This window comes from Argentina silus (assembly GCF_951799395.1).
Source record: "Argentina silus genome assembly, chromosome: 5".
NCBI lineage: Eukaryota > Metazoa > Chordata > Actinopteri > Argentiniformes > Argentinidae > Argentina > Argentina silus.
The window spans coordinates 3,093,620-3,151,119 of record NC_139659.1 but is presented as its reverse complement, the minus strand read 5'-3'; the positions used below and the strand labels follow the sequence as shown (position 1 = coordinate 3,151,119).

The 57,500-nt window shown below is 42.5% G+C and overlaps 3 protein-coding genes across 5 annotated transcripts; all 3 read left to right on the top strand.

Moving 5' to 3' along the window:
• Positions 1-700: 700 nt before the first annotated feature.
• Positions 701-10,314, top strand: pip5kl1 (phosphatidylinositol-4-phosphate 5-kinase-like 1; the record flags this gene model as incomplete). The annotated part of the gene is made up of 9 exons (XM_083670821.1): positions 701-916; positions 5,061-5,111; positions 5,497-5,651; positions 6,835-6,959; positions 7,614-7,648; positions 8,762-8,817; positions 8,912-9,024; positions 9,361-9,523; positions 9,816-10,314. 9 exons carry the CDS (start codon positions 701-703, stop codon positions 10,276-10,278), a joined length of 1,377 nt encoding a protein of 458 aa, XP_083526947.1. The 3' UTR covers positions 10,279-10,314.
• A 5,728-nt stretch (positions 10,315-16,042) lies between these two features.
• sh3glb2b (SH3-domain GRB2-like endophilin B2b) lies at positions 16,043-40,374 on the top strand. 3 transcript variants are annotated; one of them, XM_083670823.1, is made up of 10 exons: positions 16,043-16,132; positions 20,916-21,057; positions 23,066-23,194; positions 24,920-25,053; positions 25,167-25,259; positions 28,284-28,346; positions 32,434-32,523; positions 33,242-33,342; positions 34,320-34,569; positions 38,745-40,374. In XM_083670823.1, the coding sequence occupies exons 1-10, from the start codon at positions 16,070-16,072 to the stop codon at positions 38,850-38,852; spliced, it is 1,173 nt and encodes a 390-aa protein (XP_083526949.1). In that variant the 5' UTR covers positions 16,043-16,069; the 3' UTR covers positions 38,853-40,374. The 3 variants fall into 3 exon arrangements, with proteins under 3 accessions (XP_083526949.1, XP_083526951.1, XP_083526950.1); XM_083670825.1 differs by lacking the exon at positions 38,745-40,374 and adding an exon at positions 35,990-36,056; XM_083670824.1 differs by lacking the exon at positions 28,284-28,346.
• Positions 40,375-43,099: 2,725 nt separating this feature from the next.
• LOC310805238 (tumor necrosis factor ligand superfamily member 15) lies at positions 43,100-45,526 on the top strand. The gene is made up of 4 exons (XM_083670827.1): positions 43,100-43,250; positions 43,345-43,384; positions 43,515-43,550; positions 44,706-45,526. Exons 1-4 carry the CDS (start codon positions 43,110-43,112, stop codon positions 45,182-45,184), a joined length of 696 nt encoding a protein of 231 aa, XP_083526953.1. The 5' UTR covers positions 43,100-43,109; the 3' UTR covers positions 45,185-45,526.
• Positions 45,527-57,500: the final 11,974 nt, after the last annotated feature.

Here is a 57,500-nt window from a genome sequence, read left to right as displayed (position 1 = left end):
AGGATTCGATCTTGAAAAGCTTTAAAAACCAAACTATATAACCTTATTGGTTATTTTTTGAGATGGTTCAAGCAGATAATTGTTGCTCCAAATCAAGGCCTCTTAATCTGAGGTGCATTGAGAGCAGACAGCAACATCCAGGGACTTGAAAAGACGTGTCCCTCTCTTCTGGCTGTTGTCAAGGAGACGGCTGGTTGAGCCATGATCATTAGGTGATATTTACATACCGCACATGAGGGAGTGGGGAGGCTACACTTCCTGCTCGTCCTAACCACCTGTCCACCACTTGAAATACATGTTTTTGGTGGTAGAACTGTACAAGGCAAAAAAAAGCTTCCGTTCTCTCAGGCCCATAAAGCCACAATGTTTTTGCGCTTCACAGTTCTGTCAAGGAAACGACTGTTGTGGTAACACTCTGTTTTGCACAGCAACACACTGCCACCTATGTATATTAATAGGAGATAATAGATAGTACTTGTATTTCCTTTGTACAGTGAATACAATCAGAGCTGAGACCTCCAGTAGTCTATACAATGCTAACCGTGCTGGTGCTGGAGCACTCATTCACTCTTTAAAAAGGTGTGTGTGTGTGTGTGTTTGTGTGTGTGTGTGTGTGTGTGTGTGCGTGCGTGCGCGTGTGCGTGTGTCTGTGTTTCTGTCTCTGTCTCTGCCTTGCTCTGTGTGTGCGTGTGTATCCCAGATGGAGATGTCTGGGCCAGGGGGGGGGCCGGGGGGGCCGGGGGCTCCCCAGCGCTCCCGGACGGTGAAGAGGCGGATGTGGGGGGGCCTGAGGCAGCAGTGGAAGCTCCTGGGCCTGTTTGAGATCGACCCGCAGCACGAGTTCTACAGCCTGACCTGCATGATGAAGGAGGGCCTCCTGGCGGCTGTGCAGAACACCATTGACAACCCTCCACCGGTGAGTCTGAACGTGGGCCAGACATTACTCACTTATGAAGCTACGAAATTCCCCTCATTGGTAATTGGCCTGTACTTTTGGAAATGATCAGGATATACACAGCCTATTGCACACTTTTAGGGCAACACTTAAGGGGGGGGAGGAGAGGTGGCAGATTCCCAACAACGTTACACCCTGCTCCTTTAAGTATATTAAGTTTACTTGAAATACGTTACATTGACCCCTCCTAATTCATATTTAAGTATGGCTATAATAGATTATCTCAGAAGTACTTTCAACACACTTACAATGCAATCTTAGTCATCCCAAATGCGCGAAAGGTCTGGTGGACCAACACGTCACACTTGGCCTTCATTAAGCCAATAGAAAGAGTGATGAAAACGGACGGCGCATAAAGCCATTGGCTTTACTTTGTGTCAATCATCTCCCAGTACTCCCCCCCCCCCCCCCCCCTTGCTTGCGCATCACACGTTTCTGATTCAGAGCTACGCCTCACAGCCATGTGATTCACTGAAATCAAACAATAACAAATACTTTACTCAGTAAATTCACTCCCACTAAGGCCAGGTTTGAGTCGTTGTTATTCCAGGCTCATGTCCGCTGTGCACAATGGCCTGGGGACAAGGTTATACTCAAAGCAACTGTCAAATAGTATTAAGTATATTAAAAGTGTGTTAGGAATGTGTCACTACCATATTTCTGTGTATACAAAAAAAAAGATTCCATAAAAATCTGTGGTATTTATGTCATTTTTAATTCAACCTTTATGTATTTTTTTTACGTTTTTTATTTTTTTGAGTGGGACAGTCGCACTCTTCAATTTCTCATCTTTTGTTGGATAGAGACAGTGGAGAGAAACAGGAAAGAAGGGACGAGAGGACATGTCAGCAGGGTATGGACCTGATTTGAACCCTTGCCGACATGGGCATACGTGTGTACTTTAACTAAGGCCAGGTTTGAGTCATTGTTATTCCAGGCTCATGTCCGCCGTGCACAAACGCCTGGGGACAAGGTTATACTCAAAGCGACTGTCAAATAGTATTAAGTATATTAGAAGTGTGTTTTATTAGAAGGAATGAGGCCCTAGCAACCCATGGGCATACGTGTGCTCTGTAGGCCGCGGTGCTAGACCACTGGACCCGGTTGAGGGGGACATGACATACTTAACATTCAACTCTGTAACTCTTGCAGCAGGTCAACTGCCAAGCGAGGCCCATGGGCTTCTGACCTGCACTGTACATATGTGCTGTACAAATTGAAACAACCCTGTTAACTTAGGAACATTTGTAGTAAGGTTTGTGCGCTTGTTGGTTTTAGTTTGATTCTAACTGTGTTGCTGTATTCAGTGCTCATGTTCATGTGTTTTGGTGGAGTGTTTGGTCAGGCACTAATCAATGACCAATTGTTGTAATTGGATGTCATGTTTTCTATTTCAAACTACAACTACAACCAGGATGAATTCCCTTAAAATAGCAACAAATGTAATTAATTGTCATTAGTCATTATTAAATTGGAACGTTTTAAATTAAGGTTTCTCTGTACTTTCACTGGCATTTTCTTATTATTTAAAATAATTGAAAAAACATTTCAAAGAATACGGTAATTTTCTGTAAAATGATCTGGTAGTGTACGCAAATCAGGTGTTGTGGGCTACATACATCCTGTGTACTCTCTGATGGAAACAAACGTACCAGATAGAGGCAGAGACATTGGACGTATATTCAGTCTCTTTCATAGAGGTGGGTACACATGTTGTTTTTGGAGGAGGAGGAGGAGGAGGAGGAAGAGCACATGGCCATAGAGATTACTTTAACACCTCTCAAGTGTAAAATCCTCACAGGAGGACCATAGTTGTTTGTGGTTGAGGAATAGCAACAGCTACAAAACCCTACCCTCGCTTCTTATTACCAATCATAGATGGTGGTGGGCTTGTAAGTTTTCTCCGCAAATACGTCATTTTGTTCACACGAATCCAGGCTAAGACTCAGTTCCAAACTGAAAACCTGTTCCCTTCCCTTCTCCCCTAGTTGTCTTACCTCTGTGGATTTGAGGAGAAAACATGGCATTAGGTTCACTCACCTTCCATTGGAAGGCAAGATTGACATGCTAGAATTTCGCTCACACCTATTCCCAGAAAGGGCAGAGGGCAAGGGAGTAAGTGTCTGGTTTGGAATGGTGCCTATTGCTGAGCCAGGGGAGAGAGATGGACTTTGGCTTAGCTTGTGCTTGGTTTAGCATGCACAGAGAGGCTGTTTTCTCTCAGTGCTCCCGAGGCAGGCAGGGGTTGTCTGACAAACACCATCATTGTTGTCCCTACAGAGGAGGAGGGGAACAAAACACATGCCTATGTCAGAGCCAGAGCCAATAGGGACTTGGTCTCTGTAGGAAGAACTTGGCCTCTGTAGGAAGAACTTGGTCTCTGTAGGAAGAACTTGGCCTCTGTAGGAAGAACTTGGTCTCTGTAGGAAGAACTTGGCCTCTGTAGGAGGGAGTGATAGTTGCCTGGTCCCAGATTGCACTCCTTTCTGGCTGTCGTTGTCATTGGGTAAAGCACACAGATCTGGGACCAGGCCAGACAGAAATAAAAATAGAGACACTTTAGTTCCATGAGTAAACAACCCCTTTGCTGTGGTACTCTCTCTCAACATTTCCTTCCTACAAGTTGCACAAGAAGCCCATTTGGGTTGAGTAATAAAAGGGATATTTCAGAAATAATACCACATGCAATCTGGCCTTCTTTGTTTTTTATTTGTACATTCTTCTTTTGCCTTTAAAGTGTGCAGTAGTCTGTGTAGATTAGTGGGAGAACATCCACATTTTAGGTATTTCAATTTCAGAGTGGTAAATACTTTTTTAAGGCACTGCAAAATATATAAAATAAAGAAATGAGATCTTATCTTTACAAACAAATATGTCCAAAACTCTTCAATGTTTCTGGTGTCAAGAGATAAAACAGGACAGTTTCAGAATGTTTGATTGATTTCAGCCATTACAATATTCTACCATGAAGCTTATGATCATGTTTCTCAATAATAAAATAGTACAAGAAACCTAATTTACCGCAGTTTGTCAAGCAATAGACAATTTCATGTTGCTGATTTGAAAATGATAGTTTTAGAGACAGCATTGTAGCAGGTAGACAAAGAACAAAGATTATTATCTCTTCAAAGTGGACATTAGCAAAGTAGGAGTTAAAGGGAGTTAAGTAGGCTGTGTAGATCAGTGTTGAAAAATCTTGAATCAGTGTATTTCATTTTCAGACAATGTATTGAACATTCCCCAAATTCCGGTTAAATACCCAAGCATCAAGATATAAAATGATGTTTCCCTGAAATTGAACCGGGAATATTCGCTTTCTTTGCAACCCATATTATTGCACAAATTCTGACAATCCCTCATCCGTTTCTAAATGTTTTTTCCCTATTTTGTACCTACTGAGTGTATCTCGGGTGTCTGACTCACATAAGTCATAAGTCAATGGTAATGCAGGTATGCAGTATCCTTTATACATTGGCATTTTGTGGTGATGCTCCCATAATTAATGACAGGTCACAAGGGAGTTACTCACACGCACACACACACACACACACACACACGTGATGCCAGATAACCCCAGTCCTATTGAAATGTAGCCTGCTGACTCAGCAGTTTGATACATGAATGTCCCGGCTGTTGTTTCTTACTCACTGATTCCCTCAACTAGACTTACAATACACGCAGACACACACACACACACACACACGCAGACACACACACACACACACACACACACACGCAGACACACACACACACACACACACACACACACACACGCAGACACACACACACACACACACACACACACACACGCAGACACACACACACACACACACACACAGACACACACACACACACGCAGACACACACACACACACACACAATTCCAATGCCACCAATCTAAATAGGTTGCCATATTTAGATGTCATGAATAAAAAAAGATGTTGTCTTTGGAGTGTTGTAACTGGAGAGGATTTGGCAACCGCTGGAGCTCTATCTGACGCTCACTTAACAACTTTTCATTTTCTCAGTATTTTTTTGAGGAGAGGTTCAAGCCTCTCAGATTGGAATTAATTAATTAATTAATACTGTTTTTGTTTTGTTTTAGGATGAATTGTCTGAAGATGATTTCAGATTGGAAGTCACTCAAATACATAAGGTGAATTGATAGTTTTCAGAAATGTCATTCAGTTGCAGCCACTTCCACACGGAAGAGAAATGATTGTATTTAAGTCTTAGCTTTACTCTGTGAACCACGGGGGGGGGGGGGGGGGCATGCCTGTCATGTGTACAGGTGCAAGGCATAGCAAGCCCCCCCCCCCCTTTTTTAATGTAATAATATTAATAGCCTTCTAGCCAAACGTCCAAGAACACTGCTGTCCGCAAAAATAAGCCATTGTACAATTTCTAAAAAATGTTCTTAAATGTACATCACTAGTTGTCATTTTAGCCTGCGAGGGAACAGTATTTTTGCTTTTCCAACTCTCTCTCTCTCTATTTCTCTCTGTCTCTCTTTCGCTCTCCCTCTTTCTGTGTCTCTGAAGGACTTCAGAATGGAGACGTTTGCGGGGCCGGTGTTCGCCAGCCTGCGGCGCTCCCTGGGGATGACAGAGAAGGAGTATCAACACGCCCTCTCCTCCGACGGCTTCTACCTGCAGTTCATCAGCAACTCCAAGAGCAAGGCTGACTTCTTCCTCACGTGAGTCAGCAGAGATCTTTTCTGGGCACAGCTGCTTAATGGATGATGTACCGGAACTGCTGATGGCAGCAGCAGGATGTATTCTTTTAAAATATGTTTTTAGGGCATTTCTGCTTCATTGGGACAGAGACAGTAGAGGTTGGCAGGAAGGATGGGTGAGAGAGAGGAGCGATGACATGCAAGATAGGTCGAGGGTCGGAATCGAAGCAGGAACCTTGTGGTTACGTGGTAAGCGCACTAAGCGCCCTGGCAGGATGTATTCTGAAGTGTACAGAAACTTGTCTGCTCGAGCACAAGCTAATGCCTCCAAATTCCAACCCCAACCCCGAGACCTTTTCTCCCCCACTACCCCCCTGAACAAGTTCTCTCCTGCTAAGAAAATATATTTAAATAAATAAATAAAAAAAATAAAAAAAATAGCCTACTGGCATTACAACTGCCGATGGCCCCTGGTGTGAGCATTGATTACTTTGTCTTATGATGATTGTTGGATAGATGATTCACTGACTTAAACAAATGTATTGTCGTAAGTCGCTTTGGATAAAGGAGTCTGCTAAATGCCATAAATGTAAATGTAAATGTATTCGCCATGTCTTTAACCTTTAATCCTGAAGGAGCATGGAAGGAAGCCATAGTAATTCCACTACCTAATAGTCAAGCAAAACCTCTTATATCACAACGCCTCTCCTCTTTCTAGAGATCCAATGTAACTGTACTGTATATAAGAATATTAATATGTATAAATAATAGAAGTATTTTTGTTTTGTTTTGTCTGTCTTCCGTACCCCAGGAAGAGTAGCGACTGCATATACAGCAGCTAATGGGGATCCTAATAATCTAAACATACTGTACTGTATGTACACACACACACACACACACACACACACACACACACACACACACACACACACACACACACTCAAACACACACACACACACACACACACACACACACACACACACACACACACACACACACACACACACACACACACACACACACACACACACACACACACTCAAACACACACACACACACACACACTCAAACACACACACACACACACACACACACACACACACACACACACACACACACACCCACACATGCACGCACACCCACACACATGTTTGAACTCATCACCAGTGTTCATCTGTGCTACTGTTTCCTGTGTTTATCCAGGAATGATAAGCGTTTCTTCCTGAAGACCCAGAACAAAAGAGAGGTCCAGTTCCTCCTCTCCAACCTGCAGATCTACATGGAGCACCTGGAGAAATATCCCCATTCTCTACTTGTCAAGTTCCTGGGTAGGATACATGCATGCAATCAAGCGTGGACGCACCGACGTACTGACTGTGGTCACGGTTGTTGTTTGTTGTCGTTCTTGCTCCGCTGGCTGTTGTGCTGTGTGTTGTGAAAGGCTTTGGGTGTTGAAACCCAGGTCCAGCATAAACGTTGTGTGGTTAGGTGAGGCTCAATTGTAAACAAACACTGTATAGCTTCAAAACATGGTTAAAAGTATCATTTTGATCTCATGGATGGATGGTCAGTCCCAGCATCCATCGCTTCGTCTATGCATTTAAGATTAGTTACATTTCTCCAGCCCCATCCCTCAGCTGTTTACCAAAAAAGTGGCGGAGAGCATTTTTGTTGTTTGAATTACAGATTGCAACTTAAAGTTGCATGGATGCAGCTGATTGCTGACATCGATATGTTTTAATCTACAAGCTTTTTAAAGTTGATACTGCTCTTTCATATTGTAAGCTAAACACTCCAAACATCCTATAAATCTTAAGGTTGACCTTGCTTAAGTTGCATGGGATGCAGCTTTTTGATAATATACCCTAACCCTTTTTTAAGCTATCAGTATTTAAAGTCATTGACCTGAATTTGAAGCACTCTCACAATAGCTTTCCATAAGACTTTGCATAACACTCTGTTTACATTTTGTTTTTCACAAGGTGTCCACAGGATCAAAATTCCTCACAAGCGAAAGGTATTTAAGTCCATTTTACACACAAAACCTGCTTTTACATCAGATTTGGAACTCAGGCGTTCTCCTAATCTCCTATCCTGGGAACCCAATAATTGCCTGGTTTAGCCCAGTTTATATAGAACAACCTCAGTACCGGGTCTGCAAGGCACATGCATACTGCCTGGAGAATGTTTTGGACTTTTTTTAAGCTGTAGTTTCAAACCCCAGCAGCAAGAGGTCAACATAGTACCTTGTCAAGCCATGTGTTCAACAATCAGCCAATAGGATCAACATACCTTAACCAGCTTACATTTACATTAAGTCATTTAGCAGACGCTTTTATCCAAAGCAACTTACGTTTGTCTAAGTAAGTGAATCGACTATACGTCAGTCATTGTGAGTAAAACCATCCATAAGAACAAGTGCCATCGGCAGTCACAGTGCTAGAGAAAGGAAATCTTTTTTTTTTTTTTTTTTTAAAAGCCTGTATGCATTAGTATTGTCTGTGCACTCTGCTGCAACAGGGTCTCTTCATTGACCTCTGCTGGAAAGGAGTAGTAGGACACCAGAGTTGATCTTGTTTACTGAGGTCGTGAAGATGAGTATAATGATCGAGTCACAGGTGAACGATGTCACAGGTCAGGTGGTCTTAAGCATGCAGCCATCTTGTTGGGACCTTGAATAGTTTCTGTTGTTTTACGCCTGGTGAAGGTGTGGCCATAATCTCCATTTATGGACTGTTCTGTGTTCCCCGTTTTCACAGAGGAAAACCAGAGAGTTACCAGGGCCTGACCTGGATCCCGACACTGATAGCATTCCCGGGTCTGATGACCCATTAATACAAAAAAAAAATCTTTATTTGTTTGACCGCTGCTGGAAGTATACATTAATTACCTCTTGACAGTATGCCCTTGTGACCTTGCACCTTTAGGATGTTTTTTTTTTAATGACTTGAGCATGCCATTCCCCCCTTCTACCATTCATACTAAACAACAGACTGGGATTTTTCTTGGGTTCCCATGTTGGTATATAAGGGGTTTATGAATGGTAAACATGGCCTTATCATTTCTTAAATAGAGGCATACTGTACTTTTCCAAAACGTTTTTTCACGCCTTGCCTCCTGTCTTTCACAGAAATACTTTATTGTTATGCAGAGTGTTTTTTACCCTGATGACCGTATCACTGCCAGGTAAGCCGGTCTCTTTGAGTATTTCTCAGTGTAGAAGAGTGGGTTTGACGGTTGACCGGCTCTGACCTCTGACCTCTGACCTCTGCTGTTGCAGGTATGACATCAAGGGCTGTGAGGTAAGCCGATGGACGGAGCCGGCCCCAGAGGGAAGCCAGGTCATTGTGGTCCTGAAGGACTTGAACTTTGAGGGCCAGCACATCACTCTGGGTGAGAGGATACAGCGACACTGTCATTAGAATAGTATAATACAAGTAATAGTGTGGCAGAGTGACGATGCTGTACGACTACTAGTGCTGTTGCACTGTGAAGTATTACCCGGTGTTGTGACCATGGAGTTAATTCTGTTTCTCTGGTTGTCACATAAACTTTAGCTGCTCACCTTAGCTCCTGGGCTCCTTCCTGTAACACTATTGATTTCCTGAATTTGTGGCAGCTTATTGAAAGTGTGCTTGTGCCTGCGTGTGTGTGTGTGTGTGTGTGTGTGTGTGTGTGTGTGTGTGTGTGTGTGTGTGTGTGTGTGTGTGTGTGTTTTTGTGCTGACAGACCAGCAGCGTCCGTGGTTGCTCCGTCAAGTGGAGATCGACACGTCCTTCTTGCAGAGACTCAACGTGCTGGACTACAGCTTGCTGCTGGCCCAGCAGCCCCTGCACCAAGACGAACGCCAACAGTGTCTCTCCTTCGCCACCCTCATCATGCGTACCAAAAAGTGGGTGCTGTAATATTCATTTTTTTCTTTGATGTTTATACAGTGTCCTGCGTAAGTAATGGGACAGTGAAGCATTTTTTCTACTTTTGGCTCTACAATGTATTTAATGTGTTCTTCAATGTATCTACATGAACGTAGTCCTACACCAGCATTCAAACTGTTTGAATCAACTGCCTCTTCTCATGTCCTTGTTTTCTTGATGCTATTATAGTATTCACCACCAGAGGGAGGACTTACGTTAAATAGTGACCAGAGGCATTGGCTCTTTAACCTCTTCACTTTTACCTTCCAGGTCAGTGAACGCAGGCTCAAGCCCGACCCACATCGGTGCACCCTCTGTCCCGGGGACGGTCCTGGAGGAGGACACAGCCCTGCTGGTGCCTGAGGCAGATGGCAGCACAGGGAGACGCCCCGGGGCCGAGTCACAAGCAGAAAGTGACCTGGGTAGTGCCCTTGCTGGGAAACCCTGCGCGGAGCAGCCTGTGGGGATGGCCACTGATTCGGCCGAGCTGCAGGACTTCCAGGCCCAGAACCGCCGACTGCTGCCCAACTTCAAGAATCCGCTGCACGTAATCGACGGGCCAGAACAGCGCTACTTTGTGGGCATCATCGACATTTTCACGGTCTATGGCTTCAAGAAGAGGCTGGAGCATCTGTGGAAGAGGCTCCGGCACCCAAGGCAGACATTCTCCACTGTCAGCCCCCCCGCTTACTGCCTTAGGCTCTGCCAGTGGGTACAGGACCATACCAAGTAGACTCAAAAGAGGGGGAGGCCGAGAATCCAGGCTTTAGGCACTCTACACACACGCACACAAACACACACACACACACACACACACACACACACACACACACACACAGACACATGCACACACCAAAAGACTGGCAAAGTGACCAGAGACATCAAGCTATGCTGTAATTTCAGATTGACCACTCCTATGGTGCTGTTATTTTCATGTTTCCACTCCTCATATGTCCAGACCAAAACAAAAAAATACAGCATTGATGTTAACAGTTGCAGCAGAGAAATGGCTTCTCCTTACGTGTTACTATTACAGTAGGTTAGTGTTAAGTAAAAAAGCAAATGGTACCATACATCGAATCAAGTGCTATATATCAACGCGTTGAACATATATTTAATTTCACCTCGCTCAGCCATCTTCCAAGTTTGAGAGGCCCTCTGTTTTAAATATGACATTGAGATATTGTTTTATCTATATTATTTGGTAACACTTTACAATTAGGGTACATGAATTAACTTTAATTAATGTAGTAGTTAACATTTGTAAATTATGAACAGATAAATTCTCATTGTACTGACGAAACGAATGTGGACTGTGTTAATAACAAATTAACATTAATACAAACGGTTTCTAACAATCTTAGTTCAAGTATGCAGGGAATGAATGGCTGCAAAGCATTCTGGGGATTGCAAAATGATGCAGTTTTCAAGGTTTTACCATTGTGGCATGATTATTATTTTCGATTTGCATAAGAGTCATGCCAGATTATTTGTTTATCAAGAGGTCAAATGCAACAGAGAGGGTGGTCTACCTCACTTGGTGGTCCCACCAAGTTTACCTAACTAATTCAAAATAGTAATTATACTTAATGAATTGTTAGCTACGACTAGCGGTGTGCCGAGTAGTCAGACTAAACCTTACTCTGTGAAGAATGATTGGTTCAGAGCAGTATACTGGACAGCGTGCCTTCCTCCTCCCTTCCACCCTTCCTCCCTTCCACCCTTCCTCCCTTCCACCCTTCCTCCCTTCCTCCCTTCCACCCTTCCTCCCTTCCTCCCTTCCTCCCTTCCTCCCTTCCACCCTTCCACCCTTCCTCCCTTCCACCCTTCCTCCCTTCCTCCCTTCCACCCTTCCTCCCTTCCACCCTTCCTCCCTTCCTCCCTTCCACCCTTCCTCCCTTCCTCCCTTCCTCCCTTCCACCCTTCCACCCTTCCTCCCTTCCACCCTTCCTCCCTTCCTCCCTTCCTCCCTTCCTCCCTTCCACCCTTCCTCCCTTCCTCCCTTCCTCCCTTTCTCCCTTCCTCCCTTCCTACCCCGTCTTCCGTTCAAAAGGTGAGCGGACAACGTGCAGCAGTCTGTTTTGCTCAGCTCAAAGCACCAAAACTGTGGGAATATTGTATAAGAAGAAATAAAAACTATCTATAAAACTAACTATAAAAACGATCTATGATTTTCTCTGTCGGTAGATATAATTCAGTGCTCTGCAATAAGTAATGGGACAGTGAAGCTCTACAGTCCAGAAGTTTGGATTTTAAATCAAACCATAACTGTGAGGTTAAAGTACAGATTCTCTGCCTTTATTTGATGGTATTTGTGTACATATTGGTTTCACCATTCAGGAATTACAACACTTTTTATGCATAGTTCCCCAATTTCAGGGTACCTAAAAGTGATGGGACAATTGGCTTGACTTGTGTTTCTGGTTTGTTAGGTGTGTTCTGTCACATCATTTGTGCAGGTATAAGAGAGCTCTCAATGTAGTATTGATTCTAGGCTTTGTGTTTGCCTTTGGAATCTGCTATTGATGTCTGTCAACATGAGGACCAAAGAGCCATTATGCCATTATGAAGCTGTAAAAAATCGAGTAGAATCATAGCTAAAACCTTAAACTTACCAAAATCAACGAAACATCATTAAAAGGAAAGAAACACTGGTGAGCTCAGAAATCAAACAGCTGGTAGGCCAAGGAAGACTTTTACAGTGGATTACCGAAGAATGCTCACTATGATTAAGAAAAAAACTAAAACAACTGTCCCACAGATCAGGAACACTCTCCAGGAGGTAGGCGTGAATGTGTCAGAGACGACCATCCGCGAAAGACTTCACCAGCAGAACTACAGAGGCTACACTGCAAGGTGAAAACCACTAGTTTCCCCAAAAAAGGATGACCAGGTTACGGTTTGGTAAAAAGTACTTAAAAGAGCCTGGAAAAAAAGTTCTGGAAAAATGTCTTGTGGACGGATGAGACAAAGATGAACCAGAGTGATGGCAAGAGTAAAATGTGGAGAAAAAAAGGAACTGCCCAACATCCACAGCATACTACCTCATCTGTGAAATACTGTATGGTGGAGGGGGTGTTATGGCTTGGGCATTTATGGCTTCCACTGGAACTGGCTCACTTGTCTTCATTGATGATGTAACTGCTGACGGCAGCATCAGGATGAATTCTGAAGTGTACAGAAACATCTTGTCAACCCAAATACAAGCAAATGCTTCCAAACTCATTGGATGGCACTTCATCATACTTTTTTTTTTTCAAGGCCAAAAAGTGGAAAGTTGTTGACTGGCCAAGTCAATCTCCAGATGAGAGGAGACTTAAGACAAAATATCCTCAAAACAAATACCAACTGAAGATGGCTGCAGTACAGACCTGGCGGAGCATCACCAGAGAAGATACCCAGCGTCTGGTGGGGCAATGGGTCACAGTTATTGCATGCAAAGCATTATTGACCAAATATGAGTTAATTTGGACATTTGATAAATCTGTCCCGTCACTTTTGGTGGTTTAGAATAGGGGGACTATGTCTAAAAAGTGTTGCAATTTCTGAATGGTAAAACCAATATGTATAGGAGTACCATCAAATCTTATAAAAAAATACAAATAAGTGGAATGAGGCCTCTGTTAAACAATTAAGTTTGCATGGCCTTCGGTGGCATCATATCTCAACATTAACTAACATTATTGTAAACCATTTGTTGATGTATTTGTTAACTATTAACTAAGTCAACATAAGTTTTGTCAGTAATTTGTTAAATGTATCTGTTCATCATTAACTAATGTTAATTACTACATGAATGAATGTAAATTCAAATACTCTTATTGTAAAGTGTTAGCGATTTTTTTTATCATTTTTGAATTTAACTTTGAAGTGTTGCTACCTGTTCCAATATAGTTGTACTTTTCTGAAATGTATGTGTTCGCTCGTGAACTTACAATACTGGTGAATACTGAAATCACTGTGCATGGCTGTCAAGCTGCAGTACCTCACTGTGCATGGCTGTTAAGCTGCAGTACATCACTGTGCATGGCTGTTAAACTGCAGTACATCACTGTGCATGGCTGTTAAACTGCAGTACATCACTGTGCATGGCTGAGATGCTGCAGTACTTTGGTCCTCCTGATGGACAACACACTGTATATCACACTGAAGACATATTACTCACACATTTTTTTCCAACCCTGTCTTGGAGTCCTACTAAGACTTTGATTTGGTGTGTTAATGTCTCACCCAGTAGTTCGCCAGTTGGAGACCCCAGACTTGCACAGTTAATGGCAAAATATACACCCTTTTTTTTTTGTATTGTTATGAAAAATACAACAATGTGCTTCACACCTCTTAAGGTGCCCTATATACCTCACCTGGGTGGCCCTGCATCAGAAGCACTGTCTGGGTCTGAATTGAGTTTGAAGACAAGGCGCTGGACTGTAGAGTTTTAGCTGTCAGGAAATAGATTTCTGACCATGAATAGAATTGACAACACATTTGAATGTAACTTGGGCTTTGAGGTTCCCTTGACCATGTGACCAAACCGGGACAAATTATGGGCCCTAGTTATTGGATAAGTCAAATACAGCCTGGTGTTTTTCTTGGCCATGTCATGTAGCCATGAAAAACTCAGGGCCCTCATCCTAACATCCATGAAGAAATGGAGAATATTTTTATCAGGCGCCTAATTTGATTTCCTGGTTCAACTTGTTCAACTACCCTTACTAAGTCATGTTTGTGTCTTTTGTACGCAGATTCTGCTGGGATAGAGATGTGCTGAAACTTGCTCGATGCATAAAGAACCTTAAGAGTTAATGTGTTGGTGACGTTTCATCATTTGGGTGCTAGATAAGATTGTACTTTGTTGTCTGCTTGCATAGAAATGTAAACATTTGTCTCACATGTTCCACAAATACACATAAGCACAGTCCACAAATACACAATCCACAAATACATTCACATTACATCCATATGCAGCCATCAAGTACATCTAGTCCATCTAGTCTAATGGTCAGTACTGCATGTTTCCATCGCACTACTACAGTGTGTGTGTGTGTGTGTGTGTGTGTGTGTGTGTGTGTGTGTGTGTGTGTGTGTGTGTGTGTGTGTCAAATCTGAGGCAATCATGACATGTAATGAAATATAATGATACACATTTGCAAGAAGGTCTCTTCACCAGTAATTTGCCGAAGTAAAAAAAAAAAAAGTAAAAGTGGACCCAAAATCAGTTCTTTTTTCAGTGGCTTGTTATGCAAATGCTCAGTAGTCCACAGACAAATCCATCGGCTCTTATGCTCCACCATACCAAGTTTCGATTCACCATGATGTGGGCAAAAACTACGATGAGGTGCAGGCGCTTTTGGGAGCAGGTGTTAATCAAGCCTCAGCACATGAAGCCTCAGGAGATGTTGGCGATCAAAAACAAGCTTTGAGATTTTTTTCTGTGTGATTTTGAAATTGTAACAACGCTATTATGTTAAAAACAGACATTTAGTCAAAGTCAGGGAAGGAGGGGGACACGGGATTCATAACGGCAGAGTTATTTTATTATAAAGTGTTTCACATGCATGTGGACCTCCGTTTGGTATGACTCGTATTAATGCACTGTCATGGATCATGACAGGAGTCTTGTCCTGTTGGGCACCAAATACCAGCTTGTCTGTGTTCTTGATATTGCATTTTTATTTTTTCTGTGATCTGGCAAATAACGTATACTTTTTATTTTTTGACATTTAGTAAATTAGCCAATTTCAATTTAACAAGGGCTTTCTGAAGAACAGTAAATGCATCTCAGAAAAAGTCTGCTCAACTGTAGGAGCAACATAATATACAACAGTATCATCGCCATACAAATGGAGGTTACAGTTTTGTACAGAAGACCTAATATTGTTTATATAAATAGTGAAAAGCACCGGACTAAGAATCGAGCCTTGTGGGATATCCTTTGGTATATCCATAAAACCTGATTTAACACCATCAGAAGATATACATTGCGCGCGCGCGAGAGAGAGAGGGAGGGCGCACATGGGCTGCCTTCCAAACCTTGGGGATAACATCTGAGATAATTGTCAGATTATCAGGAGATAGACAAATTAGGCAGGTTAGGGAGAGACGGTGGAAACCATAATCTGTACACAAGCGGTGCCTACAAGTGGTTCTGCTGAGCCAAAAGGAGTTGTCATACAAGATGGCCTGTTCATTGTGATGACATGTAAACATATCAGGATTTCCATTCGCGTTAAAGCCCACGCCACTGTTAGAACACCACATCAAATACAATTTCACGGACTTATTTCCCGTTAGTGGGTGGGTGATGGGACAGGTGGATGCGTCGTGACTTCTTGCAGTGGCGTAGGAGGGACATATTGGATGCTGTCCCCTTTAAAGCTAGGGCGGGTAGACGACGTCCGACAAAATAGGCCAACGAATTAGAGGTTTGCGTTCTACATCATCGCATCTGAGCAAGAGGACTCCCTTTGCAGGGGACACAAACGAGCCGATGTTGTGGGAACACGGCATATGCACACACTGACACGATGGATTTCAACGTTAAAAAGCTGGCTTCAGATGCAGGAGTCTTCTTCACCCGAGCAGTCCAGGTAATTATTTTAGGAAATCAATTATTTGATATACTGAAAATAAGTGTTTGCAGCGCGCCGACTGATACAGCGCGTAATGCAGTGTCATTCGGGCAAGAAACTGTCAGGCTAATTCTACAACCTCTCAATTTGACTGTCACCACAAACCCGTTTTATGAATAGACACCCGACAGTCCTCGTTAAGGCCCTGCAACGTCATGGTAAGCCGATAAAGGAGCCCTTATCCATTATTGACGGATTTTCTCGACCGTGGCGCCTCAGGGTGCATGTCACCAGGAGACGCGGCGACTCTTCTATCACGCCTCTGCTCACATCATTTTAGACATCTTTGTAGGCTACAATCTAACAACATTTCAGTCATGTTGATCATAAACCAGTAAAAAGATATAGGTTACCCCGTCTCTTCAAAGTTTTCTTATGCCAGGACCCTGGGTTTTACCAGACCGCGAAAAACTCGGGTCTCGTAGACTGTGGAAATCTGATATGGGAAAAATGATCTGGGCCACTGGAGATTATTCAAAATAGATGAAATATCTGTGGTTATAGTCTATTAAGAGCCTGGAGTCATTGAACTGTCAGGGTCCAACGTTTTTCAGAACCAGGTCATGTTGTCAGGAAAAACGCCTTAATGGCATGTCATACCAAGAGATCCATGTTGGAGGTCTGGTTATTGGTGCTTGGAATGAAGCGCATGCTCTAGCAAATCTATGGCTTTACAAGTGAATGATCATCAGGGCCCAGTATTTTTATTTTCAGTTTAATATAGATCAGAATGATCCAGATTGTTGTTTGCTGTCCAGGATCAGATCTATCTGGCAGAGGGGAAATCAGACAGCTCGATCTGATGCTGGACAGTAAAAAAAAAAATCTGCGTCATTCAGATCCAGATTAAAAGTTTTGAAATACTGTGCCCAGGGACCAGAGTGAGAAGATGCTATGTTAAGATATCATGCTGTCATGTGTGTCTAGGAATGCATGGAATGCATGTGTCTAGGAATGCATGGGAGCAGAGAGAAATGCTGCTCTGACATGGTTATTTATTTGTTCATAACGAATACATATTAAATATGTGCTAAAGGCAGTTTAGGCCAGCACCCAACATCCTGAAGACAAATGTGTCCCATGTTACAGAACGGGAGTCCTGGTCGCAGTTGATATAGCAAGGTGATGCAGATTAACAGGGTTAGGGTGGGTTAGGGTGGGTTAGGGTTAGGTGATGCAGATTAACAGGGTTAGGGTGGGTTAGGGTGGGTTAGGGTTAGGTGATGCAGATTAACAGGGTTAGGGTGGGTTAGGGTTAGGTGATGCAGATTAACAGGGTTAGGGTGGGTTAGGGTTAGGTGATGCAGATTAACAGGGACATGTGAGAGGGAGATGTGAAAAGAAAGCATACATTTTTTCAGTCATGCATCGATTTTCTCTAACAGTTTTTCTCACCCACCGATTGTGTGTGTCACTATTAAACCGTGTAGCTCTATGCAGAGCAATTTATATGGATTGGATTGTCAAGAATGCTTGTCATTCCCTTTAATATAACCATCAGCGTAGTTAAAGAGGAATTCAACAGGCAGTTCTGGACATTCAGTGTGTCAAATGTTGTCTGTAGAATGTCTTAATCAACAAGATGGTTTAACCTCATGTGCATGGTCACTAGGAAGGAAACACATCCTCTTTTCACAATGTTCAGTCGTCCCATTTTACAGAAAACAACACCATGTGACCCATGCACAGGGAGATCGGGTCAATAGGAGCTGGAGAGGATGCAGTATCCCAGGGCTTTGACTTAGTTTCTCTTTTTTTAACATTTCCAATGGCTCCAAACCTTCTGCACTGTCAGCAGGGATCTTTGGCCAGTGTGAGATGAATGTTAATCGTTGCTGGGTTTTTTTTTAGTTCTAATACTTTGGACACTGTTTGTAGACCTCTTTAGGATGCAGTGATATTTGAATTCACGTAACTTTTCAACTAGATTTTACTTGTATTCTCCAAAAATGTTTTAACAAACATGTGTACTGTATATGCATATATATTTTTAAAGGTTATTTTTTGGGAGTGGGGTAGTCCCACTCTCATATTTTTCAGTTTTTATTGGATATAGACAGTAAAAGACAGGAAAGTAAGGAGGAGAGGGTATGTCAGCAGGGCTTGGGCCGGATTCGAACCCATGCTTATATATTTTTGATGAAATATATTGTTATTGGGTAGATATTGGTTATTTCTTATTTCTATCCTTCTTTTGCACTAAATTATTATTATTATTATTTTTTTTAATTCCATTGGAATCTTTTTAAATGCATATTTTTCCACCTGTTTTGTTTTTCATTAAAATGTGTTGAATAAATCTCCTTTTAAAGGTGAAGCATATCGTTTTGTGCTTTGCTACCCTCTGGCCACACTGAACATTTGAAAACATGGAAATATGCTATGATTTGACCCAGGTCTTTCACTAACAAACTCTCTTGCTCGAGGTCTTTGGCACAGATTGTGTTTAGGTGAATCCTATTAGCCTATTTTTGATACACTATTGTCAATTAATCACAGTTTAAGACCGGGGAATATCCTGTTACTGCGTGACAGCATACCTGGTAGTCAAGGACCAGGGACTGAAACATTGCTGGTCACGTTCCCAGGTGGAATCCTATTGAAACTTGCTTACACAGTGTGCTTTTTGATATATTTAATTGAACTGTACAGGAAATAGTAACAGGCCCAAATTATAAAATGTTTGTTGTTATATTCACCCTAGATAGTGTAGCAAAGGTGGTTTGAAGACGGGCGGTAGCTCCCCAAGATAATGCCTCGGCTTTGTCTGTTTGTTCCCCTCCTACCTCCAGCCATACAGTGGGAGTGAAGGCGAGCTGTTTTAGCGTAGTTTAGCTTATCTTTGTTTGGTTATCTTAGCTTAGTTTAGCTTAGTGTTATGGTTTTAACAGAGGGTCTAATCTGCCTTAAGATGTTCAAAATTAGCCAGTCACTCCCCTGCTTCAGAGCCAGAGGAACGAACTTGCCTTATCTGCTAATCAACATCCTCATTAGTGAGGGAATGTGTTGGCTGTTTATGAAGGTGCAATGCAAGTGTCTAATACTTGTGCCCCCCCCAGCTCCCCCCAATAAAAAAAAAAAAAAAACATTATTAGCGTCAAACTCAACAGAGTTGTTTCTTGAGGTCATGGTGGCCTTCAAGTTTCAAGTTTATTTGTTACGTCTCATACATGAGTGCAGGGAGTAAAATTATTGGGCTCGGTTCCTTGACAATGTAGCATACAAAATAAAAATAATAAAAATACACAGTAGTGCAATGAGGTAAGGACAAGACAATAAGTGACACAGTACAAGATAAGTGAGACAGTTGGACAGTGACGATTGTTGGGGACAATATGCACAATAGACATGACACAATTGCAGTATAAATAGTAGAGTAAAAAGTAAAGTGGTTCAGTGGAATGTCATTATTATTGCACTGTGCCGTTGGTGTAAGAGGTGTTTGTTTAAAGTGACTGTGCTGGTAGAGTCCATTCTGTGGGTGTGCTGGGGGTAAAGTCATGGGTTCGGGGTAGGCTTGTTCATGAGCCTGATGGCCTGGGGGAAGTAGCTGTTGGAGAGCCTCTGAGTTTTGGCCCTGAGGCTCCGGAGGAGGCTCCGTCTTTTGGACGGCAGCAGTTGAAACAGGCTGTGATTGGGGTGGCTGGGGTCTGTGATGATCCTCCGGGCTTTGCTGACACATCGCTTGGCCGGCCAGGGCAGTATTACTGAGCTGTGCTGCGCTGCGTCTCCTCATGATCCTCTTATCTGTAATTCAATATTGATTTTCTCTGTATTGATTTTCATAGCCCCATTGATGTCTTGGTTAGGTATATTACTTATTACTGACCAAAAACTCTGATTTAAGTGAGAAGTTATGGCCTGTCAGAAGCCCCAAAAGACAGGAAATTAAAAATGAGCACCACCTACCCGCGACTTCACACAGCTTTGATACCTGCTGTGGTGCTGTATGTTGGTCTACTGTACTTCAGACAACATGTTCACCACTGGGAAGCTTGCTTAGGATTCAGAGCTTCTCTCCCAACAACCTGGAAGAGGAGATATGGGGGGGATTATAGTCTCTTCAGGAAGGGTTCAGATTCAGTAGCAACAGTACAGGTGTATGACCATTACAACATCAACCAATGAAATTAATTCAGAAATGAATCTCCCTCTCTTTAGAAGAAATTTCCTCATTTCTATAAGAGCTATGAAAATGAATCTCATGCTCAAATAGAATGACCGCAAGTGCTCTTGCTAGTTTGACCATCCTAAGGTAATTTGGTAACACTTTAAATTAAGGTGCCCTTTATAAAGGGTTTATACATTATGTATGACTAGTTTCTAAACTATGTCTATAAACAGTTTTAACTCCTTGGTATAATCTGTTTGTTATGTTTTTTTGGTCTTTTGGAAATGTACACACTTAAATTATACCAAGCAGTTGTTTGCCCTTTTAGAGCACAAAAACTGTACAACATACAGTCGGCTATTCAACTCTTCTATTCAACTCTTCTATTCAACTCTTCTATTCAACTCTTCTATTGACATGCTATTCTTTACCTAAACTATGGGCCGGTTTCACAGACAAGGCTTAAGCCTAGTCCTGGACTAATTCACACTTTCAATGGCAAATTGCCACTGAGGATGCTTTTTAGTCTAGGACTGGGCTCAAGCCTTGTCTGTGAAACCGGCCCTGTAAGAGCTACATTTTAATAGATGTGTTTCACTAGTTTTCAATCCTCATATTTTGTCTCCAAAGTTCACAGAGGAGAAGTTGGGTCAGGCAGAGAAGACTGAGCTCGACGCCCACCTAGAGAATCTGATCGCACGAGCCGACTGCACCAAGAACTGGACTGAGAAGATCTTCAGACAAACGGAGGTCCTGCTGCAGCCCAACCCAAGTAAGGCCCTGACCGATCTCTCACTGAAAATCACTAGTTTTGGGAATGGATAGCCTAATCTATGAGGCGTTGTAGCATTTTGCTCTGACAGTGTCGTGCTTCAATGTAGACGGCAGTTTAAGGTTCTGAAGGGAGACACATTTTCTGCGAGAGATGTGGCTTTTCTGTGCCCCATCCCATATATGTGTGATTTGCTGGCTTTGCTTTCCCCTCTGTGTTCAACAACAGTGAAATCTCCATCGCACCATCAAATCACTTGTTAATTCGTAAACTAAATTGATATCAGTAAAAACACAACAAGTATATTTTAGGTCTACCTATACTTTTGTTAACTTTCATTATCCTCGCATAATTTAAAAATATTTTACACTTATGTGGGTGTTTGGTAACAGAATGACCGGGCAATGATTTTTAATCTTACAGAAGCCATATCCTAAAAACGAAATATAAGTGTTGATATTAGTGACCGTGGTCTATACTTAATGAGGTTTCATGTTTTACTAAACACCTTTTAAAGACCTTTTCTGCTATCATGGCCTTTGCGTATCCCTATTTTTATAATGGAAGAAGGTTGAGAAATTTATTTCTGACGTAATTTCCCCAAAATATAGACTCTTAGCTTTCATTTGACACACAACTTGATATGCTCTGATATTTGTCATTTTGATCCTCATGCGTCCTTTTACACAGAACTGCCCGTACCGTTACCCAAAGTGTTTTTTTCTCAAAGTCCTACTAATGTGTACATTATCACTGGGCCGTGTGAAAGAAAGATGTCTAATATTATAAAACTTTAACCACTGACTGTCTGTTCTGACCCCCCATGCTACAGTTGACCACACTGGTAAGTCTGTCTCCACTCCCAGGACCCTGTGCTTGGTGATTCCCACTTCTCTCAGAGCCCACAAATATGTTGAAACATGTGTAGAGCTGGTCCCTCTGGTCTTCCTGGGTGCTGTTAGATAGATTCTGCAATAAGAATTGACATGGGGAATTGGAAAAGAACTCAGCTGGGAAAATAACTTTGTTACTGGGTCACAGAGTAAGTGTTATACAGTGCGGTGCTTAAGTAATTTCTTATTTTGGCTCTATGCTCCAAAAGTTTGGAATTGAAATCAAACACTTACTACAAGGTTAAAGTAGAGATTCTCAGCTTTCATTTAAGGGTGTTTGTGTACGTATTCATTTCACCATTTAGAAATTGAAACCTGCCTGTTTGGTTCCTTCATTCTGACTTGAGATGCACACAAGTCAGATCTTAACACAGATCTTAGCATTAATTAGCTGAGGTGTTGCAAAAGTAAAGTAAGTTGAAGACTAATACAGTAATTTTACCGTATGGCCAAATCTGTCAAGGTTTGGTCTGTAAAGATTAAGGTATATAGAATAAGCTGTAATGTTGTTGAGAGGAAAGCCCAGTGGATGTTTGTCAACCGCCCAAACCGTCATAATGAGGCCCGCCTAGCCTTCAGACAAACGGATGACCTGTCAGTATACAGTACGTGTGTGTTTTGTGTGTGTGTGTAGCCTACTTGTACAATTCAAGTAGTCTTAATTCCAATTCCATTGCTTGAAGATTATTTTATTTTTTTTCATTTTAAATCGCAATTGACCCCAACTCTTCTCAGCCTCCCCTATTAAATGTATTATATTTATATGAAGGGATTATTTTTCGGATGATTTCTCCCAGGATGATACAAATTCAACCATTAAAATCCTTTCACAAGCATTTTACACCACCTCTTAAAGGAGGTAACATTTTCATGAATACTCAGTCTTCATAAATATCGGCTGTCTTTCAAGCATTGTAAAACGTATTGTGTGTACGAAATAAATCCTTGAAATCATCCTCTTTTTTGATCCCCAATGTAAAAAGGGCCTTTGGCATAAACTAGCTCAAATGAATAAAGCTAAATAAATTTTGTATTAGTGCTGTCTCTTTTGCCTTATGAATGCCGGACCTGTCTCACCTCTGTCTCACCTCTGTCTCACCTCTGTCTCTATACAGGTGCTCGCATAGAAGAGTTCTTCTATGAGAAGTTGGACAAGAAGACCCCGTCCAGGACCACCAATGGAGAACTGCTGGGCCAGTACATGCTTGATGCTGCCAGGGACTTTGGTCCAGGGACCCCATATGGTATGTGGACCTTGTGCAAGTGTGGGCCTTTTGACGGTACTGTGCTGTCAGAAAAAAAAACTACAAAAAGACAAAAATATAGACACTCAAGACTCAAAAACGTGTCCACAAACACACACACACACACTGTCTTTCTCACACACACACACACACACACACACCACCTCCACCATGAGAAGGTGTACAGGTGTTCCTCCACCATGAGAAGGTGTACAGGTGTTCCTCCACCATGAGAAGGTGTACAGGTGTTCCTCCACCATGAGAAGGTGTACAGGTGTTCCTAATAAAGTGTTCAGTGAGTTTATATGCGTGCTGTTACTGGGAGCGTTACTGCTAAGCCAAGACTTCCCCACGGCTGTTTGCTGCTTGTTTTGACATTTAATTATTCCTGGACCACAGAAATCTTCCTTTGATGCCAAAGTGTCTGGGGGGGTTGGCAATGCAGCCAACTCTAAGACAGGTGGTCCGTGGGCGGTAGGGAGGCAATGCTGTGATTTGGATTGGGAGGATTTGAGGTGTGTGCGTGTCTGTGTGTGCGTGTGTGTGTGTGTGTGTGCTCTTATCAAATGGCCAATTGAAGCAAAATTCATGGCAAATAATTTTTGGTGGGGCCAGCAGAGCTCAGCAGGGTAGCCAACGACCCCGACATAAACCCAAGAAAACCACTCGGCCCGTCTATTCATCCGTCCTGATTGGTAGTAAAGTGTGGTTAATGCAGCGAAGCAGGGAGAGATGCTGGGATGTGGCGGTGGGGGAGGAACGTGGGGGAGGGACGTGGGGGAGGAACGTGGGGGAGGGTTGAACAAGGCTGCTGAAGTGCATTAGGTTTCCTCCCTAGGAGTGTTCTAGTCTTCTGTCTGGCTCCCTTTCCCACTGCCTCATCCGTCTTCCCACTGCCTCATCCGTCTTCCCACTGCCTCATTGTCTCCCTCTCTCTCCTATACAGTGTCAATGACTGTGCAGTTTAACTAAATGATGAGTTATTTTATGTAAGGGACCGTGCCCTCCGTAAGTAATGGGACAGTGAAGCATTCTTTCTTCTTTTGGCACTGTACTCCAAAAGTCTTTTTAAATCAAACAATTACTATGAGGTTTAAGTAGAGATTCTCAGCTTTTATTTGATGGTATTTGTGTACATATTGGTTTCACCATTTAGAAATGACACTTTTTATACATAGTGCCCCTATTTCTAAGCACCAAAAGTAATTGGACAGATTCACATAATGTCCAAGTTAAGCACTCACGTTTAGTATTTGGTCGACAATCCTTCGCATGCAATAACTGCCTGAAGTCTGCGACCCATTGACCCCACCAGACGCTGGGTATCTTCTCTGGTGATGCTCTGCCAGGCCTGTACTGCAGCCATCTTCATCCTCAGACCTCAAAACAAACAACTGAAGATGGCTGCAGTACAGGTCTGGTAGAGCATCACCAGAGAAGATACCCGGCATCTGGTGTCATTTCTAAATGGTGAAACCAATAAGTACACAAATACCATCAAATAAAAGCTGAGAATCAGCTTCACAGTACCATTACTAATGCAGGGCACTGTATATTTTTTTTCTCTCACAAAGATTTATTAATTTTTACATTGTCTAAATTGACTGGGATTGACTGACCACATTATTTGTATGTTCACAATTAAAATGTTTATCTGTGTGTGTGTGTGTGTGTGTGTGTGTGTGTGTGTGTGTGTGTGTGTGTGTGTGTGTGTGTGTGTGACAGGCAGCACCCTGATCACCGTAGGAGAGTATCAGAGGAGACTTGGGGGTGCTGAGCGAGAGTTCCTCCAGACGTCTGCTGTAAACTTCCTCACGCCTCTCCGCAACTTCCTGGAGGGCGACTGGAGAACCATATCTGTGTGTTGTGCCCAATTCCAAATCAGCCCCTATCCCCTATCCCTACTTGTGTAGAAAGATTAAAGACAAATCTACCACTGCCCTTAACCCTAGTTCTGTTTGTCCACATGCAGAAAGAGAGACGCCTCCTGGAGAACCGTCGGCTTGACCTGGACATCTGTAAAGCTCGCTTAAAGAAAGCCAAGCAGGCAGAGGCCAAAGCAGCGGTGAGCCCTCCTCCTCCTCCCCCCCTCCTCATCCTCACTTCTGTCATGTGACTATATTTTGTCCTTGAGTACTCCATGGTGTCATTTGATACAGTATATCGATGTCGACAGTCTGCCGTGATGCCATTGGTTTTCATGCCTCAGAAGGCTAAAAACTAGCTGCTTAGGCAGTGATAGTCGGGTTCAACCAGACTTGCACTGCAAATGAATTCTGTTCTGTGACGCACATTTTTCATTAACAGATTTTGGTAATAGCCAATCATTAGTAGCTTATGAGTGTTGGCTTTCTACCCAGCCCCTCAATACCCCCCCCCCCACACACACACACATACATACACACCACACACGCTCGTAATACCCCAAAATAGCCCACTTAGCTACTTCTTAAACACTTATAAGCTACAAATTATTGCCTGAAAAGTGTTACCATTTTTTTTACTGAAAGGTTTCTAGCAGAGCAGGTTTGATTCAACTCCAGCCTGTGTGCATACAGTTTGTTCAAGGCAACAGTAAACATGTGAGGACTGTGTCATTCCAGTATTTTCAGTTAATACTACACAAACACACTGACTGCCTCTCCTTCCCCTAAGCTATCTCAAATGTGTTGTTAGGTAACAACTCTGGACAGGACATGCTGGGAGTGGTAGGGGGTTGTGGGAGTTCCATCAGAGTCTAGGGGGACTCCTGCTCTTCAAACACCAACCTGGCAATTGTCTTTTCCAAACTACGATGTCCTTGAGTCGTTTAGTGCCGAGGGTGAATAAAGCTGCCCAAATTGTCAACAAATTCTAGAGCGCCAAGGGTGACTTTATTCACCAGAAATGCATAAATTATGATGCTTAATTTCGTAGCCAATCAAAGTGTTGTTGCTAGGTAGATACGACAAAAAACGCTTGGCACTCTAGGTGGTGAGTGTTCCGGAATTGTTTGGCAGTTGGTGAGTTAAGACAGCTGTCAACACCTTCTCCCTCTAGCTGAGGGGTTCAGACTGTGGGCATCAGCCGCTGGTGCACCTAGAATAGCGACCTTGTCTGACATTGGCAAGGAGGTCACGCCACTCGCACCTCCTGTATTGTGATTGGTTAACAACAGCAGCTTCACTCCTAAAATCAAACATGTTTTAACTTTTGCCGCCCAGGCCAACGAACAACCCCTGAATGAATCCCTCTGCATTTCTCCACCCACCGCCCAACTCCCATAGAGAACCAATAAACCCTTAGCAGCTGATGCCCCTAGTCTGAAACCTGCTCTAATCCTCCCTCGTTATGTTGAGCTTTTCATGTGAAGAGCAATAGCGCCACCTGCTGACTGTAAACTAACATGTCTCTCTGTTATCATTTGCAATTTTGTGCAGTGTGAGGGAGATGTGAGTACTGTTTTGTTTTTCAGCTTATCTCGCTTGCTTCTCCTGTTTTTTTTTGTTTTGTCTTGAGTGCTATTTAGGACATCCTCTTCTCCGCTCTTCTTTCAAATCAATTGTTCTGTCAATGTTTTGGGTGGTACACTGGAGCATCGGGGGGGGGGGGGGTGGGGGTGGGGGATATTCTTTCTGGCCAAAAAGCCTTTCTTGCATTGGCATTTCTTTTCAGAAAAGATTTTTAAAAAAAACAAACAACAGCCACCAGGGCGATGGTCTGCCTTCATCAGGTAAGACCTGAGCCCCTATTCTGGTCATCTGACTCTGCTGCATCCTACAGTTATTTTGTTCACCAGCATAACTACTTAGCAGATGATCAGATATGATCGGTCTGTTGTTTTTAAGTGGCCGTAGAGGATAGTGAATCTGGGGTTTTGTTGCTTCTGATTTCCCATGCTCCATTGCACCCTCTTGACTCTGAATGCTACAGCCTCCTCCCACACTCAAATCCCAGAGAATGTTGAACGCATTCAACAGATTTCTCTGCAGTTGATTTTTCGTATTTTCATTACGCAGGTTCAAAGGTCGGGTCTGATCACATGACCAAAGCCAAAAAGGCTGCACCATGAAGATCCAAGACCAACAAATCGCTAAATGAACTAGGCCGTCATTCCACACTCTCAGGTGTTGCGTAAACTTGGCAAATCTTTATTTTTGGGGAATGCGCTCAAAGCGCTCAAAGCATGGCAGAAGCCCCGTCATGTAATTCTACAAAGGCAGTTGCAGTAAATACAATTGTTGATGGTAACTAAGGTGAGTTCTGAAGCAGTCTCTCCCAGCGAGTGGCTTTCTCCTCTCCTTTCTCCACAGCACTGCAATTTTGCTGTTGTGCGCGATGGATAAACACAGCCGTTTTTCTAAAATTCTGGAATTTTTAAATAATTTTAATAATTTAATAATTAATTTTTTCTTAAACATGTCTTCAGGGCCGGACTCGGGCTTCAGGGCCGGACTCGGGCTTCATCTCAACGGGCCCGGGTCAAGTCGTCAGACCGGTTTCAAAGTCCCTAGGTGGTACAGTACACTAGAGGCTAGTGTCCCTAGGTGGTACAGTACACTAGAGGCTAGTGTCCCTAGGTGATACAGTACACTAGAGGCTAGTGTCCCTAGGTGGTACAGTACACTAGAGGCTAGTGTCCCTAGGTGGTACAGTACACTAGAGGCTAGTGTCCCTAGGTGGTACAGTACACTAGAGGCTAGTGTCAGAAGACAGCAGACATATAGAAGTGTCAAATGATAAAGTAAAGGAAGGGAACACGACCCCGACACGCGACCCCGACACACGACCCCGACAACTCCAAAACGTCAGTGTTTTCTGAGAGAGGAGACGTTGTTAAACGTTGGGACCGCCCCCTCAGCAGCTTTGCTTCTTTGTCCAACTCAGACCCCCGTCGCTGTCGAAACTCAGACCCCCGTCGCTGTCGAAATTCAGACCCCCGTCGCTGTCAACTCAGACCCCCGTCGCTGTCCAAACTGACCTCTTGCTTCGCTGTATGTTGCTTGTTATCTCCTCTTTTCTTGTTGTGTTGTTTGTTTTGAAGCAGCTTGCGTTGATGCATGACCTTGTCAACTCTGTTCCCCCCCTCCTCCCCCCCTCCGATCTGTAGGCCGCGCCCGATTTTCAAGAGACTAGGCCACGAAATTATGTTCTGTCTGCGAGCGCATCAGCGGTAAGAGCCCCAGAGGTCACTCGGAAAGAGGACCCTGATTTAGATCAGTGCATACACATCACAGACATGACCTGTACATATGCTGGCACACACACACACACACACACACACTGTCTCTTTCTCTTTTTCACACAAACACACACACACTCACAGTTTTTGACTTTTACACATTCCAGTTGCAACACACATTGGGTGCGTTGCAACTCACGATCCACTTTGCACAGGGAAGCTTTATCTACCTTTCATTCCCTCATGCTACCAATCCATTGTCACCAGGGATGTAATAGTAGAAAAAAAATACCTTGGGTAAATGCTGGACACCGGACCAAATGATTAACGTGAACACTAACGTAAAACGTAACGTCAAAATCTGCTAATTTTAGCAAAAGCTGCCATTTACCCTCCACTACTTTACATCCCTGATTGTCGTCCATTCTCACACCTGTGTTTACTGTAGCATTTCCACACCCACGGTTAGATCTACGGGGTAGACAGAGATGTAGAGATGGAGATGGGAAGCCGAGTCCTTGGGGACTCTTGCTCGAGCCCAGAATTAAAACTCACCTGGGCCGTGACGATTGGTTGAATGAGGTGTGTTACTGCTGGGTTGGAACAAAAGCCTTTGCCCAGAAACGGAGTTGAGAAACCCAGCCCTGGACAGTCATGTATGTTCTCCCTCCCCTTTGGCACTTCGTCCCTGCCAGCTGAGCAGCGCCTGGGAGAACTGGGAGTTGGGAGAAGAGTCCGGTGTGTCGGATCAGAGGAAGGTTGTATGTTGTTATAGAACGTATCGACAACATTAGATCGGATAAAAGTCCCCAGTGAGTTGAACTGTGAAGTGGTGAAGTGATGTAGAAGGTGTTACTTACCCCAGTGTCTGCCTTTCTTGAGGCTCAATAGACAGTTTGTGTTGTGTGTTGAAGCCAGTGTATTGTGGACTCACCACCTCCCACTCCCTAATGGATAGACTCATACATGTAAACTGATGGCTGTAATTCTCCTGTACAAAAATGCCCTGGCACCCTGTTTAGTCTTATCTTTCTCCTTTCCTTTTACCACATTTGAGAAAGTTTTGGTCACGTTTCAGTCTGTCTGCAAAGCAGTTGTGCTGTACAAATGAAAAAATGTTTTACATTGCAGCACAGATACATATATACATATAGATATATCTCCCCATACATGATACAAGTTGCCTAGTTTTGCCCTTTTCTTCAGCTAATGTTCTTTCAGTACTAAAAAAATAACATATTAATTATTCATCGAGAGTTGCTGTAGAAGGATCTTTCCACCTTTTTTAAGATCCATTTCTTGAGCACTACACTCTTAGAAAAGATTGTTCATTTGTCCTCATAGGGGAACCCTGTGAAGAACCATTTTGGGTTCAATGTAGAACCCTTTTGGGTTCCACGTAGAACCCTTTTCACAGAAGGTTCTAAATGGAATCCAGAAGGGTTCAACATGGAACCCAAAAGGGTTCTACGTCGAACAATCGAAACTCATTTGGCCTGAAACAATACCGGCTCTGTCATTGGAATTCCATTGGGAATTCCATTGGGAATTGTCTTTTTGGGGAGAACTACAAGTAGGAACAATAACAGTACCACTAGCTTTTGCAGCGTCCCCGCTAGGCGTCCGATTGATCCCCTGGATAGGCGGGATGTATGTAGTCAATGTATTCAGTCTGTGTTGTTTAAAAAATATTTGGGGAAAGCTATGGTCTGTGGTCGACATCTATGAGCTGACAGGCAGCAATCTTGCCATTATATATTATCTTTTAACAACTGTAATTGTTGTGTATGTTTTGTATTGTTTGTTGTGTTGCTGTGTCGTTTGTTTCTCTAGAATGAAAGATCCTGTAGTTCTAGTAGTCGAACTGATGGCCGTGTTTGTGCCATGTTGTTATTGAAGAAGCTGGCGATATGAATCGCTTTCATGATCTTATCAGTGTAGAAAAAAGGTTTATGGGTGACACTGTCTTAACATCCCCACAAACATAAATAATTATGTTTGTCAAACATAATTGCAAATTCTTTCCACAGAAAGTCGCCCTTGTGTTTGTCCTTATTGGTGTGTGTCTGGCTTCCTGGTAGAAGCATGTTTTCCACCAGTTTGGCTGAACGATCATGAAGCCAAACATCCCCCACAGCTTTCTCATAACATCTGTGCCCATTGCTTCATCTCTGGTGGTCTTTGAGCATGTGTGAAACATTGGAATGTACATGGAACATAAGTAGATTCTTAGTTTGTCTGCCTCATATTAAATGGCTGAAAAAGATGATTATAAATAAATAGATAGTAACCTATATGACGGATGAAGTAAGCATTAAACTCAAGTCTCAAGAATGTAGAATAGTAAGCAGGGAGCCTCTGAATCATCCTTTGATCTATTGGGTTTCATTCAAACTTGTACACTGTCAAATGTAATGAACACAAATGAGTTTTAGACGGATTACTCTTTTCAGTGTTGTGGCCACCAACGAGAGCACCGCACTAGACTCTTTGAATGTCAGATTAGTCAGGAATCGATTTTACAAGTAACTAGTTAATAAGAGATCTCTACTCACATGCCATATGTCAAGAGTAACTCTCCTAATTATGAGAGAAGATTCTAATTGCCGAAATCACAATGTGTGAACATAACATATAAAGCATAGCGTCGTAGTCCAGGGTTCTAGGAATGTAATCGATTGAAAATAAGATTGTCTAACAAGACTATACGTGCTAACTCACGTAGGAAAAGCAGTCTCCTTGAAGTAAGATTCTGAAAACAATTCATACCATCCTTAGACCAAATAGAATTTCTACCAAGAACATCAAAGGACCTTTTATCAGATGGGGGACACCTTCTGGCAAGTTATATCAACAATATATACAATAATACAAGAATAATAATAATATAAAATAATAAAAAATAATAAAAATTCATAAACCGTGTTCCCCACAGGTCTTTATTTAGCTAGATCCGGGGAAACCAGTTCCAATTCGGCTGAATCTCTGTGGAATCTTATCAAAGATACACATCAAAATACTGGAAAGAAACATGACACACTAATGGTAATTGCATAAGAAATGTAATCTCAGACAGGATGTCTGCTAGGCATGCCCATTTTTCTATGATATAATGAACCCAAAACAAAGTGATATCAGTTGATCCAGACATTCCCTTTGACTCACAAACACCGTAAACACATACAGTCATACGACTGGCATCATATTTTCAGACCAGTTTACTAATCAGCCTGTCTTCAGATCCAACTACACGGACAATCAATAATCAATATAATCATACTCTTAGCAAAAATATCACTGTATCACTAAAATCTGTGCAGGCTCTAAGAGTTGAACGTTTCAGGGACTGTGTGAGACATCACAGCACAATTGACAATTCATACGTAGATTCAGTCATATACATTGGTCAGTACCACAGTAATATATAGAGTATATCCTGTACATAGAGAGCACTTGTTGGACTATGAGTATGAAGAGTTGTTGATTATGTACCGGTGTAGGGATCCGGTGATTGCCCTGTAAATAGACACATGGCCTGAGGCCCAGGGAGTGAAGGTGGATGTGAACTGCCTTCTCTGGTGGGATGTCATTACTGTTAGACGTGTTGGTCTGAGAACGGCTCTTGTCTCCTTTCTTGTTGTCATGCTGCTTCCCCCAGCTGTGGAGTGAGGAGGTGGACAAAGTAAGTATACCTTTAGAAGTAGGCATCCCAACCGAGTGACCTAAAGGAAGGCTCTAGGTGTCTACCAGCAGCCTAAAGGGCTGCTACATGTTCATAGGTTGAGTTTGTATAAGAACCGCAGGTGGTAAATGACACGTAATTGGTGTTGGGAGTCTTTAAGAGGGACTTTCACTGTGTGTGTGTGTGTGTGTGTGTATGTGTGTTCCTTGCGTGTGTGTGTTCCTTGGGTGTGTGTTTGTGTGTGTGTGTGTGTGTGTTCCTTGGGTGTGTGGTGCGTGTTCCTTGCGTGTGTGTGTGTGTGTGTGTGTGTGTGTGTGTGTTCCTTGCGTGTGTGTGTCTGTGTGTTGCCCCACTCTTGTAAATGCTGGGGGGTCTTCTCTCTCTCCTCTTCGGTAGGCGGAGCACGAGCTGCGTATGGCTCAGACTGAGTTTGACAGACAGGCAGAGGTCACACGGTTGCTGCTGGAAGGCATCAGCAGTACACATGTAAGTCTGCAGACACCACACCTACACCTACACACAACCCCTTTCACACACATGTATAAGTGCAGTATTTTATCTCAACTCCAACAGTACAGTATACAGGGCCCTCCATAAAGTTTGATTTAAATTTGAATTGCATTTACGCAGTAATTTGGGGCATGTCTTTCCCTACGGTGAGTTAATGGTGAACGATGTCTCGAGACTTTTATTTAAGTTAGCAGAGAAGATGTTTCTGAACACTTGAATGAATGGAGGTCAGGGCATCTGATAGGCTATGGTTTCAATGTGAAATTAAATGTGGGCCCACCTTTATTCTTATCGTAAGGTGATGGTTATGAATATAGGCAATCGATTTAGAGAAATGATGTTGCATGCCCAATACACTACCCTGAAGTGAGGCTGGATCTTAGATCGATCAGGGAGTGTAAGATTGTAAGTAAACTAACTGTGTTAATCTGACTCCATGTGATAGGATTGTTTCTCTACTTGGGTAACTAGCTGAATATAATGAGCCATTGAGTCGAACGGCACAATGTGTACAGTAGCATATGTGGGGAAATCATACAAAATGGTATTTTGAGTAAACTATCCCTTTAAACAATTCAGAAGATAATTCATTATCATGTCGTGTTGGGAGTCTTTGAGAGGGACTTTCACTGTGCGTGTGTGTGCGTGTGTGTGCGTGTGTGCGTGTGTGTGTCTTTCCTTTCTCACTTTCCAGGTGAACCACTTGCGTTGTCTCCATGAGTTTGTTGAGGCCCAGGCCACCTACTACGCCCAGTGTCACCAGTACATGCAGGAGCTCCAGAAGGAGCTGAGCAGGTAGAGCATGCAGGATAATATACTAACTATGACTCTACTGACCTCGCTGCCAGCGAGTCCAACTCTTTAAATTCATCATACTGGCTTATTATAAGAGGGCTTATAATAAATAAGCCTTCTTGGTACGTTTCTTAGTACGTTTGCGAAGCAACACACTTCTGTTATTCGTCATACTTAATATTCTTCTTCTTCAAATTGAGTTAACTAGTTAACTGGTTAACGAGGGCTTATATACTCTACTGTATGTCATGTTTCATCCATATTGTTTTAATAATTCCCTCCTCTCCTGACGCTCTCTGCTGACAGTGCTAATGGAAATACGTAAGTAATCTCTATGTGTGCCAAATGATGAACTTTATACAGGGCCTATAGAAAGTTTGCATACTCTTTCACCTTTTGTTGTCTTTCAGTATTTTTTCACACTTATCTACTATTATATATATATATATATATTTTAGGCTGTTTACTGGACGCTTAAAAAATAAAAATAATAATTGATTAAAATGAAGAACTGAGAAGACCTGTTTTCTTCAGTGTTCACCAGTGCTGTTACAACAAGTTACGCAATAAGTTGAATTGAGTGCAGCAATCCATCAATCCAGAGTCCATCTGAGTGCAGCAATGATAGTGCTACTGCAGGACTAATGCCTGTCTTTGTAAGGTCCCTTGAATGTCTTTGTAAGGTCCCTTGAATGTCTTTGTAAGGTCATTTGAATAGGGAATCGATGATTTGTTGTTGATAAGGCCAGCACTTCAAACTGAGTAATTTCATTGTTTTTAGAAAACATCTTAACATAAGCTTGAATGATTTAAGAGAGCCATGTGTGTTTAATTACTGAGTTATTAATCTTGTGCATTTGTGAACATGCAAGATATTTACTAGTTTACACCTTAGTTTCGCTTTTCCTTGTGTTTTTGCATTACCATGTCAACCAATTCAAACCATCGCTTCCTCTCTTCATGAACCCCAACCCCAGGTTCCAAAACAACTTTGCCGGAAACCCCTCCACCTCCACCACCTGCCCCTCTCCCATCTCCTCTGCCACCCTGCCTGGGGCCTCACCCCCTGGGCTACCCTCGGCCTCGTCCTCTTCTGCCAGTGCTCGGGAGTCTGACCCACTGAAGATCGAGGAGTTTCAGCCCCCCGCCACAGGCACGCGCAAGGCCAAAGTCCTGTATGACTACGATGCCCATGACACCAGTGAGCTGTCCCTGCTGGCTGACGAGGTACAGTATGAGCAGCTTGTTGCTGTTTTTTATATTTTTACATAAAAGATGAATATCAACATGCACTCAATGGCACTATGCTTCTGTATATGGTGCTAGGTAAACAAGGCTGTAATGATCACTCTGATTATTTGGGCCAGTAACTTGTATCAGAAAAAGACCGATTTTATTCTACATATCCATCCACCCCCTCCTCAAAGGATAAGTGCATTGTAAAGGTTATTTTATTTTTTATTGAAACTATAGTTACCTCATCTGCGTAGAGCCTGTCTTTACTTCACCCCAGTGAAAATTCCATGGATTCGCAATCTTCCAAAAATATTTAGTCCATGCCAAATTAATTTGTAGTTTAACAGGTGGAAACTGCTACTACCGACATGTACTACAGCATTCAACCCCCTGCACAATGTGACAGTTCTGAAAGAGTCAAAGTGAAATACATCACTGCAGAAGAGAACCTGATTCACCCCCTTTGTTATGGAATTCAACAAAACTAACCCTAACCCCAAATGCAAAAATGTCTTCAACAAGATACACAAAGTTCAATAGAATGCAATAATAATAAATAATAAAACATGTATTATTGTTATAATAATAATATAATTGATAGTGGGGGGTGAAGAGGTCTTTAGGAGGGACAGTTAAGATGCAGCCTGAAGAGACGGGTCTTCAATCTACGGCGGAAGATAGGTAGTGACTCTTGTCTCCCGGTGAATATACCCTGTACAGGGTACCAGTCCAGGCCTCCTTCTAACGGGTTAAATCTCCTGCCTAAAGGGTCTTACCCTACTAGGATTCTAGAAGATAATCATAGGCTGGTGTTGAATAGATTCACCCTGCTGTTAACCGTCTACTTCCCACAGTTTCCCCTGCTACCGCTTAATGCTAAGCCCTGTACGCGACCTACAAGTCAGAACTCAGTATGTGAAAGCCCCAATGGTTAACGACAGCTCTATTCTTATGAGTGCCAGTTGGTGTGGTTGCAGCAATTGTATTTATAGATGAGGACCATTCATCCAAAGGGGATATTTCAATAAAATGGCTAGAATAACCATTCAGATCCTTTGATGTAATATGCACAGTGTAATCTAACTCTTTATGTTTAGCAAGGAGGATGACACATAATTTCAAGTGGCAAGTACTATACTATGTATAAATCTAATAAAACTTGTCCTTGGTTTGCAGAGTTGTTCTTTATTCAAGCATTAAGCATCGCATTAGGTACACCTTGCTAGTACCAGGTTGGACCCCCTTTTGCCTTCAGAACTGCCTTAATTCTTTGTGGCATATATTCAACAAGGTGCTGGAAACATTCCTCAGAGATTTTGGTCCATATTGACATGATAGCATCGCGCAGTTGCTGCAGATTTGTCAGCTGCACATCCATGATGCAAATCTCCCGTTCCACCACATCCCAAAGGTGCTCTATTGGATTGAGATCTGGTGACTGTGGAGGCCAAAGGAGTACAGTGAACTCATTGTCATGTTCAAGAAACCAGTTTGAGATGATGTGAGCTTTGTGACATGGCGCGTCATCCTGCTGGAAGTCGCCATCAGAAGATGCGTACACTGTGGTCATAAAGGAATGGACATGGTCAGCAACAATACTCAGGTAGGCTGTGGCATTTAAACAATGCTCAATTGGTACTAAGGGGCCCAAAGTGTGCCAAGAAAATATCCCCCACGCCACATTTAAAGTCACTTAAATCACCTTTCTTCCCCATTCTGATGCTCGGTTTGAACTTCAGCAGGTCGTCTTGACCATGTCTACATGCCTAAATGCATTGAGTTGCTGCCATGTGATTGGCTGATTAGATATTTGCGTTAACGAGCAGTTGAACCGGTGTACCTAATAAAGTGTCCGGTGAGTGAATATCGAGTGCTACTAGTTCCCCCATTCCTCCGATATGTTGATAGCCTCTGTAGCCACAGGCTCCCCCCCCCCCCTCTCTGGCTCGACAACCTCTTCTTTATGCCCATCCCGCATCATCCCCTGAGCTGAGCTCTCAGCTTCACTGGACACTTCTAGCTTGACAACACTAGATGGAGCCAGCCCCCCACGTCCGGGTGCTCCATCCGGAATTCACCGGTACCCACGTGACACCGCCATCCCCCCTCGTCCATAAGGGAGCCTGCCATGATTTGAGCGTCGCTTCTTAAGTTCTGAGTGGAATACTCAAGTGGAAATGCAGGCCGGGGGAGGGCCAGACTTTCGACACTCTGCAGTCATGACAGCAGTGGGAAGCTCGTTCCACCAGCGGGGCGCCAGGACAGTGAAAAGCCGTGACCTCTGCTGCATCCACATAGTGATCGGACAGGGGTTTGGGGGCTGACCATTGCTTGCAAGTATGGAGGGGGCTGTTCCCTTTGCCGCCCGGTAGGCGAGGGAAAATTTGGGGAGATTGAACACCAGACAGGTGGCAGCATTCTGGATGAGCTGCAGAGGCCTGATGGCGGAGGCAGGGAGGCCGGCCAAGAGTGTATTGCAGTAGTCAAGGCGAGAGGTGTTTTGACCAAAAGTTGTGCTGCTTCTCTGGTGAGGAATGGACATATCCTTCTGATGTTGTATAGGAAGAATATACAGGAGCGTGCTGTCGCTGTGATGTTCGCCACACAGGATAAATGGTTGTCAAGGATCACCCCAAGGTTCTTGGCTGTCTGGGAGGAGGTCACAGTAGAGTTCTCTCTACTGTGATGGAGAAGTCTTGGAGAGGAGAGGCTTTCCCCAGGAGGAAGAGCAGCTCAGTCTTGTTAAGGTTGAGCTTGAGGTGGTGGGCAGACATCCAAGTGGAAATGTCTGCAAGATGCGCAGAGACATGTGTTTCCACCTGTGAGTCAGAAGGGGGGAAAGGGTGAATGTTGAGTGTCATCTGCGTAGCAGTGGTAGGAGAAACCATGTGAGGAAAATACAGAGCCAAGAGATTTGGTATAGAGGGAGAATAGTAAGGGCCCTAGGACAGAGCCCTGGGCGACCCCAGTGGTGAGGGCTCATGGAGAGGACAGCGTTCCTCTCCACATCACCTGGTAAGAGCGATCGGCCAGGTGACAACATTTAAACAAACTGTCCACTAAGCCTAACCCTAGCCCTTACCCTATCCCTTATCCTAACCCTAAACTTAACCCAAAAACTAACCCTACCCTTAACCCTTATCCTAACCCTTACCCTAGCCCTAACCTTAACCTTTATCCTAACCCTAAACTTAACCTGAAACCTAACCTTAACCCTTACCTCTGAGTACATTGTCACTGCATAGTACTGTGTTGTTATCAATTTGAGTTAATCATGTTACAATCACCGTGTTACTATATTGCATTTAAAAGGAATGGGACAAAAATTAGTCCAATAGGTTAATGAGTAGAACACTGCACGTATCCTATACCTTGTTATAACCTCTGAAGTAACTGGATAGGTATCCTATACCTTGTTATAACCTCTGAAGTAACTGGATAGGTATCCTATACCTTGTTATAACCTCTGAAGTAACTGGATAGGTATCCTATACCTTGTTATAACCTCTGAAGTAACTGGATAGGTATCCTATACCTTGTTATAACCTCTGAGGTAACCTATATGACTGAGGAATTCTATACCTTGTTAGAATCTCTGAAGTAACCTATATGACTGAGGTATCCTATATGACTGAGGTATCCTATGTGACTGAGGTAACCTATATGACTGAGGTATCCTATATGACTGAGGTATCCTATATGACTGAGGTAACCTATATGACTGAGGTATCCTATATGACTGAGGTATCCTATATGACTGAGGTAACCTATATGACTGAGGTATCCTATATGACTGAGGTAACCTATATGACTGAGGTATCCTATGTGACTTCCAAAGCCATTTCAGGTCGGTGCTCATGTGGAATCAATCTAGAGACAAGGTCACCTCATGATTGGATCATGGCTAGGCCTATTCTTGTAAATTTCCCCAAAAATGTATAAATTACGATGCTTCATTTTGTAGCCAATTAAAGTATTGTTGCTAGGTAAACACCACACACACTTGGCACTCTCTGGAATTCTTTGGCAGTTAGTTAAGTTAAAACCTTAAAAAAAAAAAAAAAGAAGTGTGACCAATCTGATTGTGTTCATCAGCAACTTGGACTTTTAGTTGTCGTTGCTGTTCAGCTGTTAGTGCTAACACGATGGCCACCTCTGCTTTCCAGCTCATCACCGTGTACACCGTGCCAGGCATGGACCCTGACTGGCTGATCGGAGAGAGGGGCAACCAGAAGGGAAAGGTGCCTGTCACATACTTGGAGCTGCTGAGCTAGACTGACCAAACCAGGGGCTAACACACACACACACACACACACACACACACACACACACACACACACACAATATCCGGTGCACAAAGTGTATACATAAATAAACACATACTCACTCTCTCAAACAAACGAATGCATACTCATGCCTCTACTTGTGGTCTCATGGATGCTTGTATGCACAACACACTTATGTTGTTCTCTGACCATGGCAGACACATATGCAAAATTGTCCAAAAACAAACAAAAGTGAAATTAATATGGCTACAAAATGCATGAGAAGGGGGAACAGTTACAAGACCACAGTGAATATACATTCTGAACACATTGTTGCTTTATTCTACTGTCCTGTTTAGAATGATTCTACTCGTCCTGTTTAGAATGATTCTACTGTCCTGTTTAGAATGATTCTACTGTCCTGTTTAGAATGATTCTACTGTCCTGTTTAGAATGATTCTACTCGTCCCCTTGGCCTGTGTAGCTGAGGAGAAGGGGGACAGCTTCTGGCTATAGAATTCCCTACACTTACGCTCTCACTTAGTCACGTCTTGGTCTTCCACTTCCCAACAAAGCTATTTTAGTCATGATTACTCACCGTCTCATGCCATTGGCTCAGACACAAGTGATTGCAAGACAACACTATCGTCATGAATACATGGATGGCATAATCCTTTGGCAAAGTATTTACATGAGTCACTGACATAACGGGACAAGAAGAAACAAGCAATACCTTTAGTTCTCATTCTGTTTTTAAGATTTGTGTGTTGTCACATTCAGTTGTACATATTATATTTTTGTATTTGATTTCCTTTGAATTCGTTGATGGCACCGATGATGTTCCCCCATCTTTTGCCTGTTGTGTTTGTGAGGACAAGGACAAAACCATAGTAACTAAAAGAGAAGTTTATGCATATCTAAGTGTTGAGTTGATCTCGTGGTGGGGTTGTTGATGTGTGTGTGTGTGTGTGTGTGTAATTGGTTTATTTTTCTTGTTTGGAATGTGTATACAGTATGTTCCTGTGTCTGAGTGTCTTGTATGTCCAATTGGTCAAGGATGTTTGTCATAAGTGGTGTGTATCGTTTTTGTGAGCTATCAGGTCTTTGTGTTTTATCTTTTTAACTTTTTTCAAATGGGTGCCGTTGGATGTTCTAAGTTCAGACCTGTGATTTTCTCTCCTCTCTAATCCCCTCCTCCCTCCATGCAGATGTCTGTTTTTGAATTACAAATCGACTCCTCGCCCCTAATCACTGATTTGAAAGGACCGTACAGGAGTAGCTAATATGGCAAAGACTTTGCTCAGCCTATCAGTAGGCCATTTAGTTTTAATTGTTATTTAAACATGTTGCTAACACCAATCAAATCCTTTTAGACATGCATGACGTGTCTAGGGTTAGGAATTGATTTGGAACATATTACAGTATATCTCTACCCTTCTCTACCTGACTATTTGTCAGTATACATAATACCTGTTCCTTGACCAATTATTATTGTATGACTGAAACTTGAACTAAATAAAACATATCCTGTTGCAACTGATGAGGAAATAGCACTGGATTATTTCACAAGTCTTCACAACAATTTGCAGTATAATAAAGCTGGACATGCAATCATAATACCATACAATGGCCCCCATTTTCCTTATTCAGAACAACACATAAAGGTCCAGTATGGAACGTTCAAGCTGTCTAACGGTTGTAATGACTATGTTTAATCGGTAGTGATCAGGGAACGGATTCCCTTGAAAGAAATATTTCATTTATGAATGTTGTTTTGGTCCGGAAAAAAGTGTTTTCTAAAGGTGTGAGTGTGCTACTCGACACACGGTTTGCATATACCGTGCAGTAAACATGTTGTTACTGCCAGGAGTGTTCTAGGGGAGTGGACTCACCGATGTCCGACACTGCAAGTCCATTTCGGGGGTGGACAGGCTGGGGGAGCAGACCTGCAGGCCAGCAGACCCCTAGTCACAGGCTTGATCATAGCTTTTTCCCTGACCTCCACCTCTCTCAGGCCTCACCAGCTTGGTGGTACCAATTCCCCCCAAGAAGTTAGTAATTTTAGTGCTCAGGTATTTCTGGAGCTCTATACAAGTCATGAGCTCCAACAGACTGTGTCTTCTGCTTCCTCTTTTGTTGCTGGACAGGCCTAAGCCACGGATCAGTAGGCCTAAGTAGTTCATCAGTCCTCATTTTTCCAACAACCTACAACCGGATAGAGGACAGAGTCCTGCACCTACATCCTGATAGAGGACAGAGTCCTGCACCTGCATCCTGATAGAGGACAGAGTCCTGCACCTACATCCTGATAGAGGACAGAGTCCTGCACCTACATCCTGATAGAGGACAGAGTCCTGCACCTATATCCTGATAGAGGACAGAGTCAACAAGGTAATTGACTTACAACTGGTCCAGGCAGGTCAGTTTCACAACATCACTCATACAAGTCTTTTCTTTTTCTGATGTAACATCAGTATCTTATTGCAAGAATTGCACAATATACTTATTATAATTATACTCAGCAGCATATTTACTTGGAGACTAGGTAGGTAGACAGAAACCGCCAGGTAGACAGAAACCGCCAGGTAGACAGGGATGGTATAGGGTCTGTATTGAAGCCCAAGGACTGAAATGAGTAATGTACCCTGCAAATGTGAACAGAACAAAGACATTTGAAATGCTATATTTAACTCATTTAGTGCCGAGGGTGAATAAAGTAGCCCAAATTGTCATGGGTGACTTTATTCACCAAAAAAGCATAAATTATGTTGCCTCATTTTGTAGCCAATCAAAGTATAAAGTATTGTTTGGCAGTTAGTCATTTTCAAATAGTCTGTCCTCGGTTGCAACACTCACTACCGAGTTTCAAACTGCCTCTGGAAGCAACGTCTGTTTGTCGGTTAACAAGCCTAACATCACCATGTGCAATGCCAAGTGTCGGCTGGAGTGGTGTAAAGAACATCGCCATTGAACTCTGGAGCAGTGGAAACGCTTCACTATCTGGCAGTCTGATGGACTGGCAACAGTTTGAGATTATTAGCTTTCGAGTTTCTTCAGGACTGGCCCATCCGGGTCACGGCACCATCTGTGAGATTCCATTGTCTTTGAATGAAGAGATGATCTTTATTGTATTATGACAGGAAACACTACAGTCTCAAAAGGGGCCTTTATAAACAGGAACATAGCCCACCCCTCTGGTACTCTTGTTAGGGGAGGGATATAGGACAACCCCATCTGACCTGGCCAACCTGGGCAGTTTAGTCATAAACAGCCTGACAAGACAGGCCACAGGTCAAACTGTGTAACCTATGAGACCATATAACAGATACCTAATTGCCTAACAAAAGGTCACCTGCCATAAAGCCCAGGACCCTGAACCACATACCTTCCCATACTTTTCCCCGTAAATCACACCCTGACCATATGATGTTAGTACCTGCATTGTGTTCATATATTCATTCTTACAATCTATCACCCCTGTGCACAAAGCAAGGTCCATAATGACATGGTTTGCCGAATTTGATGTGGAAGAACTTGACTGGCCTGCACAGAGCCCTGACCTCAACCCCATCGAACACATTTGGGATGAATTGGAACGCCAACTGCGAGCCAGGCCTTCTCACCCAACATCAGTGCCCAACCTCACCAATGCTCTTGTAGCTGAATGGGAGCGAATCCCCGCAGGCATATTCCAGAATCGAGTGGAAAGCCTTCCCAAAAGAGTGGAGGCTGTTATAGCAGCAAAGGGGGGGACCAACTCCATATTAATGCCCACGGTTTTGGAATGAGATGTTCAACAAGCACCCATGGGTGTGATGTTCGGGTGTCCACATACTTTTGGCAACGTAGTGTATGTTGATGACCATTAACAGTTTATTCATAACCCAAATGAGGCAATTGAAAGCCTTGCCAGCTGCTTCCATCCTCAGGGAACTGATAATTGCAGCGACACAGAACAGCAGTGTTTCCTGATGGGCTGCCCCAGAGTGCCAGAGGCCCAGCCAATGACTATATAGGAACACAACGCACATGACGGGCCTCTGACAGGCCCAGCACACGCCCTGAGCACTGGTCTAATTTAATCGAAGTATAAAGAAATCGGTGTTTCGGGGATTTCCCGAAAACACAGAAGGAGCGGGAGCCAAGTCAAGTATGTAGGCGGTACCAGGTTGTATAAATTCGGCTGTTTTCAATGGCTCAAGCATTGCTTAAAGAGATTAATTATTTCCAACTGATATGGAGATGAAGAAAGAATCTGTCCTTTCAATGGAGAAAGAAGAATCTGTCGTTGTCCTGCTGAGACATTGTCACGACATGAAACGACAGGAGAGTCGACTTCGTCTGGTCACGTTATTCTTATTGCTGAGCTGTGCAGCTATTTTTGTCTTTACCGCTGTCGGACACAAGGTTAAGATCTCGATTTTAGTTTGGATTTTGATTAGATAAGCTGTCGAAGCACTGAGTAGAATTGCCACTGATTTTCTCACTTCTATGTTTGTAGACTTCACCTCATCCCATCACCGCCTACTCAAGACAGCCAGGTAGGTACCGTAGCTATGTGTCTAAAGTTAGATTTTTTGAATGAGAGAGAGGTGTGTCAACAGCTGCTTGCTGAGGCTAACCAGTAACTCTAGCTGACAGCGTGTACTATATATCTCTTTTTCCAAACAGATGTTCATCTGTCGAAGCCAAGCGCCCACCTCACAAGTAAGTCATTTTTGTACGTCTTTAAATAAATAATTTATGTTGAAATTACAATAAGCACTGCATTTGCTTGAATAGCCGTATAATCGCACCGTGTTTCATCTCCCGTCCTCTCTCTCTCTTAATGTGTATATTCGTGTGTGCGTATATATTGTATTCTCAGTTGGTTCATCATGTGGCAGCCAAAAATGCAGGGAAATGCAAAAATTCGCAGATTACACACATTAATGCATGCACAACTTTAAGGTCATCAGTGCGTCATTGTATAGTATTGGTAATAATACTGTTAAGGTGTAATAATATAATGTATACAGTACATAATAAGTGATAACATTTGTACATTATAATATATGCCATTTTGCTGATGCTTTTATCCAAAGCGACTTACATTGCAGTGAGCGCATACATTTATCAGGTCCCAGCAGGAATCAAACCCACAACCTAAGCGTTGTTAGCGCCATGCTCTACCAACTGAGCCACAGAGGACCACACATTGTGATAGTGTAATGCAGTAATTGTAATAATACAAGAAATATGCTATATTTGCTGCTTGCAGTAGAGAAAGGGCTAAAGTGTGAGTGTGATTGCTTGGTTATGTTTAGCGTGGGTGTCGGGCACGGTCTGGGTTTTTGTGACTTGCATGCACACAAGGTAAGGCACCTGCCACCACTCCATTAGAAAGAGACCAGATTTGAAACAGTACTTGAAAAAACACGATGTGATGTTTCGGTCAACATGAGACGCTTCGTCAGACAACCAGAATGTACAAAGCTGGACACTTTTGCTAAATCTCCATCTCTGGTTGTGTGTCCAAATTGTGCCCACATTGTTAGACAGGTGTAGACTGCCATAAGTGTGCTGCCTAGCTCTTCCTGCCCACCTCAGGAAGTAGTCAGAGACGTGTTGCGTTTGGGTTTTTGCTCAACATGCATGCGATCCGGCCACCAAAAGTGCATCCAACCTATTATATGCAATACGCTGAGGCACGTCTTTGTGTTTTTGATACCAGGTGTAGACACTTTGAACATCCTCATAGTATGTGCGGCTGATAGGGAACTAATCAACATGGGCAGACAGAAGCCACATATAAATACCAGGTGTAACCAGGGCTACAAAGTCATTGACATCCATCTCCATCTTCTTTCCTCCGTCCTCCAGCACTGACATCAGGCAAGGACCAAGTGTCTGCCAAGTACATCCAATGGCAATATTCGGAAGATTGTGGCACAGCACATTTGCAAGGCTTCTCGTATGACCCGAAGAACAGCTCTCTCATTTTTCCTCAGGAAGGCAAATACTTTGTCTATGTGGTGATAAATTTTCTGATACCACATGTGAAGCTCGACCAGTATTGCAAGGATGTAAAGAAGACACAAGAAGGCTGTAGTAGGGAACAGACTCAAGACAAGGTTCTTGACCTGATAGTTTATAAATACTCTGAAAACTATCAACTGGATGAGGTGCTTATGGAGGCCAGGGATAGTATCTCAATGTTTGGGAGAAGGACAGTCTACATCGGCCGGGTAGTCACTCTGGAGAAAGGTACCCTCGTGAGGGTGGGGATTCAACCAGACAATTATGAACTGATTGACAGGTCGCAGGAGTCCACCATGGGCTTTGGTGCCTATCTCCTGTAGAGAAGGGGAATAATCATATCTGTGCCAAGGATAATGCTGTCTGTGTTTATGTGTTCATTTCCATGCATTTGTGTCATTGTGGTAGATGCTCTTGTCCAGAGTGACTTGCATACTCGGGCCCAGTTCTAACATGAGATGGATGCGAAACTGTCATGAAAATCATAATTCATGTGTACATTTCCCACTAAGATTGGACCCTTTCCAATAGGCATCAGCCACCCTGTCATTCTGTCTGAAGCCAGCACTTGCCATGTTTTATGTTAAAACTGCCCAATGAATATAAATCTGTTACCAAGTAAAATGCTATTTGTATGAATATCTCAGATGCTACATTTGTTGACTGATTCATACCTAATAAATTAATTTAAAGTTCTTCATTGTCATATATTTTCATCATCATCATCAGCACGACCATATTACAATTCACTGCCCATCTTATTGCAGCAGAGATGTTCGTAATGGTTCTGTGATCTGTCAAATATTAGCCTACATATGTTGCCATGTTACGATGCAGTTGTCATAGAGAACATAAGTATTTCAACATAAGTCTCTCTGTCTTAACTCACTCCTTAATATCCCGGTAGCAACTTGCGCTCTCGTAGTCTAGATATCAAACTGATTAGGCAACTCCTAAAGCCTATAGTCAATCCCTTTGTGCAGTGGTGCGCATTGACATAGGCTCCTGCTAGATTCTAGTGCAGGTTTGGATGAGTTGGGATTGATGTACTGACAAATATATGCAACACCCTTGTCTTCAGAGCTGTTTATCGGGTTCAGACGGGGGGCACTTCAGACGGGGGTAAATCAGCTGTAGGACTAATGTCATGAGCAATTATATGACACCTACATGAAAGTACTTCATTTATAATGAATATTCATTTATAACTATGATGCATGATGTGATGGACAGGGGTGAAAAAGAACAGTCAAATACAGACAGTAGGCATCTACAAATGACCCGTTGGATTCAGGCAAAAAAAGAACAGTCAAATACAGACAGTAGGCATCTACAAATGACTCGTTGGATTCAGGCAGTTAAAACAGTGAAAATATAATTTGTTTTATTCTCATCATTGACATGGCATGTAAACATTTTTGATTGATTCATGAAAGAATCTCATTTCAATCATGTGAAATGCTTTCAACGTGAACTCACGGTGCCAGAGCAAAACATTATTGACACGAACTGCACTCTTTGCTTTGTGAGCTCGCTATGTCCATATTGCCTCCTACTGAAATGCATGAAATCAACAGAGAAACAGTCAATAATATGCAATTTTGTGAATACACATATTCCATGTCTGACATAATTCTATGTGTCCATTTATTCAAGTGTCCATGAAGACATGATTAGTTCTAAATTAAGATTTATCCAAGGACATAAGTTCTCTGACCAGACAATAATGTGATCTTTTTCAAATTGAAACAGCAACTCATAAGCTACTCTTCACGTAATTCATCAGGCAGCAATGTTAGCAAACACACTATAACACATTAGACGCATATCCATTAGAATTGCTCAGCGATGCCTCCTGGTGGTTGTTTTGCTGAGGTGAGTGACCTGAGATAAAACTCACTAGTGCCATTGCGGTATGCCTGCGACATTGTCACGCCGGCAGCTAGCTTTTAATCTCTGGCTGTATTAGAGAATGCGTGATGACTAACAGTCAGCAAACAGTATGACAGTAGATAAGCATATTTGAAAAACAATTGGTCCCAGTTAAGATAACTTGATATTTAAACAATTTCTACCCTTCATATCCCTGTAATTCATAAGCTGATTTGCTCATCAACTCTTTGGCCAAATATAGGAGATATTCTGTCATTCGTGTAAAAACAGTGTTTGTAAATGAAATATTTCTTTCAAGGGATTCCCTTGAAAGTTAGAAAGCTTGAATGTTACATACTGCACCTTAAATGAGTGTCTATCCTATATTTCTACCTTTGTGTCTCTATTTTAACTGTCATCATGTGCAGAATGTACATTCAAACCCATAAATTATGCATTTCTGTAGGGGACTCATGCAGTTACTCTGCTGCCATCGTTCTCCTTCTGGATGTAAAACCGGCCATGGTTTATCTGGATCATTATTCTCCAGTAGTGAATGAAAACATACTGTGTACTTCCTTGTCTGAGGAAGTGACGATCAGGTGACAGCTCGTCACCAATATATTCCCTTATGACTTTTCCCATTGTAAACAATCATTGTACACACTACTGCGTATTCCCCTCAGGTGTACATAACACGATGTGTCGTCAGAGACCGCCTTATCCTCACTCTCATCTGCTTGTAAAAGTTTCGGCCTGCCTATTGGCTCAGGTGGGTGGAGTACTGTAACAGTGAAATAGACACGTTCGGGACAATGAGCAGCTCAAATGTTGGCCTTGAAAACAGCACTAATATTTCAGATACCCAGATACCTAGCGCCACTGCCAGCGGCCACATTTGCGCTGTTAAAACATGCACCTTCTAAGGTATCATATTACCAACAGTAAGCTAGACACTAGTCTAGACGCAACCTGTTTGTTATGCTTTCATGTCAAACATCTGAATTTCATAAGCTTGTAAGATTGTATGCCCAAAGCATTGTAGACATAACACATACGACAGGTAGTAACACACACTCCATCCACACTGTTCTGTCTCATGAGGTCCCTCAGGTCCCCACCGAATTGGGTTACCCATGAAATTCTTGATCACTATTGATATAACCTGTTGTGAACTAAAATAAATACATAAATAAATGCATGAATTGTTGTTGAAATTAAAATTAATGAATGTATTAGCCTATCATTGTGTACTGTACGTTCTGCTGAGGACGCCCATCAACAGATATGTATGTGTTGGAATGTGACTTGCTACAACACGGACATGTGGGTACGAGAGGAATGTGGGTACGAGAGGAATGTGGGTACGAGAGGGTGTCGCCGAGGGTGAGATTAGTGGCCTTTTCCCGGCCTAAACACCATTCCCAACGTTACCCAGTTAAGCACAGCAGGATTGGCCCGAGGTTTGAGAGCAACCTTGGTGAATCACCACGACACTGCTAGAAAGAGAAAAAGCTTAGCAGCTGAGGGCCCAACCCGACGAGGGACACCGCGGCTGCGGATGTTCCTGAAACACATTTTATCTTTGAACTATCCTTCAAATAGGTGCAACTGCATTACTGCTTATAAATGATAAGTTGATTCAAATGTGTGTAACTGATTAATGATAAGTTGATTCGAATGTGTGTAACTGATAAGTTGATTCAAATGTGTGTAACTGATTAATGATAAGTTGATTCAAAGTAGTGTAACTGATTAATGATAAGTTGAGTCAAATATATATAATTGGTTAATGATAAATGAGTTTAAATATGTGCAAAAGGCAAAAATGAATAAGAGAAATTATAAGGGTAGTGTATGACTCCGGGTCAACATATCTAGTTGGACCTCGTAGTGATAACGGTTTAACTGATACTGAAGTAGGCAACCAAATGCATTAATGTTTGACTGTATAATTCTTACTCAGAAATGATTTCTGAGGTAGGCCACCATATCAATGTTTGACTGTATAATTCCTACTCAGAGATGATTGCTGAAGTAGGCCACCATACTAATGTTTTACTGTATAATTCATGTGTGCTAATGATAATTCTATACCATATGTACTAAATGTTAACTTTGAGAAAGGCCTAGATTATTATGTTACGAAAATAGAATAGAATTGCAGAAGTCCACAATAAGAAGTGGCCTTGAGTCCAGTATGAGCAGGAGAGGGATAAGTATTGTAACGAACGGTAGTGATGGCAGTTTGACACTGAAGCTTCGATACGTGCTTCAAACACTGACCAACAATTTTATCGAAGCACTGCTTCAAAGCTTGCTTTGGTGCGAAAAAAATCACGTGACATATGACGTCCGAAGCAGCAACTGCTTCGTTGCCTGAATGAATCACCTGACTGGTTCGCGGTCCAATCAGGTGATTCACTGGCACTGCCTCGTCTCGATTCTGACAGGTGAAAGGTTGCGACAGTTTTGAATTTGAGTGCCTCAACACTTTATAACCGCTCTAAACAATGCACAATTTGTGGATTGTCGTAGTAGGTGCGTTGTTGCTGTTGAGTTGTTGGTATTGCGTTTGTATTTTCTGAGTGTTCTTCTTGTAATCTTTGAGTGTTCCCCATCCCACATAATCACCCCCTGCCATAGTTACACAAACACACCCAACCTATGCCATATTTTCCCCAGCACTCTCTCCTCAATAACACAATACACACATTCATCAATCTTTATTTGTAAATAGAACATGATATTCAGTCTTAGTGTGTGTGTGCATCAAAGAATTTCATCAAAGCAAAGATACTGTAGCGAACGGCGGGATAGAGCAGCTTGTCTTAAGCGGGTATCGAACTCGCATTCTTTCGCTTACAAACCGGCCGCGCTAGCCACAACACCAAGAGAGTTAACTCACTTGGCGGAGCTGCTAACGGGCCTTACACAGGGTCGTTACAGTATGTCTAGTAGACATAACAACAGGTGCCCTTATGCCCATGACTAAGCATGGGTGCGAATTCAGGGTGATGTAATGAATTAGATAGAATTCTATGCTTGACTGAGAACTAGATAGAATTCTATGCCTGACGTAATGAATTACATAAGAAAGGGTGGGGGTAAAGGAAAGCTCCATTGCAAGATTATAAAAAGAGCTCCCTGGAGCAGTACAACGGTCATTCCCCGCTGCGGAGCGTAACACCTGAAGGACCGGAGCAGGAGTGAGTGTGTTGAAGATTACCCCTGAGTGGAAACTGGAGTTTTTCATACTCTAGCAACCGAGCAGGAGGATCTCCTTGTCCAAAGCTCACACTCTGATTGAATTCTGACTGTCGGCCTCGCCACACTAGTACAACGGAGGACCTTGGCGGACCTTTGTTTGTATAACAACAGCTCTGGCGGATAGAGGAACCGGCTATGCTCGACGGGGTGAAACTGGGACTTCTCTAAATTTCACAGGCAGAGTAGGGACAGACTGATAGGTTTTATTATTTTCTAATTTTTATCATTTTTGAATACTAGCATTTTACCATTTAATCACTCTGCCTGGAATGCTGCAATGTTTTAAGCCATCATTAAAGAATTTAACCTGCATTTAAAGGAACAGTTCACAATTTTAATTCTTAATTTTCTTTTTTTTTTTTTACTATAATTTTTTTATTATTTCTTATTTTTATATTTTTAGTCATTCCATCCCTCATAAGCCTTTTTACCTCCTCCTGGTAACATAACATATTATAGATTGCTGTGCATATGTTAGAAATTATTTTTATAAAAACAGTTGCATTATAATGCTCAGTAGCAGACGAGTAAATAAAGCTATTCAGTTCTTTATTTAGGGTGATTACATTTACTAATTGTATTTGATATTCCATATGCAAATCAATTGAATTAATATGTTTTTTAATCATCTGAAATTTACTAATGTGATGGCCTGTTGAGATGAATCAAGCATTAAATGAGATGAATCAAGCATTAGTTCCATGGTACGTTGGATTAATACATGAAGAGGTAAGGGTCAGGTCATCAAGATAGATGCTGCAACACACACATAACATAAGAATGATGTAATGGAAAAATACTAGGCTAGGAAAGGACAAATCAGAGTAGGTGTATGTTTTCTTCAGCAGGTCAACTCGTTCCCAAGAGGGAACGGACTGGCGATATCTCTACCTGGAACGGATCGTGTGTCGGGGGCTGGGACCGGCCTAAAACACCAACGAGAGGAGAGCCAAGTCTAAACCGCGGCTCCTCCCCAACCAAATAGCCAATCATAATCATTCTGTTTACTGTAAAATGCTTGGTTTGACATTTTGAATGCATCCATTTTTGGAAGGTTGGTTACAGATTAACAGCTTGCTGACTGTGATTTTCTTCGCCAAAAGTGGTCCTTGTACAAGCCTAGAATTTTGACATATAAATAAATAGCTAAAAGTAAGAAGTAGTTTGTCTTCTCTTCAAATAAAGAACACGTTTTCTCACACATAATACATCTTAGGATCTGAAGGGTTATATCTGGCCTCTTATTACCTCCTTTGGGTAAATTATCCTTACCGATAAACCCTTTATCCGCAACCATACCAACTGGCACTCATATAAGATTAGAGCGGTCGTTAACCATAGAGACTACCCACTTCGATGTACAGTTTTTAGGTTTGGGGTGATTTTTCAGTGCAGCTGAGGTGGGTAGAGGAAGATATGGGAGGAACTATGGGATGTAGACCGTTAACAGCGGAGTGAATCTAATCGACACCAACCTACATAGGACCAGTCAGCATCTGACAGGGTAAGACCCCTCAGGCTGAGGATCCATAACCGGTTATCCGAGGGTTGGTCGGGGGTTCTGTATAGAGCCTAAATTCCCGGGAGACAACGAGAGGGATGTGGGTACGAGAGGGATGTGGGTACGAGAGGGATGTGGTACGAGAGGGATGTGGGTACGAGAGTGATGTGGTACGAGAGGGATGTGGGTACGAGAGTGATGTGGTACGAGAGAGATGTGGGTACGAGTGGTCTGGAGCACTAAATGTATTCTTCTTGTAAGAACTTCTTGAATTTCTTCTTATGCACGATTTCTCACGCCCACTTGATGAATGAGGGCCAATGAATTGTTGAAGGGGAAGAACCGTTGATGTCGTAAGGGCAGAATACAGCAAGTGACAATTATGCTCTCTCAGCAATGTTTTGGTAGATTTGAATGTTTCTGTAAATCTCCATTGCATTCCTCTTACTTCAGTAATGTGAACATGTAGTGACGTGAACAGAGGACATCTTCATTGCAAAACAACTGAACTACATGACTGTGGGGGGACATGCAGCGTTCGGCCTGTAGAGGGAGCTACAGGACCGTGGCCGGGGTTGTGTCGGCGAGACTTTTGTTGCACACCTGCTGCGAATTAAGTCTCGCCGGCGAATGTTTAAGATGTGTGTGTGCTTCTGCCATTTCAGTAGGAGAGGTGGGCTGGGAGCGAGAGAAGGAGAACTCGACAGGCAACTGGAAAGTTACCGAGTGCATGACGGCTGGAAAGCCAAGACAGAACATTATCGCTATTACCTTGAATAAACGGGAGCAATCCCTAACCCCTACACTGCGTCTGCCTCTGTGTACCATCGGACATTGTTACAATGACATACTGTAACTGTATTTACCCACCCGCGCATGGAGTCATCAGATGTGGTGCATTCAGGCCCAAGATATCAAGAAAGGACTCCCCAACAAAATAAAGTTTAAATACAGTTGTGGTCAGAAGTTTACATACACTTGTAAAGAACATGTATGGCAGTCTTGAGTTTCCAATAATTTCTACAACTTTTATTTTTCTGTGATGGATTGATTGGAGCACATACTTCTTTGTCACAAAAAACATTCATGAAGTTTGGTTCTTTTATGAATTTATTATGGGTCTTCTGAAAATGTGACAAAATCTGCTGGGTCAAAAATATACATACAGCATCTTGAATTATCAATTTTGGTGATGTAGAAAGTTGTGTCAATCAAATTTGCTTTGTGGCATGGCCTCTTAACTTCTTATGAGTGATTATGATTGACTACAGCTGGTGACTTATTTCAGCCCATTTAAATAGGGCTCGTTTGATACACTCATTACACTCAGCCAAAAACGCTACTAAAAACTGGCTCTCACTCATCAATATGGTCTTCAATAATGCGCATATTTGTTCTTAAAAAAGACTCAAGTGTTTCAAATATTTTCAAATATCTCAAATATAGTTCTTAATAAAGACTTTAAAATACACAATTTGACATTTGATTCATAAAACGTGTGGAGAGACACAATTTTGTTCTTACCCACATGCATACTGAAGGGTCAGAAGGGCAGAAGAGGTCATAGGTCAACATAAGAGTTTGGTGTGCTCACAGCCATTGAAAGTTAATAAAGGACAAGAATATAGAAGCGGGGCTTTAGTTATTCTGACTGGTGTATTTGAATACTATTTCTCTGTTACATACCCTGGCATACAGTATTGTGCTTGTGACAATGTAGTTAACCTTTGATAACAGAACAAGGCAACAGTGTTGTCAGCTGCTTTGTGTTTGTTTTGTCAATAAAAACATCACCTTGTACTCTGAAGATCCACCGTCTGATCCTTCATTATTGATCACTTCATCATTGATCACATTGAGTTCTTCAGTATGATGATACATACCAAGTCTTCTTAAAGTGGATGTGCATGCAGGCAGTTGTGAATTATGTTATGACACCAACTAGATGAGAGGGAGGAACCGTTGATGTCATAAGGGAAGAATACAACACATGAGGATTCTGCTCTCTCAGCGTTGACCAAACAGACAAAACAATCAAACTTGAATGTTTCTGTAAATCTCCATTGCATTCCTCTCACCTTCGTAACGTGAACATGTAGTGACGTGAACAGAGGACTTCTTCATTGGAAAACACTGACAGGAAGTTAAACAAGAATGGGCAAGATCCCAACCCTGAGAAAGTCTGCCTGGACTCATCAGGTTTGATGGAGTAACTTCTTTTCAGTCATCCGCCCGAGGAAAAGTTGTGGCTCACTCAACTGTGCAGGACCGGCCCAGACAGGCCGTGTTGTGTGGGTGGGGTGTTGATGTAACCCTGGGAATGTCATACGTTGCACATGTCTGTGAGAGATGGAAAGAAGGACATTTGCCAAGCTAAAAGACAGAAACTGCAGTACAAGGTGACAGATGGATTGATTTGGACTATTTAGCAAATGGAATTCTGTTTCGATGGGTTTTTTTTGAGAGCAGGCAACAACAAAAACATTTAAAAAATGGGTAAAATCAACTGAGAAAAACTGTCACGTCAACTGTTTACTTTCTATACTATATTTCCTACTTCATCTAGTGCTGGGCCTACCGAAGGGAGAGGGTTCCCCAGGACTTTTCCACACAGGGACCTTTTGAAGGAGAACGAGCACTCTGTAACTGTCTGGCAGGTTAGACACACCCCATGACCTGTCTATGGCACCTTTGACCTCTGACCTGTCCGTATCCTCACCTGACTTGGCCATATATACTCACAGCGTGACATTTCAGAGCTCTCTACTGGGTACGGAGGTGCTGTTTCCAATGGGGTTTCCAACCTGGAACACTCCTATAGAACTGGTCATTCTAAAGGGCATGAATGGAACCATACCATTACCACACCTGCCTGTAAATGCTCAACCTTAAATACTACAAGCCTCTTATCTGAAAGATTTGACATGCGTATATCCTCTTATTCAAGGGATTTGACATGCGTATATCCTTTGTTTCAAACATGCACTTGTACTTCAGATAATTAGCTCGTTAAAAGCACTAATCAAGAGCCCACTTCATGTCCCTTCATTCATACTGTAGATACTAAATGTCCGTGTGTCTCTCTCTGTTGCTGCTGACTGGTGTTTGACCTAGTGTCCCTGATGTCATCCTACCAGGCAGAGGTTATAGGGGGGGGGATTTCTGGCTTGATGTTCAAAGGTATATTACAAGGATGATAATTATCATAACACATATGCACACACATAATTATCCATTGCAGACTCATCCTCCACTGTAATTATCTGTACTGTCAACCTGTCATTGCCATTGTATATAGCCATTCAATTGTGTACATTGCTTCACCGCTGTTTATACTGCTTATACTGTTTATACTGTTCATACTGTTTATATTTTTTATTACTTCTATTTTATTTTATTTTATTCTATTTTAAAACGTATTGTTGCACTACTCTGTGGGACTGTCACTTTTGCATTTCACTGTGTACTTGTATTTGCATTTGCACGTGACAAATAAAGAATCTTGAATCTTGAATATTATTTTACATTTCTGGAACAGACTCTCATAAGGACAGCAAAAGCTGAGTGCTGATATGGCTTTATTTGGACCTCTGCTGCCACATGGTGTCCTTTTACGGTACTGTAAGTCTCCATCATGAGGAACAGTAGTTTTTTTATATATATATTTAACCTGTATTTTAACAGGGAGTCATATTGAGACCAGCTTGGAGTCCTTTTTTCAAGGGAGCCCTGCAATGCAAATGATACAAATACATACATAGGATACAAACAAGAAAATAAACAAACAAAACATCCAAAAACAAAACACAAGATACAATTTCATACAAAACATGACCTCTGTAACCAGGTCCTCTAAGAGCGTCCTAAAATTCCTAAGCGGCACTAGAGAGTCTAGTTCTAGTATCGCTTGGAGTTCATTCCAGTTTTTCGGACCCTACTGGCTAAAAGTGTTTTTTCCAAGGTCGGTGATGTGATGTAGATTGGATGTTTTTTGTAAAAGGGCTTTTATAAATAAACAGAAGGTCAATGCTATTTTCTCCTCGTAGAGAAGGGAGGCCAACCTCCTTTCGGACAGAGATGGCAATGATGTGTGGCTCCCGTAATGAAGCGGAGGGCACAATGGTATACTGCGTCAAGAGGTTTTAATGAGGATGTAGTGGCATGCATATATACTATATAGTTACAGACGCAGCTACACCTGACCTGAACCGATGGCTGACTCGAATCCTTCCTTTTCTTGTCATCGTTCCCTGATCTCTCTAGCAAAAGTCTATGACGGAGGTAAAAAAAAAAGTCACAAGGAAAGGAAAAGGGTTGTATTTTCTCTACAATCTGAACGCAGCCAAGGTGACATCGATCCTGACTAGTCTCCTAGTCCCTGCCGCTGAAAAACATCCCCACAGCGTGATGCTGCCGCCACCATGCTTCACCGTAGGGATGGTATTGGCCAGGTGATGAGCAGTGCCTGGTTTCCTCCAGATGTGACGCTTGGCATTCAGGCCAAAGAGTTCAATCTTGGTTTCATCGGACCAGAGAATCTTGTTTCTCTTGTTCTCAGAGTCCTTTAGGTACCTTTTGGTACCTTTAGGTACCTTTTGGCAAACTCCAAGCGGGCTGTCATGTGCTTTTACTGAGGAGTGGCTTCCGTCTGGCCACTCTACCATAAAGGCCTGATTGGTGGAGTGCTGCAGAGATGGTTGTCCTTCTGGAAGGTTCTCCCATCTCCACAGAGGAACTCTGGAGCTCTGTCAGTGTGACCATTGGGTTCTTGGTCACCACCCTGACGATGGGCTTTCTCCCCCTATTGCTCAGTTTGGCTCTAGGAAGAGTCTTGGTGGTTCCAAACTTCTTACATTGAAGAATGATGGAGGCTACTGTGTTCTTGGGGACCTTCAATACTGCAGATATGTTTTTGTACCCTTCCCCAGATCTGTGCCTCGACACAATCCTGTCTCAGAGGTCTACGGACAATTCCTTTGACCTCATGGCCTGGATTTTGCTCTGACATGCACTGTCAACTGTTGGACCTTATATAGACAGGTGTGTGCCGTTCCAAATCATGTCCAATCAATTTACCACAGGTGGACTCCAATCAAGTCGTAGAAACATCTCAAGGATGCTCATTGGAAACAGGATGCACCTGAGCTCAATTTCGAGTGTCATAGTAAAGGGTCTGGATACTTATATAAATGTGATATTTCAGGTTTTTTTTAAATAAATTCGCAAACATTTCTAAAAACCTATTTTCGCTTTGTCATTATGGGGTATTGTGTGTAGATTGATGAGGGGAAAAAATAATTGAATTCATTTTTGAATAAGGCTGAATACTTTCCGAATGCACTGTATCACTAAAGGACAACATTGAATGCATTATTGATGCACATTCAGATAAATTTCAATTATTATTATTAATATTTATTAATCAACATTAATTATTATTTATATTGGTCCTCTGTGGCTCAGTTGGTAGAGCATGGCGCTAACAACGCTTAGGTTGTGGGTTTGATTCTGAAATGTATGCACTCACTGCAATGTAAGTCGCTTTGGATAAAAGCGTCAGCTAAATGGCATATATTATATTATTATTATGTATATATATATGTTAATATATGTATATATATATAATATATCTATAATAATATATCTATATATAATAATAGATATAGATATAGATAGATATTATTATATATATAGATATAGATATATAGATATATTATATATATATACATACAGTATATTAACATACAACATATACTGTGCTGCAAGTAAGTAGGTCACACATGTGAAAGGAAACATCCTGCTGGTTCATCTGGGCGAGCCTGTCGCTCTTTGCACCTCTGACACTGATAGCGCCTCACACACACCGAGGAAGTCACAGCACACACACACACACACACACACACACACACACACACACACACACACACACACACACACACACACGGATAAACAGATGCACGCACACACACACACACACACACACACACACACACACA

What these genes read in the sequence shown, in the direction of transcription:
- sh3glb2b (XM_083670823.1), top strand. Translation starts at nt 16,070, where the DNA reads ATGGATTTCAACGTTAAAAAGCTGGCTTCAGATGCAGGAGTCTTCTTC. An exon ending in TCTTCACCCGAGCAGTCCAG is followed by an intron (nt 16,133 to 20,915) that starts GTAATTATTTTA and finishes TTGTCTCCAAAG; the next exon opens with TTCACAGAGGAGAAGTTGGG. An exon ending in TGTCTGCGAGCGCATCAGCG is followed by an intron (nt 28,347 to 32,433) that starts GTAAGAGCCCCA and finishes CCTCTTCGGTAG; the next exon opens with GCGGAGCACGAGCTGCGTAT.
- LOC310805238 (XM_083670827.1), top strand. Translation starts at nt 43,110, where the DNA reads ATGGAGAAAGAAGAATCTGTCGTTGTCCTGCTGAGACATTGTCACGAC. An exon ending in TTACCGCTGTCGGACACAAG is followed by an intron (nt 43,251 to 43,344) that starts GTTAAGATCTCG and finishes CTATGTTTGTAG; the next exon opens with ACTTCACCTCATCCCATCAC. An exon ending in GCCAAGCGCCCACCTCACAA is followed by an intron (nt 43,551 to 44,705) that starts GTAAGTCATTTT and finishes TCCGTCCTCCAG; the next exon opens with CACTGACATCAGGCAAGGAC.